The sequence below is a fragment of the Salvia splendens genome, chromosome 18 (genome assembly GCF_004379255.2).
Source record: "Salvia splendens isolate huo1 chromosome 18, SspV2, whole genome shotgun sequence".
NCBI classification, from domain to species: domain Eukaryota; kingdom Viridiplantae; phylum Streptophyta; class Magnoliopsida; order Lamiales; family Lamiaceae; genus Salvia; species Salvia splendens.
Window position 1 is genome coordinate 9,715,846 of NC_056049.1, and position 70,691 is coordinate 9,786,536.

Genomic DNA, 70,691 nt, shown 5'->3' on the forward strand with positions numbered 1-70,691 from the left:
TTGAACATCAAGTCCATCCCAACAAAAACAAAACAGAAAAATACATTTCTGAGTGTTAAGACAACGGTTGAATTAGGTTTTGGATGAGTTGCAAAGTTGCAAAGTGTTAAGACAAAACATAAACGTACAAAAGAGAATAACAAGGCCTTTTATAGACTAAGGACCCTAGGGTTGATTCGAACTATGATCCGAGAAAGATTTAACGAAGAAAACTCGGAAATGTGCTTATAATTACGTTCAACCCAAAAGAGTTTATAAATAAATAATATCCGGAACAAATAAAATAAGATACTAAAATAAAATAGGAATTACTAATTTAGCGAGGCACAAAGTCACCATGGCGGGATGGTGGCTTGCGTGTTCGTTTCTGAGCTCTTGCTTCTTTGAAAGGTGTCGACTCTGTCTTCTTTTTTCCACCGTCTCAAATGACTGTACTACGTAGACGCCTTCCTCACCTGCCTCTTCTGGTTCTTCCAACTGTTGTGCTGAAGTTGTATCCGTAACAGGTTGGAACTGAATGGCTGATCGGTCAGAAGCAGAAGAAGCTGGAGATCGTCCCCATTGTTGGTGTGGGTGGTGTAGGTAAAACCACTCTTGCTCGAAAGGTTTATAAAGACCATTTGAATGTTGAATGCTTTCATTGTCTTGCTTGGACCACAATCTCACAAGATTACAATATACCACAAATTCTAAAAAGCTCTGTTCGTTGCATAACTGGACAAGGATTTGATCAACATATTGATGAGTTAAAAGTCAAGATGCATAAGAGTTTGTTCGGTAGAAAGTACTTTATTGTATTAGATGATATATGGAGCACGAAATTTTGGGATGAGATTTGGATGTACTTCCCTAATAACAGTTGTTAAATTCTCTAAATTCTGTCTCACATCGACTTGGTGAAGATCCCATCTAATCTATATAAGTGTGGATAACACTCCCCCTTATAAGGCCTTTTAAGGGGTGAGTGACTAATAACAGCAATGCGAGTCGCATTGTGATCACCACTAGGGGGAATCTGATGTGGCAAACTATACAGACTCTTCGAGTTCGCAACATCAGAGGTGCAGTTGCTTACTGATTCTGAAAGTTGGAATCTGTTTCGCCAACTTATGTTTGAAGAAGAGGACTGCCCTCTTATATTGCAAGAGATTGGTCAAAAGATTGCCAATTCGTGACGGATAAATGGCTTGAAAGCGCCAGCACTAATTAGTGACAGTTAAGTCCATCACTAACACGAAACTTACCATGGCATCTGCCTACGTTTTCAGTCATTGAGTAGTTTAGTAACTTTAGTGACGGACAAGCTTTTTAGTAACGGATCCGTTAGTACTGAATCTGTAAATAACCATGTTAAGTGAAGAAATTTCGCTGAGTGACGGATAATTCCATCTATCCGTTACTAAATAGCGAGTTTTTTGTAGTGAATGCTATAGTATATTGTCTTTAAGTTATAATCACCTGCTGAATCACTTAAAACCATGTTTTTTATGCATGGGAGCTTTCCTTGAAGACTTCGAGATTGTAGGCTCCAGCCTCGTACATTCGTGGGTGGCAGAAGGATTTGTAAAATCAATTGGGGGAAGAAGTTTGGAGGAAGAGGCAATGGATTGGCTAAAGTCTCTAGTTGTGAAAAAAATCTAATTTTGGTTAGAGAATACAAAAGCATTGGATTATGAAAGAGATACAACATGCATGGTATGTTGAGGGATTTATGCATTAGGAAATCTGGTGAAGACATGTTTCTTAATGGTCCCAACAAGTTTACATTCTCTAATCCACGCCGCATGAGTTTTCACACATCATACAAAAAGAAAGATGTTAATGATTCAACAGAGTCAATGTCACTAACTCGATCTCTTATACGCACTGGTGTTCGGAGTGAGTTTCCATCTGGTGCATCTTTCGCGGCAAGGCTGCTAAGGGTGTTGGACTTATTGGATATAAGTTTCTATACTTCCCCAACTGAAATATTTGAACTTGTCACCGTATGGTTCTTACGTGTCAGGTGCTTGGCAAGAATACCGACAGGAATATCAAGATTGTGGAATTTGCAAACCTTGATTTGTTATTGCGAGTTTGATGAGCCGCCTGAGTTATTGCAGCTCTCTGAATTCAGAAATCTCGATGGGTTGATTGAAATTGAGTTGTTAAAAGATGAGGAAATGAACTATAGTGTCCGGGAGAAACTGCAGAGGATTTCATTGAATCTACGTAACCAGGAGGCAACAACTTGGGATGGTTTCCTCAAAAGCATTCCAAATATCAAAGAGTTGTCAATTCATGATGGCTTCCGAACTACTTCCACGGCAATTGATCTTAGCCATCTTCACAAGCTCAAAAGATTAAGATGCTGCTTTATTAGAACGACATCCTCTCCAGACGGTTTCGGTCGTCGTTCCAAAGTTATATTTCCTTGTAATATTAGAAAACTAATTTTGCATAAATGGGTAGTACAGTGTGTGCACTACATAAGCTGGAAGTGCTTGGGATAAAGTTCTGCATTTTTAAAAGCGAGGAGAAGACATGTGATGATGAGTGGGAGTTGGCAGATGGAGATGTGTTCTATTCAGTGTGGCATCTATCTCTTCATGGTTTGTCTCTTGTGCATTGGATAGCCGATGAGACCAATTTCCTTAGACTCCGCCACCTCTATGTAAAAGATATATAGAGTGCTGGAAGCTAGAGGAAATACCTAGCAGCATTGGACAAATCCCAACACTCCAACTAATCGATTTAATATATTCCATCGAATCAACAAATGCCTCAGCAGAAAGGATTGAGGAGGAGCAATCTGAAAATGGCAACTACAATCTCAAACTTCTCATCGTAAAGATGCAAGATCTCGAAAGGAAATTAACCATTTCTTTAACTTGAAGATTTTGAATGCTTAGTTGTATGCACTGTTATTTTGAATGATTTTCGTAATTTATGGGATCGGATAGAGTATTATTAACATTACAAAAGCAAACGCAAAATATTGACGGAATTAGTGACGTTATCCAATAGCTAAACGATTAGTGACAGAATTAGTGACAGAAACTGTCAATTACTAATTAGTGACAGAAATATCCGTCACGAATGCAAAGCAGTTGCATATGGTTTCATCATAGTAGCTTTAGAGACGGAAATATCAGTCACTAAAACTTTTTACCGCTTATTATTGACGGATCTGCTGAAACTTGATATGTCACTAATATGTTACATGAAGAAATTTCACTGATTAGTGACGAATATTTTCATCACTAATAGGCGAGTTTTTTGTAGTGTTATTGCCATATTAAACAGTACTCCCCCGTCCACGATTTAATTCCACTTTGACTCGGTGCGGGTTTTAAGAAACTAGAAGGAAAATGGGTTTGAAAAAATTAGTGCAATATAAGTCTCAGTTTATGTATTGATTTTATAATAGAATGTGAGAGTAATGAGTTAGTGAAAGTGATATTCATTTACTAAAAATGGAAAATGTAATTGTGGGCATTATTTTGTGGGCTGACCAGAATGACAAATGTGGCCATATTTCACGGATGTAGTAAAATATGGAGCAAGCACTATTATATTCCTGGCCTATGTTCATGTCATGCCATTCACACTTTTCTTTTTAGGTCATAAATTTAAAATTAATTTTTTAGTATAATTAAATTAGTATTTTAAATTTAATGAGAGATCACTTAATTAATTCAAATATATCAATTAAATATCTTTATTCTTATTTAAAATAAAAATACTGTGATAGTATGGGACTAGTCGAAACAGAAAAGTGGAACGAAGGAAGTATGTCGTTTTGGTTGATGTCTAATAAGTTATCAAGCTATATCATTGTCAAAACCTTAATTGTTTGCAAAAGCATAGCAAACCAATAGTTTCTTTGCAAAATTAGAACAACTCAATTTATCAATATTCTACATGTAGTAGATTTTAAAATTGATTTGCAAAATTTAAATTTAGTAAACTTTATGCAAAATTTGAATTTTGTGAGCATAGATAGTATATTTTAAATTTTAAAAATTAAAACCTCGCCTCTTATATATGTTGATCTCTCCTGGATTAAGTTGTTACAATTTGGTGATGTTACCTTTTTGTGATTGCATTATGGTTTAATGAATTGTGTTTGCCCTATAAATATGTTACGTATTAATGCCGATAATTTGTGATTTGAATGCTAATGCTAATGTTGCTGACGATAATAATATGTGGTATTAATGATAATGCTCCAATTATAATGGGACGGAGGGATTATTTCTTATGCTAATGCCTAATGGTGATGTTGTAATAATGTATTGTATCATTGTTAGTCGCAGAACATAAGAGAGCAGGACTCAAGAGCATTCACATTCATACTCTTTCATGCTTGGCAAGAGTATGGATGTGGCACCAGACCAGACCCACTTTTATTCATTTTTTACTCCATACTCTTCCGCAAGAGCACAACACGCACATTCATGCTCTTCCATATGAGCATGCTCAAGGGTCTCACAATTCTATTATTCATTTTAAATACTTCAATTACTAAAAATATTTTCACAATATAAAAATGCATTAAAAATACCCGAAATACTATTATAAATTACTAAAAATTAATAATTACATAATGAAAATCCTAAATATTAAAAATTACATAATTAAACTCATAATGTGTTTGATTAGGTAGGTCAATGTGGGTTTTGGTATTGCCCATTGTGTGTTTTATTTCGATCCTCTCACGCATCGTAGTATGCACACCTCGGCATGGGGAGACCTTGCGGTTGAGCTTCCGGCTTTATCCTCATCGGAAAAGTTAGCCGCCGTCGGTCCTTCGTCAGCTATAATTATGTTGTGCAATATAATACATGTATGCATGATGTCGGCAATATTCTTTGTGTACCACATGCGAGACAAGGTCTTCACAATGTTGAATCGGGCTTGAAGGATCCCAAAAGCTATTTTGACGTCTTTCCGAGCAACCTCTTGACGCTGCACATGAAGAACCCATTTCGGGTTTTGCGGTATGTTGAAGCCTACTGGGAAATCCGTGGACTGTCTTGTGAAGATAAACAAACTGTTGACAATCTTCGGTGGTAGGTGCACAAAATTCCTCACCGAAAACAGAACGAACGTCGGCGTAAAAAAAATTTACGCATAGGATTCCAGTTGACTCACCCACATGCAAATACTCATCGAACATATCAGCTGTTTTCCCGGTAGCAAGTTGTTGGAGGCCACAAGTACACTTCTGCAACGCTGAGAGACTTTGTCGATCGGCTGCGTCTGTATGTGATTGAAAGTATTCAACACGGTCAGACAATGTGTTGACAATACGAAAAAACAAGTGTTTTGACATGCGGAAACCGCACCGGAAGTAATCAGCCGGAAATCGCGGCTCATCGGAAAAATAGTCGTCAACGAGCCTTTCGTGGGCTCCCTCCCGATCACGAGCGATGTAGCGGCGATTTGATCTCGTTGGTAGAGGAGGAGGGGCGGGGGCCACAGTGGCGACATAGGGTTCACAGGTGGCACAATATTGTTGATAGTATTCTTGTTTTTCGCGCTCCGCTTCCGCAATGATATCGTTCGGATCCATTTTTTGAATTTAGAGAAGAGTAAAGGTCAATTTTGGTCCTAAACATATGACCAAAATACGAAATTGGTCCAAAACATTCACTTTTTGGAAAACAGATCCATAACAAATGAAATCGTTGTCGGAGCGGTCCTTTTTTTACGGTTCCGTCAACAAACTAAAGGTCATACCACTGTGCAATTAGTGTTGACCGTTAGTATTTTGACAGAACCGTAAAAAAATGTACTACTTCGTCGACATTTTTATTTGTTATGACCTATTTTTTTGAAAAGTGAATGTTTTGGACCAGATTCGTATTTTGGTCATATATTTAGGACTTAAAATGACCTTTACTCTTTAGAGAATGTTTGAGTGACAGAGAAAGATGTAGGTGTATTGTATGAATAAATATGAGAGAAGTATGATTTGATGTGAAAAGTAAATAATGAATGTGTGTATTTATAGATGATTTTGGGATTAATTTTTTTAAAAAATAAAAAAAATTCAAAAAACGGTAATAAAACGGTTATAGTTTTGAGAATCCGAACATAAATTTTTTTATTTTTGGGATTATTTTCAATTTTAAAAAAATGAAATTCCAACGGAAATGCAGTTGGCGAATCAGAAGGCTTTACGTCGTCCTGCATTTCGGCACGGCGGTGCTCTTGCTATTGAGCAGGGTCGTGCCGTCGGCAAGAGCACAACAGCGAGCAGGGATGCTGCCGCGCCAACGGCACGGCGAGTGCTCTTAGTCAAGAGCACCGCTGTGGATGCTCTAAGATGAAGATTATATGGACCCACCAATGAGCTAAGGTGCAAACATACAATTATATCTGTCAGTGTACAACAACCCTTGGCATCATCGGTCCAAAAAGATCTAATGCAGCAGCCGATAGTTGAAGACACATGAGACGTATATGGGTGAGAACTGAGAAGATTGACATGGAGAAGAAGACTAGCTTTAAAGAGACAGATTACTGTGTTTACTTGTAATGTTATTTTGTGTTAATTTTGGATGTCTCATTTTGTTTTATTGTGTTTTAATTTGGATATTTGTTGTATTTACTTATGAGTATAAGTTTGTTAATACATTGATTCGAGTGTTGTTCATGCCTTTGTTTGTTGTAGTGTAATGTATTATGAAGTAGCAGTTACAATAACATTACCCCTATGCAAGTACTCCAAATAGTGTAAAAACAACTAGACAATGTTAGTTTGCTAAAACTATTAGTATTTCAGTAATATGTCAATGTCAAACTAATTTTAAAAATCGAACTAGACATCAAATTAGGGTCATTAGATCTAGTTTTTTGATGAGATGCGCTGCTGTGTAAATAATTTCGGTCTTCATTACAAGCTCATTTTACTTCATTGTATTAGGTTTATTACTTCATTCGGGACGTAATACCTTGAAACTACAACATGTTTATACTTGATTCCAGTAGGTTTTGAAATGATTCAACACATGCTTCATTCGAATTCATTGACCTGAATTTTTATTTTATTCACTTTAAAAAATGCAATTTATTCTAGTGGGTTTATTACTTCATTCAGAAACGTTATTAATTCATTAGATAAGGTTTTTACTTCATTCCAGTAGAACTTTAAATGCTTCTACACATACTTCATTCAAATAGTTTATTACATCATTCCATGTGTTTATTACACCATTAAATTAGGCTATAATTCCATTTTGTTGTCAGCGCCGTGGAAGCGGTGATAGATATTGTAGAGAGAAACAACGGTACGCGACAGCGAAGTCATCCTTACGTACTGAAATGAAGTAAAAACCTATTGGAATGAAGTTATATATTCTGGAATGAAGTTAAATCTTCGTAATATGTTAGTATGACTTATTTGCTCTGGGATTAATTAAAATAGGCTTGTGATGTAGGCGAAAATAATTTATAAATTTGTGCATCTTATCCATAAAAAACTAAATCTAAAAACACTAATTTGGTATGATTATGCGGTTCGACAATAAGGAGTGGAGTTATATATAATGTGACTCATATGACATATAGCATTTAAAATATGGCATATACAATATTAAGTAAAAACAATGTCATTCTAAACTTCAAACCATATTCATCAATAAAATCACCATATCACAAGATGACATTCGATACAAGTTAATATTATTCGATACATTAGACAAGTTAATATTAATATAGGAGTACAATATAACTGAAGGGGTTGGCAGCGGAAGCGTGCGGATAAACGGATCACATAAAATTCTGATCTATTTAGCAGATTATTTAGACAAATTCTATTCGCGTAATTCTCACATGTATCATGCTCATAACTTGAATTTAAACATGCTTTAGCACAAATAATACCTAAAACATGCTTGCTACGGAATAAGCCAATTTACCTCGTTGATTCACTGAAGAATCAAAGATGGCTCACGTCTTCTCCACGTGAAGATCTTGAGTACTAAACCACAGATCTTCTGACGAGTTCTCGGACTGTAATCTAATATCAGTGTGGGCTGATCTCACCAGAATACTAGGACTTAAATAAAGAAGACGGAAATCCCCTACGGAAGAGGAGAAGAAAATCGTCCCTCTTAGAAAGAGAGAGAGGGGGACAAAAATTGTGTAGAAAAATACAAGTGTATTTTCTTTCTCCTTTATTCTCCTATTTATATTTAGTCAGATATTGGGCCCAGTCAGGGATCTATGAAAGAATTTGGATATGGCCTCCCCCAATTAGCTTTTTACTAATTAAATTGAACTCACAATTTAATATAAGCTTATATTGGAATATTACGAGCAACCACTACAGAAGTAATATTGCACAGCCCATCCAAATATGAAATTACAAGTATTTCGGGATTCCATTTGTTTGTCATTAATTTTCCATGCTTAAGATAGAAACGTCCATTAATTAATCAATGTCTGCTATGGACTTAATTAATTAACATATTATTAACTCCAAGAGTGGACTTAGCAAGAAACGCTTATTTATTATTCATAGAGTAATCAAACTACAACTAGCTAGGTTCCAAATAATAAAACTTTGTTTCGAGCTCCTCTTGTGGACGTTATCAAACGAGACTCACATCGCGCATGATTCAATATAATAGCAATCCTAGCACCGCTAGATATTAATCACCACTACCAAATATACCAGGATTCTTGGGTTGCGAAAAACCCGCACCTTTTGGTAAGTCAAAGTAGTGCATAATCAATATCGTATTCACAATGCTAACGTACATTGATTAAGAAATTAATTATCAAGACCTCGTCTTTCAGTAGATAGCATAAAGACTCGTCTTGCCATTAGACCAATTCAGTGCTATACCACACCAATGTCATCATATTTCAATAAGGCTTAGAAATATGCGGACTGACATTGCAACCTTTCACGATAGGTAGTCTAGGCCTATCTATGTTGTGAAATTCTTGGTTTTCTTTGTTCAGAACTGACCGTGTTACCTTAAAGTGGACGACGCCCACAACCGGTCTACTAAAACAAAGACTTAGACTTACATTGCTTATACATTTAAATATGCAATAAACATCCATTAAATGTAAAACATAACAACATTATGACAAAAATAATCGGTTTCATTCCTTTGGAAAATAACATATATAATTTTACAGTATTCAATCACTCGAAATGTAATTTCTAGTATACAAACTCTAACAATAAGATCATCCAAAATAGACTTTATCTATTAGTATGAAATTAAGCTTTGGAATTGGGGTGAGATTAATAGTTATGTATACTTTATTGTAGTTTTATTATTGTTGTGATAGGCTGAGATACATTTTACGGACTAGGTTTTTTAAGTAATGAGCACTCGAACAAGAAATAAAATAAATATAGCTTCTAATCATGAGAAATACTAGTTAAAACCGACTAAATCCATGTTATGACGGACGGAAATGGCAAAACATGACTCTTAAGTTGGGACGGAGGGAGTATTAAATAAACTTAAAGGGTATATAGGTCAATTCTTATATATAGTAATTAAAACTAACCACTTTCTCTCTCCTAAAAATCATTTAAAAACTTGAAATTTATGTAACTATCTCGATTTAAATTATTTTTTCATTAAAAATACTCCCCCCGTCCCATAAATATATGTGCACTTTCCTTTTTCGTCCGTCCCACAAAAATATGCGCATTCCAGTTTTGGAAAGTTATATCAATTAAATAATGTAAGTCCTACTATCCACTGACTTTATTTTAACTATCATTCTCCTCCTCTCTCTTACTTTAGCTCCTCATCTCTCTTACTTTACCAATTTTGTCTTAATTCTCGTGTTGTACCCATTGCCTATATTTTTAAGGGACGGAGGGAGTATATCAATTAAAGGTAATTTAAATTGCATATGTTCCGACTATTATCGGATGACGAAATTTTATAATTTTTCTTTTAATTTTCGTATATGTTGATAAGCATAATTTATATCAATAAATGCATCAAACAATATCAATATAATGGATGTACAATATCAATAAAACTGAGTTGATATTTTCTGCTACTTGTGTTGAGATTCTCATGTCACTATGTTGACATTTGTAATGCACTATGTTGACATTTGTAATACACTATGTTGATATAAAAAATCGTGAAAATTATTATGTTATAATAGATTTATTATTTTACCCTTTATTGATATTTTATCTACTATTTATTGAAATACGTAAGCTAATCTTATCCACTTATTTTAAGATCAAATGGTGTGATTAGTTTTAGTCGTAGATTGGATATTATATACTCCCTCTGTCCTATTGAAGATGACCCACTAACCTTTTTAGTTTATCCCAACCAAGATGACTCATTACTAAAAATGAAAACGTCTTTCCCTTTACTTTATTCATTCTCTCTTACTTTACTCTCTCATCTTCACACACAAAATAAAATTGCATAAATTCTCGTACCGCCCAAGGAATGGGTCATTTTCCTTGGGACGAAGGGAGTACATTTTAACATGGCCCTATGGGTAGAATTTAACTTGATTAATCACCAAATTACATCTACGCAGTTACGTCATACCAAGAAAATTCATTTTTAGTAAGGACCACCATATACTGGATTTACATATTAAGCTAAGTCGCGTTAGGGTAATACTAATTTACAGTAATAACTAATACTCTCTTCGTCCTTATATAGTAGAGACATTTCTTTTCGGCACGGGATTTAAGAAAAATTGTGTTAAGTGAGTTAAGTAAATGAATAATAAAGTAAAAAAGGAAAAATGTAAAGAGATGAATAGAGAATAAAGTAAGAGAGAAGAAAAAATCATGCTTTTTGCCATAAAAGGAAACGACTCAGCTACAGTGAGACAACCCAAAAAGGAATACGACTCAGCTACAAAGGGACGGGGGGGAATAACTTTCAATTCTGTGTATTAAAATTATCAACACAAAAATATAATTATATCAATACAGCATGTAAATTTAAATAACAACACAAAAACATAAATTTATAACACAAGAAGATTGATAAATTTATATTTTTGTGTTGATATTTTAACATACAAAATTGAAATTAGTTATAGTTATTAGTGTCAAATTAGTTAATATTTGATCACACACCTATTGCCTGGAAAATATTATTAGAAATTATTTGGATGATAACATACTACCTTGCATATGAATCTATCATAGAAAAGACAGGCGACAGAATTAATTGCCCAAGGTCCACAATGAGCTGTCACTAATGTCATTTGAAGATCAAGTTGCTGCAATTGCAATTTGCGACGAGCTTTACTTTCTTAGTTTTCCAAGATCTGAAAAAAAATGGCTTACAATCTTCAACCTCTAATCACCATTCTTGAAGGAATCCTTGATTCTCAGCAAACAAGATGGATTGTTGATGAAAACAACCCTCAACTCCAATCCCTCCTTCATAGAGCTACTTCTCTTCAGCACCTCCTTAATAGTAAATCTTCACCAATGACCAAAATAGACAGCCAAATAAGAGAAGTAGCACATCAAGGTGAAGACATCATTGAATCTCACATGGTTGATCAAATCCTCTCCGGATCAGATTGCGTGAGGTTCACTTTATGCACACCAGATCTGCAACAAGTAACACAAGAACTTGATTCTATTATGGAGCAAGCGAAGAAGATCATAGAGATGGAGGATAACAAGATGCTTCGAGAAGTTAATTCTGCTATGGAACAAGTGAAGGTCGCGGATAAGAAGATGCCGTCTAGCCGTTCATCATCCAGTGTTAGTGTTGTGGTGGGAATTGATGAAGATCTGATGCAGCTCAAGGATCGGCTGACCTGTTTGGAGAAGAAGAGGGAGATCGTCCCCATCGTTGGTATGGGTGGAGTAGGTAAAACCACTCTCTCTCGAAAGCTTTATGATGATCCATTGATTGTTTGTCACTTTGCATGTCGTGCTTGGACCACAATCTCACAAGATTACAATTTGCCGCAAATTCTCAAAAGCCTTCTTCGTTGCATAACTGGAAACGAATGTGATCAACCTTCTGATAATTTAAAAGATATGTTGTATAAGAGTTTGTATGGTAGAAAGTACTTTATCGCATTAGATGATATATGGAGCACAAAATTATGGGATGAGATAAGGGTGTACTTTCCGGACAACAAGAACGGGAGTCGCATTGTTATCACCACTAGGGAATATGATGTGGCGAACTATGTTGACTCTTCGAGATCGCAACATCATGTGCAGTTGCTTGGCAAGTCTGAAAGTTGGAATCTGCTTCGTCAACTTGTGTTTGTAGAAGAAGAGTGCCCTCTTGAATTGCAAGACATTGGTCGAATGATTGCTTGCGATTTATGCATTGCAAGACAAAAGGAATGGAGAACCAAAGAGGTATATCATGCATGATATGTTGAGGGATTTATGCATTAGGAAATCTGGTGAAGACATGTTTATGACTGGTCCCAACAAGTTCACATTCTCTAATCCACGCCGCATGTGTTTTCACACATCAGAAGAAATGGAAGGTGTTAATGATTCAAGAGAATCAATGTCACTAACTCGATCTGTTATATGCATGGGCTATCGGAATGCTGGGATTCCATTTGGGACATTTTCCGCGTCAAGATTGCTGAGGGTGTTGGACTTTATTGATAGGGATTTCGAATGTTTCCCAACTGTATTATTTGAACTTGTCAACCTACGCTTCTTACGTTTCGTTAGAATATTGCTGCGAATCCGCAGTGGCCTCAGCAAAAAGGATCGTGGAGGAGCAATCTGAATATGGAAACAACGATCTCAAGCTTCGCATCGTTGACTGACTGAGCTGTGGTCGCACTTCCCAAAGGTAATTAACCATTTATTTAACTTGAACGTTTTGAAAGCTAAGTTGTTTGCACTTTATTTTAATCGCACACTCATGCATACACTTTACGAATCGGAGATTGATTCCATAAAAATCAATAGTGAATTTTAAATAAAGATTTTATCAATTTGAAATTTCATATCTCACTAAATTGCCTTAGAATGATCAAGTTCAAGTTGATAATACTCCATTGTTCCTGAAAAATAGACAACATTTTAAATGGCACGGGATTTGATATGTTGGCACCCAATTATTTGGATATCAATGATCACCCGGTGTTTTTACAGGTGATCAAAGAAATGATTGAACAATTCGAGATTGCCGAGCACTTGATGAGGAGTGAGGATGTGGACCTCGCTCTTCAAGGAGTGGTTGATTTGCTCAAGGAGAAGAAGGTAAAACAAGAAGACTTAAATATGGTGGAGAGTGATGCTAAGGAAATGAAATTAGGTAGAGATGTTGTTAATAAGGAGAAGGGGGAAAAGGGAATTTCTGGAAATCTGTGATCAAATTTCCGAGACAACAAGGGAAAGAAAATAACATGTGAAAATTTGATGATGATATAAAAATTAGTATCCCATTTTCAATCATTCATTTCTACTTGAAGAAAATTATGCATTCTGAAAGCCAATTCTGAAAATGACGGCGTCTAATTAATGTCTTAATGATTTTATAATGCCAATTAAATCTTAGGCTATGTTTGGTTTCGTGGAAATGTATAGCCAAGAATTAGAGATACTTCCTATGTTATTCATTTATTCAATAAGGATAAGATGTGATCCTAAACATATAGCGAGTTTAATAATGTCCATGATTTTTTAAGAAATTTGAGATTTGACAGCATATAAGTTAAGTTGCATCATAAAAATTCTATATTGATCATTATTGACCAGATCAGAAAATAGTCAATACCCAATATTTTCATGGACAGTCCTAGTACCTAACATCATAAAAATTCTATATTGGTCACTATTCGATATGAATTCTGTGTTTCAAATGAATTCTAGTAATGGTTTTTTTTTTTTTTGGGGGGGGGGGGGGGGGATGAATAATAGTATTATTATATCCTATCTATAAAATCAGAGGAAAAGTTAATTACAGTATGACTGGATGTCGTATAAAAAACTTAATTTATGAAGATTAAGTCAATAGTCGCAACAAAACAATATGACAGTCAAAGGCTAAAAAGAAGAAAAAATGATTCATCACAACTTCACAGTCAACGAAATAGTCACCTCTATCATTGAATATGATTTGATATTCCTTTGATTACTTTCGCATCCCAAACTAATTCATATTTTGAACATCAAAACAACACCACATTTCTGAGTGGTAATTCCATTATATAGATTAGTAAAATGTTGTCTACGCCTCCTCTTTCTGCTGAGCTGATTCGGCTTCCACCGCCTCGTTTTGTCTCGTCTTCTCGCGCAGGAAATCGACCAGGCCCTGCAGAGCATCACGAGGTTCATCATCCTTGAGCAGCTGCTCGGCTACTTCAGCCGGGGTTGCTCTAGCATTTGGCAACAAATCTTCGATCTCTTGAAACATAGGGTGATCCTTAATGTCGAGATAGTTCGAAGCCAGCAGCCTGAATCCACAAGGGGTGCAGTATGACATGTTGATGTGCACGTCCATCCGGCCTGGTCGCAGTAGGGCTGGGTCGAGTTTCTCGATGTAGTTTGTCGTGAAGATTATGATTCTCTCGTCCCCACAGCTCGACCACAAGCCATCCACAAAGTTGAGCAAACCAGAAAGTGTCACCTGTTTGAGTTTGAATGCTAACATCAGATTCTTGAACATGTCTCACTCAATCTGAATCTACGTTTCCATCAATTTTCAAAACTTATCATTTACCTCTTCCTATTTTTATCAACCACTAGAAAAGTTCATCAATAGATGTTCACACTAATCCTTATTCAATGTTCGTTTCACTCTACACACACATATAACATAGATTACTGAGAAATTGCCCAATAAATCAAAAAAATAGTAAAATTCTAGTTCGTCCCATATTTTTCAAAACTAAAATGATAAATCACCAAGATTCACAATTTCGCAACTACCCATACATCTACGCGGACAAAATGGCGGTGGCACATGTGGTTTACCTAGAACCGATGTAGTTTTGGGTGATTAAATTAAGGCAAAATTGTATATATTTCATTTCATCTATACATATATCCTTCTCCCTCCGTTAAATTCTGCAATTCGATTAAATTCCAATTACAGCTTTCCGAATTCTTGCTCATCATTTATAGTAGCATGCACACGGTTCAACATTTTCATAAACCTGAACCGGCCCGCCAAGGGTTCCGGCGGTTCCGATTCAGGTTCAAAAAATTGGCGGTTCATGTGGCTATTCAAAACCGCCGGTTCCGGGCCGGTTCGGCGGTTCAATTTTTTTTCTGCTTCTTATTTTAGTGTTTATTTCAACGAGACTACAAGTCACAAGTCACAACTTATAAGTTACAATTTACACTTAATGTTGGACTTGAGCCTTTATGTTGAAAGAGAGTGTATTTGATGATTCTCTTTTATAACTACATGTTCTTGAATGTGTTACTCTTTCTTTCAATGTGGGATAAAACTCCTTATTTATAACTACATGATACATCTGCATCATCTTTGTTTATATTGGTTTATATCTTGACTATCTTCAATTATTATAATTTAACAACAAATATAATTACATAAAGTATTATTCTTTAATTCTTTATCATTATCGATTTGTTTGTGTATAAGTTTATGTGTATGTTAACTAATAAATATCATTATACATATTAAGAGGATAATTATTATACAAATTGTATTAATCTAGCTATAACTATAATATGAATAATTATTTATCTATATACAAATAATATTACTCAATATTTTTTATTCTTATCTATCAAAAATATATTCACAAATAATAATTTTATTTATATAAATTATACTTCATCTATTAGAATAACAACTATAATACAAAATCATACTATTAGTCTACTACTAATATATAAATATATAAACTATATTATACCACTAAACAAATCATTCTTTAATTATCTATTTTTATAATTATTATACCAATTATATTAATTGTTGTTTTTTCACATTTTAATCAATATATTGAGAAAAATTAGCAAAATACTTACATTTAAATCCAATTATTTGAACACGTCCACATTCTATAAATATACAAATTATTAGCAACATGCAACATTCAAATTTAATTAAACTATTCTAGTTGATGCTATTATTATCTGTAAATTTATCTTAGAAAAAGAATCATAACAAAAATAAAGATAAAGTTAGTGAATAATAAAATGTAGTAAAAAATAAAGAAAAGTAGAAAACAAAAGAAAGTTTTGTATCTCATATTGGAAAAAGATGAATGAATGATCTAAACATGTAGTTATAAAAGAAAATACTTCAACATATTTTGTCCCAAATTGAAAGTGAAACACAAAATATTCAACGATGTCTCTATAAAAGATAAACAACCAATAATAGTTTCTTAGAATTATTAAAAGTGAGCACATTTCAATTATGAGCAACATGCAACATTCAAATTTAATTGAACTATTTTATTTGATTATATTATTATCTATAAATTTTTCTTAGAAAATGAATCATAAAAAAAATAAAGATAAAGTTAGTGAATAATAAAATGTAGTAAAAATAAAGTAAAGTAGAAAACAAAAGAAAGTTTTATATCCCACATTGGAAAAAGATGAATGAATGATCTAAACATGTAGTTATAAGAGAAAATACTTTAACATATTTTGTCCCACATTGAAAGTGAAACACAAAATATTCAAGGATGTCTCTATAAAAAATAAATAACAAAGAATGGTTCTTAGATCATAGGCACAAATAAATATGGGCTATTATGAAATTATTTTATTTATTTGTGAAAATTGATTTTTATATATAAAAATTGATTTTTATTTATAAAAATTGATTTTTAAAAATAATAACTATTTTTTTAAATGTTATTTGAACCGGCGAATCGAAGCGCGAACCGGCGGTTCAAAATCGCCGGTTCCGGTTTCTGAAATTCTTGAACCTAAACCGGCCAACAGGAACCGCCGAACCGTCTGCCGGTTCAGAACCGATGTGCCGATTCCAGTTCCGGTTTGTAAACTGGAGGTTCCGAACGGCCGGTTAACCGGCGATTTTGTGCATGCTTAATTTAAACCTTCTTCTTAGTAGGGGAAGAAAATAAATACACAATTTTGACCTAATTTATTAACCTAAAATGACATCGTTTATAGACAAACCACGAGGCGTCATTATAGGCCACCACCGTTTTGGCCAGAAAAATCTAACTACTTGTGAAATTCTGAAACTTAGTAATTTATCATTCTAGTTTCGAATAATAAGAGACGAACAAAAATTTGACCTTTATTGAGTAAAAATAAATCAAGCAATAAAATGAAGTGATTTAATTGGGGAAACCAAACCTTATTCTCTTCCCGCGTTTGGAAGGGCGGCGTGGAAACGGCGGCCCTAGTCGCGAGCTTCTCCTGGAAATCAATGGTGCAATCGATATCCTCCACCACCAAAATCGACTGATTCGCCGTCGTCAGAAGCAGCTTCCTCAAATCGGAGTTGCGCCGCAGCTCCGTCAGCTCCAAATCGTACACATCGAACTTCAAGTAATTCGCCATCGCCGCAATCAAGCTTGATTTCCCCGTCCCCGGCGGCCCGTACAGCAGGTAACCCCTCTTCCACGCCTTCCCCACCCTCCGATAATACTCCCTCCGCCGCAGAAATCTCTCCAAATCCCCCAAAATCAGCTCCTTCTGGCGCGAATCCATCGCCAGCGTCTCGAATTTCGCCGGGTGGTCGAGCGTCACCGGATTCCACATATCGTTGAGATTGTACATGTTCTCGTAATCGACGGTGAAGATCTTGATCGTTTTCTTCTCCTGCTTCTTCAATTTCGCCTCTTTCGTGATGAAGGGGAGGTACGAATCGAGGGCTAATCCCCTGTTTTTCTTGTGGAATGTGAGCTCGAACGACCTCACTTCCGATCTGAGGGTCGAATTCATGTCTCTCGGGTTGTAGAAATTGTGGGAGGAGGTTTCGATTTTGCGGCAAATCCAGACCCATTTGAAGGTCTGGGAGTGGAAGGAGTCGGTGACCTCCTCGCCGCGCTCCATGGCGATGTTGATGTGGTTCTCTTTTTCGGGCTTGCTGACCTTGAGGCGGCGGGTGTTGGGGGTGATTTTGGGACCGAGGTAGGCGGCGGCGGCGGAGTAGAGCTCATTGGCGCCGAGGCCGTCGAACTCGTCGATGACGACGGTGAGGTTGTTGGAGAAGCGGGCGGCGAGGGAGCGGAGGCCGGAGAAGAGGTAGTCGTGGAATTCGGGGGGAAGGAAGTCTTGGGCCACGCCGCGGATGACCATGATGCCGGCGGCGATGGACCCCGCGGCGGCGAGGATGCTCTTTGCGGTGGCGAGGTGGTTGGATTTGGACTCCGATGATGACATTTTCGGACTTTGGAGGAGAAAGGGGTGTTTTCTTCAAATTGATTGAAATGGTTTGGGTTAAATAGATATGAAGGGTCTAGTGTGAGTGTGACCACATTTTCAAATCGGTGAGAATCATGCCTCAAAATTCGGGACTTTTTATTCGAATACAAATAATTTTGGTCAGTTTTTCTGATAAATAAAAAAAAAAAAAAAAAACATTCCAAGTATGAAGAGATGTATGGCATTGTCTCAGACCATGAGAAAGAAGGTTACAATGTCTTATCACTCATTCAACTACACCAATAGATTTGACCAGAACTCTTATGTGGGTGAAAGTTTTGCACACAACCATCGTCAAGCACTCGCCACATACGTGAGAAAGCGGCAAAGACGAAAGCCAAGGGTGCGACTACATTGTTAAATGTTGGTCCACCTATCCTAATGAGTCTGTCAATGTTGAGTTGGAAAAGAAAAATATAATAAAAATAAATGAAATAAAAAAGAAAATGACAAAATAAAATGGGTAAATTGTCCAGAAAACGCGGTTTTGAAAAATAACCGATTATAACAAAATTTTGACATATTTCTCATTTGTTCCCCAGTCTCATATTTGAGAAAAAATAAGTTATTTGATTACTTAAATGATCTCATTTAATACATTTAGTTCATCAATCTTAAATTTTACATATTTACATGTCACATTAATAAATTTACGCAAGTAGCATGCCAAAAACATTTGCCACAACATAATTAGAAAAATGTTATAATTACGATATAAATACTAATACGAGATATCTCCATATCTCTATTAATTTGTCTATCAATTATTTTCCATATCTTCCATATATGCTTATGATTATTTTCTTGATCACTAAGTTAGGGTATTAGAGAATAAGTATTATAAATAGGACTCATTGTTCTCTTTTTATTCAATGAAGAAATAACATAAACTTATTTTCCATGTACGCGTTTTACTTTTCTGTTCTTGGTTTGATCGACGGGCAAAGCTCCCGCGACTACCTTTTATCCCTCCGTTGATCGCTATCGCGACACCAGAATCTTGTTAAGGAAAATCATCTCTTAACAATTGGTGCTTTCATTGAACTCATGTCAGACTTTCATGCAACAAGCGGGCGTACGGAACCCATGTGTTCCCTACCCACGAGGATACGATTATTATTATTATTATTATTATTATTATTATTATTATTATTATTATTATTATTATTATCATTATTATTATTATTTAGTTAGTTAATTATGGATTTTCATATCTTTTTCATATCTTTTGTCTTGATCATTAAGTTAGGGTATCCACTATTATAAATAGTGGACATTGTTATTCATTTTGATCATTCAAGAAATATCAAATTATCTTATTTTCCTTTTATCGTATTTTCCTATTTTTATCGTCTTCTTTATTTTCTCGCAACCCTAGTTTGGAGCTGATCCCGAGGAAAGCCCGAGACGTCCACTTTTATCCCTCCGTCGTCGACCTCTCGTTGTCGTCGGAATCTTGTTAAGAGAGTGCACTCTTAACAATTTGTGCTTTCATTGTCGTACTCATGGCTCGTTACACCACCCAGGATATCGTTTCCCTATATGACAGGATGACGGCTTTCTGCAATAGATTAAACATGAGATTGGACGCGATGGACGAACTTGAGCAGCCCGTATATCAACCCCCGCACCATCCGATCAGAGAGTTAGATCAACAGCGATCATATTCATATCCACAGGATGGGCGACTCCACCCACAACACCATCCCTTCCAAGCCCGTCAGCCCACTTCCTGGGACCCGCCATGGCCGCGTCAGGAACTGCGTATCAGCAACCATCGTCCTATGAGCCAGATTTGTACTCGCCACCACTGCCCTCTTGTTGGGACCCGCCAAGGTTGTGCACGCAACAGGGATACTCACCATATGATCAGCCTTATCAACCGCCTCAGCAGCCACACCACACCGTGCTCAAACAACCCACTTGCTGGGATCCGCAGCCTATCCAGCAACAACAGCTCGGATTTCAGCTATACGATCAGCCCCAGGCTCAACGGACTTATTGTTGGGAACCACCACTAACAGCAACCATCGCTGCAAACCAGCCCCACCAATACTACCAGCAGCCACCACCACTATCGCGATCAGATTGCCCGCCACGACAGCCAAGTCTAGCACCGCCTTTTGAGCTGCCGCCACTGCCAGTGACAGCGCCACCATTGGCCTCTGATCTACCTCAACAAGCTGCAGTTCCGAGCTCAATAAAGGAGTTAGAAACAAATATGCATGAATGTGAAGAGAGAACGGAGATTCAAGTCCATGTTGATGAGCACAAGGTTGCATCAGAGACAACAAATCATGAGCTTGAAGTAGGAATTGAAGATAGGAGAAGGTTGTTTACGGATTGGCTTGGATTAGAATCTGGAGAATTGGTTCAGAAAAGAGGTGCTGAACTAGGTGCATTTGTTGGAGATGACGTTGCATATGTCATTCCAAAAGGTTTGACGAAAATTATCGTTCTCTATGTGGATTTGCATATCGGTGATGTTGCAAGTATGAAACATCAATCAACATCGCTCGACGTTGATGCACGGTTGATCCCTCCACGCATTGACACACATTGTTTGAGTATTCTTGTAAGCGTTGACATGTTCCTCGTTGTAGCCCTGGAATATCACGACCACAATATTGCTTCGAAGTCTGCCATGACTCGTATCCAACACGGTCCTCCATTGGTGATTTTGGATGGATATGATGAAGGAAGACGCATATTTATTTGGTGTGCATTTGATTCAGGAGGGGAGAGCTCGCCAAAGCTTCTGTTCGCGTCGCTCTTCGTTGTGTCGTGGTTCCCACCTTGAGGACAAGGTGGATTTTAACCGCGGGGGAGTTGATAAGATTATTATTATTATTATTATTTAGTTAGTTAATTATGGATTTGCATATCTTTTTCATATCTTTTGTCTTGCTCATTAAGTTAGGGTATCCACTATTATAAATAGTGGACATTGTTATTCATTTTGATAATTCAAGAAATATCAAATTATCTTATTTTCCTTTTATCGTATTTTCCTATTTTTATCGTCTTCTTTATTTTATCGCAACCCTAGTTTGGAGCTGACCTCGGGGAAAGCCCAAGACGTCCACTTTTATCCCTCCGTCGTCGACGTCTCGTTGTCACCGGAATCTTGTTAAGGGAGTGCACCCTTAACAAATACCCCCTATAAAAGTTGTATGTTTAATCAAAATTAAAACACTTTATGTATTTTAAAACAAATTTTCATATAAAATGACTATTTCTTTTTATCAATTTGTTATATAAAATGACTAGTGGTGCATGCTTGGGTCCCAATATTTAAATTTAAGCAAATTTAGAAAAGATTTTAGCAATTTCCATATAAAATGACTACAAGAGCATACATGGCTCCAAAATAAGAGCATCCACATCCGTGCTCTTGCCAACGAGCACGGATGTGGGACCGGCCCCACTTTTACTTCCTACTCTTAGGGAAGAGCACAACACCTACATCCGTACTCTTCTGCAAGGACGAGCACAAGGGTCCCACCATTCTATTATTCAATTTAAATAAAAATATTTCCACAAAATTAAAATACATTAAAAATACCTGGAATAATATTACAAATTACAAAAAATTAAAAATTACATAATTAAATTCCTAAAAATTAAAAATTACATAATTAAAATCCTAAAAAATAAAAATTACATAATTAAACTCTTAAAAATAAAAATTACATAGTTTAAGCCTAAAAATACCCCGGGGAAGACTATTTATCCGGCTCTAACCCCAACGTTCTTTGGAGACCTCGTATCATCGCCACATGCGATCGAAGTTGCTCGGGGGTCAAATTTGACCTATCGGCCAAATTGAGGTAGGCCAAAATCCCCCACAACGAGTTGGTGGGGGGGTTGAGGTGGAACAATAGGAGCGGGAGCGGGGGCGGATGAAGTCGCGGCGCGACGGCGGTTGGCCGCCGCCTTCTTCCTTCCTTGCGGCCGGCGTTGGGAACCGCTCGGGCCGGCGTCGGGGCTACCCAAGTTAGCTCCGGTAAGTTGGCTAGTCACATCTTCGGAGTCGGCGTCGAATATGGATACCGACCTCGACCGTTTGGAGGAGGAGCTAGAGGAGGATGATACGCCTCCCATATACTTCGGATGCGACCGCGTCTCCTGCCAAATGTTGAGGTACTTGAACGGCTTGTAGTTGATGGATTGGTAGGTCACCAACGCGTCACTGATGATGTCGACCTCGCTCCGGCCGCTCCCCACCGACCGCTCTTCCTAGAGGTAATACCCCTGGAACTTAGGATTTCTTCGTTGGCTCTGTATATGGCGTTGTGCACCATACTCTCGTTGCGCTCGAGTTTCCGTCGGCTGGTTTTGATTGTACCATCGACAGATGCGCCACCAATAATGGTCGTCAGATTGGTTCATGTCAACCTCCGGAAGAACGCTTTGAACAATTGCTCCATCTCCTCCGAAATGTACGGGGTGCGGACATCGCGAGTAGGAAGAGGAGGAGTTTGAGAGGGGTTGCTCCCTCCCGCTCTAGGCACGGATGGCTCGGGTGTCCACCCGTATTGCCCTTCGGGGCATCTTGGTCGTCGATCGGGTAAGGCCGGTATTCCGTTTCCGGACTACGAAACGGTTGTGAACCGAACCAATCGGGGTTCCAACTGTGGGAGCCGGATGGGTGATCACCGGAGCCGGACATTGTTTTGTTGTAAGAGTGAAAGAAAGATTGAGAATTGAGAATGAAAATGAGAGAATGTAGATGAGAATTGTTTCGTCTGGTGTGAATTTTTTGGTGTGAAAGTGGAGGTATTTATAGATGAAAATGTGTATTTTTGTGGAAAAAATTGAAAAATAAATTAAAATTGGGTAGAAAACGGATATAATTTTTTGGAAGTGGGAAAATATTTTTTTATTTTTAATCAGATTATTTAATTAAGATCTAATTTTTTAAAAAAAAATTAATTGCCAACGGCAGCTGTCACGTACGCTGCTTGCTGGCACAGACGTGCTCGATACATCGAGCAGCATCGTGCCAGCAGCAAGAGCGCAACCTGTGGATGCTATAAGGGCAGCATAATTGTAGCCAATAAAAATGAGTACCCCAAATTTAGAAACTTTCCAACCAACACCCATTCACAATTAATGGTCTAATAGTATTTTTCACTGAGATGGTGGAAGAGGTCAGAAGAACGTAGTCATCACGGAAGATTTTTTAAGGTTAGACTGATCAAAGTTGGACTTTTTCGGACTTTGCATGTCATCGGCAATTCCTTCGAAGTTTCTTGGAAATTTTATATTCGGCCACTAAGTTATTGCAAAAAAAGTCACAAATTGGTCGGCAATTGTACCTGCCTAAATAATAATAATAATAATTAACCATACCCTTAGGCAGAGGGAAGATTCTTAGACAAAAAAAATGAAAGTCAAACTCAATCATGGTAAAAATAAGATGTGATATAGTATTATTTAGTGATGGATGAAAAAAAAATGAAACACATAATTATATACAGAGGGCGTTCATTTCAATAACTAGAATCAAACATGTGTGATGCACACTTAAGATACATTCAAACATTGATTTGAGGTTATAAAAATAATTAAATGTGGAGTATAATTATTTACAAGAAAAAGGGAAACGTCAAGAATCACCAAATCCTACACATGTGTGTGTATATATATGTATATTCATGTGGCATATATGAACGGGAGTATACACTGTATATGTACATGTATCAAAGGGCTAAATGGAGTAGTGAACTACTTCTCCAAAAAGGAATTTGATAGAGGACTTAAGGTAGAATTGGGAGCGCACTCTTTTTATAAATAAGAAACTCTACGTTAAAAAGGGGACAAATAAAGTAATAGTTCATTCTTTACAAAAGTTCACCCTACACTCTTGAGATTTGCTGAATTTGCTTGATATCACCCCACACTCTTCTCGATCATTGCACTACCTCATGCCAAAGGAGATATCTTCTACTCCCTCATGCCAAAGGACAATTACCCCTTTTTTTTTTTGGGAGAATGAGATTGTATGTAATTTTATTTTGTGTGTTAAACAGAAAGAAAGTTGATCATTTTTGTGGAACGGAGTGAGTAGCTCCTTCAGCCTGTCAGGTTTAACACCAAAGTGGTCAAGCTTTCTTTAGCAAATATTAAAGCAAGTACAAGTTAAAGCCAAGCATAAGAAGTGTTAGGTAGGCTGCCCAAGAATACCTCTTGTGCTTTTCACAAAAATAGGAATACAAACAAAATGACAAAGAGTTAATGAGCTCATCATAGAGGCTTTAGTCCCTCGTACAGATCAGCGACGTCGAGATCAACAACGTCACGGGCACCAGCCGCCAGATGTCGTCACATTCAACTACAGCCAAGCCGAGCCATGCCAACAAGTCATGATCGAAATCATTGATCTCAAATACATAGGAAAAAATCAGCACCAACTACCAAATGCGAAAATATTAAGCCAATGTTCTTCGCCACGCTGAATCCCCCGTTTGCTCCGACTGTTCCAAAGCTACCCAAATTTATTACATACCTATTTGTGGATAATTAACATCTAGCGTTTCTTTTGTCATTCTATATTTAGTTGATTTATATGATTAAATAAATCAACTAAATATAGAATGATAAGTGAAGGGCTAGATATTAATTATTCACAAATAGCTTATAAATTTAGGTAGCTAAAGATAAGAACGAATTGAAGGGTCGGAGCAGACGGAGATTCTGCATGGCGAAGAAGAATTGCTTAATATTTTCATATTTGGTAGTAGTCGGACTTACTTCTAGGCTTGGCTTGGCAGTAGTTGAATGTGACTACATCCAGCTTGGCCCGGGTGCTCGTGACATTGTTGATCTCGACATCGCTGATATGTATGAGAGACAGCTTGCACAAAGAGCAGTGTTTGTTTGATTCCAGAGGAACTACATGCTCCTCTTTAAGCTTCTATGTTGAGAAGAGCTCATTAGCTCTTTGTCATTTTGTCTTTATTCCTTACTTAAGCTCAATTTCGATTTTTCCACACAGAACGAGGCGGTAGCTCAACATCGGCCTTTTAGCCTCAGCCATCTACATATAGACAGATCATAAAACAAATTATGGTAAGACAAACATTTTATTTCCACGAAGTATAAAAGCATTTGATTATTTTACCCACACAATAGGATAGAAAAGCCCACCTCAATCGCTTAAGTGATTTCTTAAACTTGTATCTCGTACTTCAACCTTAACTCCTCGAGGAAAACCTTTTCATATGATTTCAAAATAAGTACATACACAACACGACATGCGTTATTATTATCTTTCGATTCTCGGCGGCCGTCCGAGGCATCGCGGGTGACGCCAGTCACGTTTTCCGAAACTCACTTCCTTTGCCCCTTCATAATTTTCAAATGAATTAAACTCGACTTGAAATTAATTAATCGCGTTATCCATCTCTATGATTAAACTTAAATTGATTTTCCAAAAAAAAAAGAATAATTTCATAGCTAATTAATTGTTCGGGAAATAAATAAATACCGATTGCCTTCGCCGGCGAGTCGCAGCGCCACCACCACCCGTCATTGCTGAGCAGCCGCCACCGCGCTGCTGTCCGTCCGACCACGTCCAGTTGACCAGATCGGGGCAGTCTGGTTAAGTTTGATTTAAAGTTTGATTCTTGGTTTGGTTATATTTACATGATATGCAAAATGAAGAATGCAAAACAAGATAGAAGTTTGAATTGAGTTAGGAAAGACATATACCCTTTGCAAAATTGGTAGAACAATTGGAATGGGCGGTTGGCTACTTGATTCCGTCTGAGTTTCTTGAGAAATTTGGGAATTTGAACATGAATGTGATTTGTGGGTGTGTAGGGAATGAAAGGAATTCATGCATTTATAGAAGTAGGGTTTGATTCTTGATGACCACGTTTGTGGAATTATTTGGTGATCTTCTTGCCATAATTTGGGAGTATAATTTTGGTGTACAATTGTAGGAAATAAAGAAGGAAATTTGAAGAAATTTGAAGTGGGGCAAAACCATGGTAGGCATGTAGTGTGGAGAAAGGAAGAAAGGAGATATTTTCTTGATTTCGATTTATTTGGACATGAGTTCAAGAAAGTAATTAAAAGGAAATTAAATAAAAGTGTCATGCATCTTTGCGGTGAAATAAATTGGGTACAAGCCCAATTCATGTGTTTTAATTAAAATTAACCATGGATTTTAATTATTTTAGTGGACCTAAAATAATATTTATATTTAATTCAATTATTTTCTTTCTGGACAGTCTAAAGACTTAGGGAATGCTAATATGTTGTCATTTCCTGAATAATGTCAAAACTCAGTGACGAAATTAATAATATCTCCGTACACGAAAAATAGGTCACTTTGTGAATATCACGGGTTGTAATGTAAAATTGGTAAAGTAAGAGAGAATAGAAAAAAGTAGGAGAGAAGGGAAAAAAGTAATAAAGAAGTAGTATTAGTGGAATGTGAGGTTCATATTATTAGTAAGAGGGAAAGGAAAAAAAGAAAGAGAGAAGTTGTAGAAAACTTTCCTTTTTTTGAATGTGCCCTATTTTTTGTAGACATCCAAAAATGATAAATTTGCCCTATTTTTCGTGGACGGAGGGAATACATGACAATTTTTGTGATTCTCGCGATGTCAACACGGTATATTAATAATGTCAACTCAATGTCTTGAATATGTTAACTAAATTTTTCACATTGGACATGCTGATTGACATTACAAGTACAGTTGTTGACATGAATCTAACTATCAAAAATATTGAAAATTAAGATATAAATATTGAATTTTATGATCAAAACATATGCAAATAGGATCTGGTTAGAATCCTTATAAAATTACCTTTAATTTGATAGTATAATACATCCTCTGTCTCACTCTAAGTAGAACATTTCTATTCCTGCACGTGTGACGCCCCGGATATTATTCCTTTTAGTTGGATTTAGTCGGATTTAATAGCTCGATTAATTCTCGTTTGGAGGACGTAGAATTTTCATTATAATATCCGGCGTTGGAACAAATCAAGCTTATTGAAAGAATTTAAGTACAAAAGAAAAGTTTCAGAATAAAAGTAATTGGGATACTTTTATTAAGGAAAAGTGAGTGCATACAAATAACTCTACATCCAAATGCTTAATTAAGGAAATACTACACCCACTCCTTGAGCTACAAATTCAAGTATTACATAAAAATGGACATACAACTTTCATCTACTCCAAAACTAATATGAGTAGGAAAGTAGGACAAAATGGTGAAGTAAGTCAATCTCTCCCCATCTTCCTCGGTCTTGGAGGAGCCACAAAGTGTCAAGGAGATGACCTTGCACCTACAAAGTTTACACCAAAAAGGGGTCAGTTTGGAACTCACAAATAAAGGGAAAAGAGGCACAAGCTCAATTAGAGATGAGGAATAGTAGAGCTATATAGGTCAACCATTAGGCTGCAAATTAGAGCAGGGATCAGCCCTTTTGTTATCTTCTCAAGTTTCACCAAAGTGTAAATTAGAGCAAATAGGCGTGGTAAAAGGAGCCAATGTATATGCTTAAAATAAGCATGGACCAGAGCCAATCTTTCCCACCATCCAAGGCTGAGGAAACAGCCAAGGAAGGTTAGTCTATTATTCACCAATTTAGCATGATCAACATTGTTATAAAGCTCAGAAAGGAAGCTAAATTGTAGCCAAAATTAGGAGCTCAATGCCCAAGATTCTGCCACAAGAGGCCAAGGCATGTTGCCTATAAATACCACCGTCCCCTTCCCCACTCCACAACTACATTCTGTCAAAATTTTTGCAAGGCAAGGAGTGCGACGGAGTAAGGGACGGCGGCACAAGGCGACGGCAGCAAAGAGGGCAGCCAAGAAAACCAAGAGAGTTCACCAAGTGAGGTAACTTCCTCAACACCATATTGCATCATATAGAGCAGCCGTAAGTGGTCAAGGACTTAGATTTCTAGGACTCACGAAATAAGGTAGAGCTTAGAAACGACCATTTCTCAACAAAACGGAACAATGCATAAACCACATAGGTCACACGAAACAAACAAGGAGAACTTAAACATAGAACAAGGATATCAAGGCTATTAAATCTCTCCCCAATGGATAATGGAAATAATTTAACATAGCTACTGCCACGATTCCCGAAAATCAAGCGAGGGAAATGGGAAGGATGACTTAGCTTAGGGAAGGAGTCGCCGAAGCAAAGCCGAGAACGGTAGACGGCGACGGCGGCGGAGCGAATCCCCGAGGAGCTGAGTAGGCGGCGAAAGCTCGACGGGAGAGAACGTTGTGGGAGAGGGAACCTGCACCGGTGGAGCTCCGAAGCCCCGACGAGGTAACGGTGTTCTCGCCAAAGCGAGGGGACGCTGCCGCTTCCCCGATTCGGTTGTGAAGACGCCGAATTCGGAAGAGGAAATCAATTTGGGAAAGTGAAAGAAATAGCGGGAGGATAGGAGACGCCGGAGAAGGGCGTGGACGGCGATGATCGATTCACGCCGGAGATGGCGACGCGTCGAGGCATGAGCGTGAGGAAGAAGACGCTGCGATGCTTGATTTTGGAAATTTTAGAAATTGGGAATGTAATTGAGAGAGAGAGAGTCGACAGATGGGGGAGTATAATGGTGGACCGCCTATTTCTTTTGTTTGGGCCAATGAAATAATTGATTTGGGCCACAAGGGAATAATGATTTTATCTGGGTTTTGGGCCAAGTTAAATGAGATGGGCCGATTAAATTTTGGGCCGAGGGAGTTTGGTTTGGGATGAACTACATAAATTATTTTGTTGGAATTAGAATTTAATTTTATTTGGAAAAGGATTAATTTAAGAAATTAAGCTTGGAGCTTAATTGAATTAATCTCCGAATAATTTAAGTTGCCCAAAATGGAAAGAGATGAAGCGAAGACGCGAAGGGCCGATCGGCGTCGCCCCGCGACGCCATGGGTGGCCTTAAGAAACCTTAAGGAATTGTAAAATCCGAAAGAAAGAATTTAAGACAAATTTTAGGAATCCATATTTAATTAAGAGAAAATAGAATTTCTCCAAATTAGTGAGCAGAATAATTTAAGTGTCGTCGTATAGTAAAGCCGAGATAGGATGGATTTAAGAAAAATCCTATGAGCCGAGACTAAGAGATAGGATGCATGCATTATTTTCTTAAAAAAATAGTTCAAGTACTAATTAGCGTGTTACGCTATTTATTTCTAAAGGAGAATTTATTCGAGGGTAAGTGAGGCCAAACGAGGATTTTAATCGGAGATAAGCATACCAGGTGGGCTTTCTTTTAATATCCAGCATTATAGTGTGGATATAAAGCAAATACTTTTGAGGTTATGAAATATCATCTTTCTCAAAAATGGGGATGTGATTTATTTTAGAGTTGTTGTCATGCCATAAAATGTTTGTTTTCGAGACCTGTCTGTGAGGGCTATATGCCGAGAGTTTGGCGATGCCAAAAATTTGGTAACGAATTCAGTTCCCAATAGGACCGCAAATCCTATTCGGAATGACGTGCGCGAGCGCTGTGAGCCATCCTAGAGAGAGGTTGGCCGGCGAGGGTGCTTGTTGAAGGCGGCCACCTTCACGACACACTGGATTCTCAGACATGGTGGGTATATCAAGAACTTAGACTGATCAGTCGGACTTTTAAGATCACAAAATAATTTAGTATGCTCGAGCATTTTAAGAAAACCCCGTGTGATACTGCTGATGGATGACAACTTATATTTGTATGTTTTGTTTTCGGCACGTGTCCACTGAGTACTCCTGTACTCAACCCTGCATGTATTTATAAATGTGCATGTTGAACGTCAAGATGGAGAAGAATTGATTGGAGTCGATGCTATTAAATAATCGTGTGGATTTCTCGACGATTCGTGTCTTCATACACGAAGTCGTTTAGTAGGGACCTATTCCGCTGTGTTTTGTTAAAAAAGGATAGTAATGTCTCATCATCGAACTCTGATTCAGTTGACATGTCGCATTATTCTACTATGAGAATTGTGATTAAATACTTGACTGTTATTTTGTAATATCACATTTGGCCTTCGGCAAGTTCTTCATATTCTACCCCTTTTCTATCCCCGCTCCTTTAATCCCCCATTAGTCGCGAATTACTCAATCTTGTTATCCTTAACGAGAATTGGGTCGTGACAACACGGAATTTTGGCTAGTGTTGTTTTGTGAGTTAAATGGAGAGAATAAAGTAATAGAGAGGAAAAAAGTAGAGAGAGTGATGTTTCAATTTTTAGAAATGTCAAATGTTTCTTTTAGAGTGTGACATCGTGATAAGTCGTATTCTAGGCCTAGGTTACTGGTCAGTATGATGTGCGTAATTGAATTATATCTGCAAAAACTAGTTGCTTAAGCGTGCAGGGTAAGCATTCTAGCCAGTAGGTAGAGTTTCAGACACTTCAAGTGAAAAGGGCGTCAGGACGATTACGTACTGACCAGTATACATGCAAATATGGCTCGAGATGGAGAAGGAGGATAGCTGGGACTGCTCAATCACAATTAAGGGCAAAGAAGTCATCTCACCGCAAGGTCTTACCCTAAAAATCAAGGGTAAGCCTCCCTATAAAAGGAAGCCACTTGGAGAGAGAAAAGGGGAATCAAATCAATCGAATCATCATCATCACTCTTAGGTAGAATTCTCTCGGAGTTCAGTCTTTCAGCCCAGTCCAGAATCTCGTTTCTCGCCACTGCCATGGTCACTTGAAGATCTAGATGTTCCCGGAGTTCCAAATCGTCCTTTCCAGCCAGCAAGACCGTAGTTAGAGATATCATCGCCCGGAGTGGCAAAACACTTTTACTCGCTTTCGTAGTTTAATTCGCTTGCTTTCTTTACGTTGGATCTTTTGTTGCTTTTGGATATTTTCTGTTTTGAAGTACTTGTGGAAGATCCGAACGTGTTTATGCTATGAAGTTGATTTCCGTTTCGTATATTGTGTCATTTTCTTTTCCTTTCTATTTCGCCTAGTTAGCTTAGATCTAAGGTTCCTTGGTGTTTTAAGTGCTGAATCTTTTCTTCCTTTGTTTCCGTCAAAATTCCTTTAGTTAAATGTGGAACTATTGATCGTGAGTGAATCGCTGCATGTGAAGTCTTGTTTGAGTTCGTTTTCGTTTTCCTGCTGACCAGTACGCGGAGTTGCATTTTTCTGTGTTTTGATTTCAGATTTGGTGTTCTTATTTGTGGATCTGTGTTCGCGATTTGATAAACTGTGTTTCCGTGTTGAATCTGGAATGATTTTCTGATTTTGGTTTGTGTTGTTGAAGAAGATGATGTCCAAGTCTAATGTTGGGGACCACTTCGCTTTTTAGATGCCTTTTGCTTTTTGTCCTTTACTTTTTAGTTATAACCTGCAGATCTGTCAGCCTAGTCACCATGACTACCACTACCCTCTGAATATTCTGTCTAGCCCAAAATAGAATCCCGTACTTTCCAAATATTTTCTGTTACAAAAATGTCTCCCCATTTCCACGTACACAGCTGCACCCCTACACTCCTTTCCCCATTCTAGTCAGTAGGAAATTACCTTTAAGTTCTTGCCTAGGTAGAGACTCAACCCGAGCGTGGTAGCTAACCAAACCATCCAGAATATCACCACAATAGTTTTAACGCACCATCTCTGTGGGATTCGACCCTTACCACCACTATACTGATCAGTAGAAGTGGGTTGAGGAATTTTTGAAACCAGGGTCTAGGCTTAGTTAGGATCTCTATCCTGTATCCTTGCTTGAACGACACCTAAGCACCCTGAGGAGAAATCCCCATCGTTTCACATCGCAAAAAGGAAAATGATTCACGTAGAATGGGATGGAGGGAGTATAAGACAAATAAAGATTGAACTGACAAAAAAATTTGTTTGGTTGGAAAGATAACTTTAATATAGTTTGGGTGTTCGGTTTGCAAGATTAGATATCGGAATTAAATATGTATTGTATTTGGTTTATAAGATTCAATCCCACACCTCAATCATAGATGAATAATTATGAGAGAATTAGTCATAGCTAACCCCCTCCAACTAAAATAATAGTATCACAACTTAATCCTATATTATATGTTTGTAGTACTATTAACATCATCTATATGAACGGTATCTACTAATTTACTTAAATACCATTCATTTTTTTCTCCTTTCCTTAGTTTGAAGCCAAGATTATTTTAGTGCAAATGGATGACTATGACTCGAGATTATTCATCTAAAATTATGTTTGAGATTTATATATATTTAATTATGTGGAAGAAAATAAAATAAGTTTGTTATCTATAAAAAACAATTTTATAAGTAGGTGATAAAATTAATAAGAGTGATTTTGGTAAAAGTAACAAAATGACTACTGGTATTTTCATTTGTCAATGGACGAACCCCGTTTAATGTATGTGTTCAATATGTATAAGTTGTAGGATGTCTCTAATTTTGGATACGAGGCTAAGTTTTTTGCGATTCTCAAAATTAGGGTCCAAATTCTATTTTTGTTCGTTTCTAATTTATGCATAAATAAAAGTCTGCTTATTACTTTTGCGTCTCTGTTTTATCTTTTTTTTTTTATATAGATTAAGGCTAAATTGGTTCTGAAGTTAGGTTCATTTTTAAGGTCCTAAATTTTAATTTTTTTATTTTTTTATTCTGAACATTTCAATTTGGATTACAATTGGTCTTACACTAACTGTTTCGTTAGTTTTAACGGTCAACCGATTTAATCCCGAATTTAGTCAAATTAAACTATCAACTTTTCTGATCACGAGCGTCGAGGTGGGCGCCGACCACCGTGCTCTACAGACACCACCAATTTCAGAGCCATAAGAATTCAACGGAATCCCCGCACTGCCCTTCAACACCTCCTCTTCTTTCCCGACGAGCCGTCTCGATCTCTTTGCCCCGAGATCCGCCGCCTCCTTCGACTCCATGCCGCCGCCGCCCCTCCATCAACTACCACCTGCCAAATCTCTTCAACTTTCCAAACCAAAACCAAAACAATATTCTCACATCTCTCCTCCAATCAAACTCAACAATCCACACGTCCCGTCGCGCACTACTTCTTCTTCCCCAACCGCCGCGCTGGCTGCCGGGGAAGAGCCTGCTCACCTACGCGTTCGCACCGGAGAATCATCTCTCTGATTTGGTGAGAGGCATCTTCGTGAGTGTTCGAGCGGTGGGGCAACTGCACTTCGAAGGGGAGGAGAATTGAATTTTCCAATTTGAGGGTGTTGCTTTCTAAAAGTGCAGTAGAGAGACAATCAATTGGAGAAGAAATGGGAGAGAGAAGAGAGAAACGATTAAAATGATAAATTGCTTATAATAATTAAGGATATAATTTGGAAGTTAATAATCAGAGTTAAAGATTGTAATTAGGTCAAAATCTAATTTGTGATCCGAATTAAAATATTTAAAATTAAAAAAAAACCAAAAGTTACAATATATGATTAAAATAATAAAATGGATATATGTTTAGGATTAATTTTAGCTTTACTGTTTTTATAAGTAAATTGTGTATAGTACTGGCGTCCATTTCTGACCTTTAAAGTATTTATTTATTTATTCATCTGTAAATTTCTTGATTGATTTTGAATTAACTTCCAAATTCGTTGGTGGTGAAGCTCCGCAACAAGCCACCAAAATCCAAGTAAAGAAGGTCAGAATGTCTGCGATTTTCACTCCCATTTCAGCTACTTCCTTTTCTGTCTCTGAATTGGGAAATTCTCGAGAGCCCGCCAAGTGTTTCTCAGAAAGACTGAGTTTTTCAGGGGAATCCATCTGCAGAAACCCTGTTTCTTGGGACATTAGGAGAAGGAATCTCTGTAAAATGATGGGTTTGAAGTGGGGTCGTGCGAGCACCACCGATGATGGAGTTCCAGCTTTTGAGCAGGAAGCCTTCGTGGATGTATCCTTGACTTTTCAAGATGGTGGAATTGAAGCTACTGTGAATCATTTGGTTGGTATACCCTCAATTTCTTGTTTAACATCTAACTTTGTAGTTACTTCAGCAGACTTCAATTGAGATTATATTCTATATTTTCTGTTGACATGATAAAGCATGATATATTCAGTGCTTGATTGAAGAATTTGAAACTCAGTGCTTCTTTGTATAAAATTTATGTGGTATTGTTGCTTGTATACATGGTGTTTCCTGTTTGTTTCTTCGTGTGTTCATGCTAATGGATGTGAAACTGATGATTATTCAAGAACTAGGAGCTGCAATTTTTGTGGATTTAGCAGTTAATGTTTTTGCAAATTTTGTAAGGCTCTTGATCATGATCTAATATTGTTTTTTTATTGTTGGTGATATGGTTTGAGGCATTGGTTTGAATATAGAATTTACTTGAAGAAGTGGAAGGTAGATGATTTATAATGGAAAGCTAATGATGCTAAATGAATCTGTAGTGTAATTGTATAGTGGTTAACTTCACAGAATTGTGCATGTTGAAAGATTGTGTTTAAAGCAGACTGCAATGCTGCCAGACTTAGCTACTATATTGTTTTGGACAAATCATAATTTGATAGCAGTTCGGTTCTGTTGCTGAATTAGAAGTTTTGTTTTTTAGGTCTTCTTGATGTTTATTGTTAATATGTTATGGCGTTTGCTCCGGTAATGGACTCAATTTGGTATTTTTAGTAAACAGATCATGTTATTCATGTCATTTTTTATTTGAAGTTCCAATCTAAAGCTCATTCAGTTCAACGCTCATACGTTTTCTCGTTGTTTTTTCCTCTTGAATTCTTCAATTGTCTTTTTTCTACCGAAGCTCCAATGTGTAGCTTAATTATGAGATCAACACGAGTAATCTTGGAGCATTATACCTAAATTGGGTTGAAAACAACCATTTACCTTAATTTGATCTTGAAGAATTTCTGCTCTTTAAGAATTTACTAATTGCATTGGCTTCTTGCACTTGACCAGAGCAAGTGGCTTATCTCAGCGACTTTTATCGTATTTGTTCTCTGGAGGCATGATGCACTAGCTTTATGGGCTTCTCTGGGTTCTGCACTCAATGCTTTGCTCTCAGTTGTACTTAAGCATTCACTAAACCAAGAAAGGCCCTTTTCTACGTCAAGATCAGACCCCGGGATGCCTTCTTCTCATGCGCAGGCTATAGCTTATACCATCATATTTCTCGCTGTTACATGTAAGTTTTATGCTGCAAGTGGAAATTTTGTGAAACTAGGAAGCCAATTGTATGAGTTTCAAGCACGAATTCCTCTGCACGATGTGATCATCTGCTCACAAATCTGCTTTGCATACTTCTCTGCAGTGGTGGAGATGCTTGGAGTCAATGCTTTTACAGTCACTTTCAGCGGAGTTTTTGCTGTAATTGGTTCTTACTTTGTAAGTATATAACGCTTAAATTGGATTCTCTGAATTCAGTATTCTCATTGCATCATAATCGCCATTAAGAGTACAAATTAGTACACTATCACGAAATAGTAGAATCATTTGGTTGTTGAATTTTGCATACCATGTCGTTACAGGCGTGGCTTCGGGTCTCCCAACGTCTTCATACAGTTAGCCAAGTGGTTGTGGGGGCAGTCGTGGGATTCACATTCGGATTCCTCTGGTTCTGGTCGTGGAACAGCTTCGTGCTCAGCTTGTTCACATCCTTCTTGTGGGCAAGAATCGCGATCACTTTGGGTGCTGTTGTTTTTGTTGCTTGTTTTCTTCTTCACAGTTACCGGTCCCAGCTTAATTAAGTATAAGAAAATTTACATCTCTTTCAACATCTTTTTTTGTAGCTCTGAATAGTGAATGAAAATCCATAGCTATATCTTTTTTATCCCCATAAGTTTTAAAACTTTATGCTCCATGCATTACATAGAACCATGAAGAAGAAGAAAATAGAAAAGAGCACTTTCGTATACATCTAGCAATCTTTCATCAGAATAATGATCAGTGAGATCTTTAGCTGGATTCTTCCTTGAAACTGGGTTGAAGCTCTGTGACAGCTCAAACACATAGTCCTTGCTGCATCTTGTACTACTTTGATTGGTAAGAACAGTGACTACAACTGATTACAAAGCAACTAATGAATATAAGAAACACATACCTAGCCACTTGACCGGGTCAATCTCTCTGACTCCTTCGCTTCCTCACCAGATTGGGTGGTTTGAGTGCTTGGTTCCCACTCGGCCAGGTACAAGCCCCTAGTCCGTTTTTGTCTCCACCCAGGTGGGTTTCTCAAGGCCCGCCAAGAAACCTGTCCGGATAGTCCCCTCTGACCCTCCTGAAGTTGTTTATTGGCTTGTTCCTCCTTCCTTCACTTCAAGTAATGTCTTCACGGAGCGTTCCTCCCCGATTCTTGACTTCTTTTTAATTAAGTTTCAGATGAGGTTGTGATGAATCCGCGAATTATTGATGATGATGAATGCTCGTAAAAATAAATTACGACACGGAAATTTTACGTGGTTCGATTTACTGAGGTAAATCTACGTCCACGGGGAGAAATGGGGGCAGGTTTGTATTGCTTGATCTGCAAATTACAGCTTACAACACAGACTTGCTATATGATTTTTTCTCTAGAGAGATTCTAACCTCCTCATATCAGATCTAAGTTCTATTTATATATGGAACTAAGATCGTGGCTTGCATCTCCACCCTAAGTCGTGGATGTCGTGTAGGTCATGGCCTAAGATCGTGGATGTAGCGTAGGTCATGGCCTACGATCGTGGCCTGAGTTGACACCACGTGGTAGTGGGTGCGTTGGACATCCTGTATGGGTCCACTAACTCCTTGTTCGGTCGAATACTGAGACCGAACTGCTTTGGTTGCCGATCTTTGAGTAGAGCTTGATGCCGACCTGAGAGCAGAGCTTGATTGGTTGGCTTTTACCGAGCTGTAGGCTGAGGCCGAACTCTTTGGTAATGCCGAACTCATACTCCTGCTTTGGTTGCCGATCGGAGAGTAGAGCTTGATAGGTTGGCTTTTACCGAGCTGTAGGCTGAGGCCGAACTCTTTGGTAATGCCGAACTCATACTCTTCCTTGGGCTTTGGGCTGATGGGCCGTCATTGCTGTTGGGCTTGTTTAGTGCGCACCCCATCACTACCCCCCCCGAAGGGCGAAGTGAATCACTTCGGAGAAGTGAGTCACTTCGGCATTCTGGATAAAGGCAAGGGGGAGGCTGATGTCAGGGGACGTGCCTTGCGCGTGACTGCATTAAATGCGACAGTAAAATCCGGCCGTTGAATCCTGAAAAGGTGGGATTCGAAACGGTGCGACGATTTTGAAATCTTCGCCGAACCTGATAAATACCTCATTTCTTCATCATTGAAGCACTTTTGCGACTGCTTCTTCTGCACTCTCTCTTTTTTGCGAAGATTCTCTCTCCGCTTTCAAGAATTTCTTCAGACTTTCTTCACCTTCAAAAAGTAAGAAAAATGTCTTCTTCTTCTTCTTCGGAGTCGGGTAGCGTTAGGAGAGGCGGTAAGGGGTCTTCTGGTCGGAAAGAGTCCGGGGAGAAGACCGTAGAGTATTTCCATAGTATTTTGAGTAAGGATACTGTGATGTCCCTACCCGAAAAATACTTTTTTCCTGGGGGGAAGGCGGTGGTACCTGACGGTGATCATAGGGCTGACTCCCCGCCGGAGGGTTACGCCACCGTGTACGAGGCCTGCTTAGAATGCGGGCTTCGTTTCCCCCTCCCTTCTGCCTTTATAGATTTACTAGATTTTTTTCAGCTTCCTTTAGGCCAGGTGACTCCGAACTCTTGGAGGCACTTGTCGGCCTTTGCTGCCGAACTCCGTAGGTTAGGAAGGGATTTGTCTTTGAAGGCGATCCTTAAATTCTTTCAATTTAAGAGGAAGGGGTCTTGGTTTTACTTGATCCCTGTACAGCCCTTTAGGGCCTTTTGTAAAACGAAGTGGCCGAAGTGGCAAAACCGCTTCTTCTACTATGATAGGACCGCGGCTCCTAGTTTTCCCTGGAGAGGGCCGAAGTCCGTTATCCGTCATCCTCGGCCTGAACCGTTGGACGAGCTCGATGGCGAGCTCAACAAGATTCCCATAGTTAGGAAACAATACACGGAGTCTGAGCTCGTCAAGGGCGACGTCGTGTTCGACATCTCGTCTTCGGACGAAGAGGCCGAGGGTGAGGATTTCTCTTTATCTTTATGCTCTACTGCTTTAGCGAAGAAAACTAACCTTGCTTTCTTGCTTTTTGGCAGTGTACATGCTGAATAAGGCTATCCGAAAGTCCTCCGAGCTTGTGGAGCCGGAGAGGCAGAGAGCCCCTCGCTCGGCGTCTGAAGCCGAGAAGGATCCGAAGAGGCAAAAAACCTCTTCTTCGGATCCGAAAGAGCCGGAGTCGTATTCGGCTAAAGGGAAGGGGAAATTTCATGAGTCCCCAAGAGTGCCGGGGAAAGACCTGGTCATCTCCGAGGTGGTTGCAGACATCCCGGAACACGTCCCTGAGCCTTTTCAATGGCCGACGAATTTTGTGGAGGTAAGCTTTCTGACTTGGCTTCTTTTCCACATTTTTTGATGGCCATTCTGTTGAGTTTTTTCCTTGTTCATCTTCAGAGAGCCAAGCTCGTCTCCGTGGAGCTCTCCAAAGCATCCCACGACTACGAGGAGATGCAGAAGGAGTTGCATCTTGCTCGTAGTCTGGCCGAACAGGCTGAGGCCAAATTTGAGAGGGCCCGAGCTGCTAGGATCTCGGCTCAGGATGAAGCCCGGTCAGCCAAAAACCAGCTCATCATCCTGCAAGAGCAGACGAAGCACCGGGAAGCTCAGAAGGAGGCTGCCGCCGTGGCTGCCCAGGGGGAGGCTCTCCGTGTTTACACGGAGAAACTCTTTTTGAGCAGCCAGTTCTCGGCCTTTGTCGGTAGTCTGGTAAGGCTAATTACCGATAAGGGCGAGCAGGGGGCCGACGTCGTGCTGCCTCTGTACAGCCGAGAGATAGCAGCTCGGCTTCAGAATCTGCCGCTCCTTGAGGAGCTCGCTTCATCCTCGGTCCTGCTTTCTGCAGACCGAGTCCGGAGTTGTCGAGCTGATCGGGACGAGAACCTGGAGGCTATCTTTGCCTCCGTGGGACCCGTTTCACCCGCTTCGACTTACAACGGAGAGGGTGAGGCCGAGTCGCTGGAGCTGGAGGCCGAAGTCGAGCGGGCCGGGCATCCGGAGAAGGAAGCCGATCAGGAGGCGGAGGCGAGGCCGGCAGGATGCGAGGCCGAGGCTGAGGTAGCTCAGGAGAAAGAAGCTGAACCAGAGCGAGGAGCCGGAGACGAAGCTGGCGGAGTATGATTTCGTCTCCCTTCTCTTACTCTGGTTTCTTCCTTGTAAAATGGCCTTGAAGCCCTCCTAGTGTAAAAAATTTTCCTTGTGAATGAAAAATTCTCTACACTTGTCTTCGTATAGCTTTTCGTACTCGCCTTTACTCCTGTTGTATTTTACTATCTGCTCGGTACAGCTGCCGAACTAATATAGCTGCTTTGTACTCAAGGAGATGGAGATACTTCACTGGAAACGGCTGTACTCTTCGGCTTTAGACGAAGCTGAGAAAAGAGCTATAGCCGATCAGACGAAGAATGACGAGCTTCTGGCTCGTTTAGTGAAGCTGGAGGCCGATAATAAGGACTTAGAGTCCGATAAGAAGGATCTGGAGGCCGAGCTGAATACGACCATTGCTGAGAGGACTGCGTACGAGGATTACATCCGTGTGCGCGGGGGAGTGACCATATCAGATGTTCAGAGTCGAGTTGACGAACTGTGGGAGGAATATCATGTACTCCGGAGGAACAATGCGCTGGAGAGCTCGGCTTGCCAACAAGTTGTGAAATCATTGCGGCGCTGGGCTTCTCGGTACAACATTGTTCTTTCTCGGCGCCCCTCCATAGAAAGATTCCTTCGGCATATCGTGCCAACAGATGCTCGCACTCCAGATCAAACCTCTGGTTCCCTTGTTCAAAATCCTACTCCCAGTCAACAACGAACTCCGGAACAGCCGGAAACGTCAAGACGAGAACGGGCTCAGGAGCAACCGGAATCGTCAAGACAGGGACGGACTGAAATTCGCCGAGGAGTTGTGACTATGAGCGAGCAAGATCAGCAGATGCTTATTGCAGAGACTCTTCATCGCCGAGGTGTTAGGACTTCTCGGGCTCGGGGAAGAGGCGTTGGGTCGAGGATAGCATCTCGTCGACCTGTTTATTCTTCATCTGCTCGGAACAACCGAACTCGGCTTCCAGAGGATTTTGCAGATAGGTGGCTTAACTTCAGCAACCCTGGACAGTAGAATAGTCCTTTGTAATAGCGTAACGCCATTTTGTAGGGTAGCGGAGTTGTATGCCGAACAAGATTTGAAAAATGAAATTTTGTTTTCGCTTCTAACACTGTATTTACAGCTTAGCGAAAAAATTTCATCGTACTTGTCCTCGGTCTTATGAAGTAAACTTCTTTGACCGGACTTGGTCCTTGGTCTTATGAAGTAAACTTCTTTGACCGGACTCGTCTTTGGTCTGATGAAATAAACATCTTTGACCGGACTCGTCTTTGGTCTGATGAAATAAACATCTTTGACCGGACTCGTCTTTGGTCTGATGAAATAAACATCTTTGACCGGACTCGTCTTTGGTCTGATGAAATAAACATCTTTGACCGGACTTGGTTTGTGTTCTAATTTGGCGATTTTTGTCGCCGGGATCGAACTTTCCCTTGTCCTAATTCGGCGAGTTTTATCGCGTGGATCGGACTTTCCCAGTTAACCGAAGTGGTCTTATGCAGTAAACCTCTTTGACTAGACATGGTCGTCCCCGGTCTTATGAGGTAAACTTCTTTGACCGAACTTGGTCGTCCTAATTCGGCGAGGTTTATCGCGTGGATCGGACTTTCCCTTATTGCAGTTCGTTTCAGACGAAGTGCTTATTTCTTAAGCCGAATTGTGGTCTTGTATCTTCCTGAGAAGCTTGGACTCACAATCGTTGGCTTATTGCAGTTCGTTTCAGACGAAGTGCTTGTTAAGCTGAATTGTGGTCTTGTATCCTCCTTGGAAGCTTGGACTCACAATCGTTGGCTTATTGCAGTTCGTTTCAGACGGACTGCTTGTTAAGCTGAATTGTGGTCTTATATCCTCCTTTGAAGCTTGGACTCACAATAGTCTTTAATAATCGATCTAAAAAGGGGATCAGTCTTTAAAGAACGATATACCTTGGTACCATTTGTAAGAGACGACAAGCACATCGAGACAAAACACATAGAGAAAAAATGAAAAAGATGAAAGAAAAAAACTTTAAACTTTTTTTTAAAAAACGACAAGTAAAAGGTGCAAGTAAGAAACAAACAAATAAAAACATATACCCCTATGACCGAATTAGACACGAGACGGACTGACCGGACTGTCTCTTACAAGTGGAACTTCTTGAGGTTGGAGATGTGCCATGTTCGGGGTACTTGTTCTCCTGACATGTGAGTCAATTTATAAGACCCTTTGCCGAGGACTTCTGACACCCGATATGGACCCTCCCATGTGGGTTCGAGTTTGCCCAGCTTTTCTGCTCGGCTTACTTCGTTGTTTCTCAAGACGAGATCTCCCACTTGAAATTGAAGCTTTTTCACCCTTTGGTTATAATACCGGGCTACTTGCTCCTTATACTTGGCTGCTTTTATGCACGCCAATTCTCTTCTTTCTTCGGCGAGATCTAGTTCTGCTCTCAGTCCGTCGTCATTCATTTCTGAGGAGAAATTTAGAGTTCGGGGACTGGGTACGCCGATCTCCACCGGAATTACGGCTTCAGTGCCGTACACCAGACTATACGGAGTTTCACCGTTGGAGGTTTTGGGTGTAGTTCGGTAGGACCATAGGACTTGAGGGAGATTTTCTACCCATTGTCCTTTGGCTTGTTCTAACCGAGCTTTTAACCCTTTCACCAGAATCCGGTTCGTTACTTCCGTTTGTCCGTTTGCTTGGGGATGGGAGACCGAAGTGAACCGCTGTTGAATGTTCAGCTCTTGGCACCAATTCTTGAACGTCTGGTCGGTGAACTGAGTCCCATTATCCGAGATGAGGATGTGGGGTATGCCAAATCGGCACACTATGTTCTTCCAGACGAAGTCCAATGCCTTTGAGCTCGTTATCGTAGCTAATGGTTCAGCCTCCACCCACTTCGTGAAGTAGTCCACGGCAACGATAAGGAATTTCATTTGCCGAGGAGCTTGAGGAAGTGGTCCCACTATGTCTATGCCCCATTGCATGAAAGGCCAAGGGCTTTGCATAGTGTATAGATCGGTCTGCGGCATCCTTGGGACATTTGCATGAATTTGGCACTTCGTACACTTCTTGACGAGCTGCACTGCCTCTTGTACCATGGTTGGCCAATAATATCCCCATCTCAGAACTTTTGTAGCTAAAGCTCTGGCTCCGATGTGGCTACCGCACGATCCTTCATGAACTTCTCTGAGGATGTAGTCCGTCTCTTCTGGTCCTACGCACCGCAACAACGGCTGGAGGTAAGACTTTCTAAAGAGGACTCCTTCATGAAGTTCGTACCGAAGTGCTCGGCACGTGATCTTCCGAGCTTCTCTCTTATCCTCGGGCAATTGTCCTTGATCCAGATACCGCAAGATCGGCGTCATCCAGTTCGGCGAGCTGGATACTGAATGTACCTCGGCTTCATCAATGCTTCGATGCATTAATTCTTCCACCTTTGAGCTCGGATCTGAGGCCAACTTACTTAAGGTATCTGCTCGGCTATTTTCCGCTCTGGGAATGCGGATTATCCGAAAATAGGAGAAACTTCGGCTGATGTTTTGCACTTTGTCCAAATACTTCTTCATTCTCTCGTCACGAGCTTCACTTGTACCCAACATGTGATTTACTATGACTTGTGAATCACAATGGACTTTGAGAGATTTGACGAGCAGACTTTGCGCTAACTGGAGTCCGCCAAGGAGGGCTTCGTACTCGGCTTCATTATTAGTAGTGGGGAATAGAAACCGAAGTGAGTAGGTTACCTCGTGTCCGTCGGGAGCGACAAGTAAAATACCAGCTCCACTTCCCATTTTGTTTGAAGCTCCATCTACGAATCCGCTCCAGCAGTCCGGCGGCTCTACTTCGGATTCCAAGGGCTGTGCTAGCTCGGCATTGGCAGAATTCTTCTGTTCGGCAATAACAGGAATTGCTTGATCGAACTTTGCTTCTGCAAGAAAATCTGCCAAGGCTTGTCCCTTGATGGCTTTCCGAGGTAGATATTCAATTGTGTGCTCTCCCAACTCTATAGCCCACTTGGCGATTCTGCCTGATGCTTCTGGTTTGGTCAACACTTGCCGAAGTGGCAGATCAGTTAAGACGCATACCTTGTGAGCATAGAAGTATGGCCGCAGTCTCCTTGCTGCATTTACTAATGCCAGAGCAATCTTTTCCAGAGGTTGATACCTGGTTTCTGGACCTCTTAATGCTCGGCTTGTAAAATAGATGGGAAGCTGCTTTAGGCCTTCTTCTCGTACAAGCACCGCGCTGATGGTTTGATCCGATGCCGCTAAGTATAAGAATATTACTTCGGCTTCGGTTGGAGCAGAGAGAATAGGAAGCTCGGCTAGGTAACTTTTGAGCTCGTCAAAGGCCTTTTTCTGCTCGGCTCCCCACTCGAACTTTGGTGCCTTTTTCAACACCTTGAAGAACGGCAGTTGCTTTTCGGCTGCTTGGGAAAGGAATCGATTCAGTGCGGCTAGACATCCGGTTAGCCTTTGCACGTCATGTATGGACTTCGGCATTGCCATGTTCTGAACGACTTGAACTTTTGAGGGGTTTGCCTTGAGTCCGTCCTTTGAAACCCAACAACCCAGAAACTTTCCCGAATCTACCAAAAAGGTACACTTTTGGGGATTAAGTTTGAGGTTGGCTTTCTTGAGCACGTTGAGAGTGGACTTGAGGTTGTGCTCGTACTCCGAAGCGCTTTTGCTTTTGACGACTATATCGTCAACATACACTTCGACCTCCTTTCCAATCAGGTGCCGAAAAAGCTTGTCTATCATCCTTTGATAAGTGGCTCCGGCATTCTTTAAACCGAATGGCATCTTTTTAAAAGCGAAAATGCCGAAATCAGTAATGAAGGCCGTTTTTGAAGCGTCAATCTCATCCATTAAGACTTGGTGGTAGCCTTTGTATAAATCAAGAAAACAGAAAATTTCGAAGCCGATCAAAGCTTCTACTTTTTTATCTATGTTCGGAAGGGGATAGCAATCTTTGGGACAATGCTTATTTAGATCGGTGAAATCTATGCACATCCGCCATCCTCCTTCCTTTTTCTTGATCATGACAGGATTGGCCACCCACGAAGGATACTTCACTTCGAATAACACATCCGCTCTCAGTAATTGGCGGACTTCGTCATGGATGACTTGATTTCTTTCTGCCGCAAAGAGTCTTTGCTTCTGTTTTATAGGCCGGATTGATGGATCAATATTTAACCGATGAGTGATTACCTCAGAGGGCACTCCGGTCATGTCCAACGGAGACCATGCAAAGACATCTTTGTACTCCTTGAGGAGCTGGATGGTCTTTTCTCGGAGTAGAGGCGTTCCCGCGAAACCGATCTTGACCGTTCTGGATGGATCATCTTCGTATAACTGAACGGTCATTGAGTTCGGCTCTGGTGTGACTTCGGTAATTTCGCTTGCCTCTGACTCCGGCTGCTGTGATTGCTATGCTTGATGATGCCGATCTGATTGCTCGGCACTTTTAAGCGCAATCTGCAGACACTCTTTTGCTCTCTTTTGGTCACCTCGGATGACCGCTATCCCCCCTTTAGTGGGGAGCTTGATGGTGAGATGATAAGTAGAGCAAACGGCCCGAACTGCGTTGAGCCAGTCTCTTCCCAGGATGATGTTGTACGGAGACCGAGCTTTTACCACAAAGAACTCAATCATCGTACTGGAGCTAGTAGGCGCTTTCCCCACCGTGATCGGAAGGCTGATAATACCTTCAGGGCGGGTGTCCTCCTGGGCGAAGCTCTTCAGGGGAAGCGGAGCCGGACTGAGCCGAGCTGGGTCCACTTCTAGTTTGTCGAAGCACTCTTTAAAAAGAATGCTAACCGACGCTCCTGTATCCACAAACACCCTGTGGATTAGTTTGTTTGCCACTCCGGCTTGGATGACAATGGCGTCTTGGTGAGGAGAGATGGCCGGGACGGGATCAGCATCCGAGAACGTAATCACTTCGTCCTGCTTCAGCCTTTTATGCGTTGGCTCCTCTCGATTGGAGCCTCTGCGCTCTGACTTCAGGGACGACTTGGTCTTCCCGGCAGGGAGAGCGTCGATAGTCTGGATTACTCCATCATATTGCGGCTCGTCATCGTCTTCGGGATCCGGCTGCCTTTTCGGATCCTGAGGAGCGCAGTTCGCACCTCTCTGCTTTTTATTCTTCTTTGACTGCTTGCTTTGGTATTTTTTTAATGTCCCTGCCTTCACAAGAACATCGATACCTGCAGCCAAGTTTCTGCACTCCTCGGTATCGTGACCGTGGTCTTGATGGTAGGAGCAGTAGTTATCCCGGGGTCGGCGCGCGGCTGATTTCGTCATCCGCTTTGGCTTTTCGAACAGGTCAGAGTGCAGTTCGAAAATTTCCGCTCTCGGCTTGTTCAGAGGTACGAACTGAGCGGGCGGCTTCTCGGGATTGAGACGGGGTCCCAATCTGTCTTGTACCGGAGCCTTTTGAATTCTTTCAAATGGAGTCCGGCGAGGATGCCCCTGATCGCTATGATCGGGCTTCCTTCTGTCTCCACGGGACGATGAGCTGTCTAACGACCGTTTGCGACGGTCTGCCTCATCGGCCCGGGAGTACTGGTCCGCAATGTCCCACATTTCCTGAGCTGTCTGCGGACCGCACTCAACGAGCTTCCTGTAGAGAGCTCCGGGCAGGATTCCATTTTGGAATGCCGAGATGACAAGCAGATCGTTGAGATCGTCTACTTGCAGGCATTCCTTGTGGAATCTTGTCATAAAGTCGCTGATTTTTTCGTCGCGACCTTGACGAATGGAAAGCAGCTGAGCCGAAGTGATTCGGACTTCCGCTTTCTGAAAGAACCTCCTATGGAATGCGTCCATTAGATCTCGGTAAGATCTAATGCTGCCTTGGGGGAGGCTATCGAACCACCTTCTTGCGTTCCCGATGAGCAGCTCGGGAAACAGCTTGCACATGTGGACCTCGTTGAGACCCTGGTTCGCCATGTTATATTGATAGCGTCCCAAGAAATCATGAGGATCCACGAGTCCGTCATAGGTTATCGACGGAGTTCGGTAGTTCTGTGGTAGGGGAGTTCGAGTAATATCGTCCGAGAACGGAGTCCTCAATGCTCCGTACACGGCGAACCCGACATTTCTTCGGTATGGAGGAGATGGAGTTCTCCTGTGATTCCGGTACCGAGGATTCTTTCTCCTGGAAGACATGACACTACTGCGGTAGTGACTGTCTCGTATGGAGGGAGAGGGAGAATCCGCCGTTTTCGTCTCCGGCTGCTTTTGGCTTTTTTGCAGGAAGGTTAAGAATTCCTCCTGCTTTTCAGCCAAAAACAGCTTGACAGCCTCGTTCAAATCGGGCTGCTGGGAAGACTCAGTGGGACGATTTTTGGAGCGGCTTGTTCCTCCGCCATGAGAACTGGTGGTGGATTTATCCCTAGGCTGTTTTCCAGACCTATGGGATGGATTGGCTTCCTCCTGGTTCTCACGGGCAGGAATACGGGTACTCTGCGATCTGGTATGCATTTTTTGGGTGGAAAAAATGGTCAAAAATTCGCTTTATCACAAATTTGGTTCTCTGCTTCCCACAGACGGCGCCAGTGATGAATCCGCGAATTATTGATGATGATGAATGCTCGTAAAAATAAATTACGACACGGAAATTTTACGTGGTTCGATTTACTGAGGTAAATCTACGTCCACGGGGAGAAATGGGGGCAGGTTTGTATTGCTTGATCTGCAAATTACAGCTTACAACACAGACTTGCTATATGATTTTTTCTCTAGAGAGATTCTAACCTCCTCATATCAGATCTAAGTTCTATTTATATATGGAACTAAGATCGTGGCTTGCATCTCCACCCTAAGTCGTGGATGTCGTGTAGGTCATGGCCTAAGATCGTGGATGTAGCGTAGGTCATGGCCTACGATCGTGGCCTGAGTTGACGCCACGTGGTAGTGGGTGCGTTGGACATCCTGTATGGGTCCACTAACTCCTTGTTCGGTCGAATACTGAGACCGAACTGCTTTGGTTGCCGATCTTTGAGTAGAGCTTGATGCCGACCTGAGAGCAGAGCTTGATTGGTTGGCTTTTACCGAGCTGTAGGCTGAGGCCGAACTCTTTGGTAATGCCGAACTCATACTCCTGCTTTGGTTGCCGATCGGAGAGTAGAGCTTGATAGGTTGGCTTTTACCGAGCTGTAGGCTGAGGCCGAACTCTTTGGTAATGCCGAACTCATACTCTTCCTTGGGCTTTGGGCTGATGGGCCGTCATTGCTGTTGGGCTTGTTTAGTGCGCACCCCATCAGGTTGGTCAAGGCTTCTTCTTGTGTTTTGCGAGTCATCACCTCACTCTTGGTTTTGTTAGAGATTGGCATGGTGCTTATTCTTCTTCCAGATGTTCTCTTACACATTGACATGGAGATCTTAGAAAAATTTGGCATTTTAGACACTATCTACATCATAAATGAGAAAAGTAGGAAAATCTGATGGGAAAGATTCATCAGGGTTACCAGATTAAAACCATAAACAACCTCAAAAGGTGAAAAAGACTATGGTATAGTGGATGGTGCGATTCTAACCAAATTCGGTAATGAGAATGCAGAACTCCAATTAGGGCTGGCAATTTTTGACACGACACGATAACACGACACGAACCGGCACGAAAATAATGGGTTTGGGTCAGAGCTTATTGGGTTCGTGTCCTTATCGGGTCGACCCGTTAAGGACACGAAAATTTCGTGTCGTGTTCGTGTCGTGTTCGTGTCGTGTTCGTGTTATCCGTTAACAATACGTGTTCGTGTCGTGTTCGTGTCGTGTTCGTGTTATCCGTTAACAAATAATATTTTAATATTATTAATTCTTATTATTTTCATTTTTAATAGGTTTAACCGTTATCAGGTCGTGTTGTTATCGAGTCGTTATCGTGTCATCTCGTGTACGTGTTGTTATCGTGTCGTGTTGACCCGAATTGGTTCGTGTCGTTAATGGGTTCGTGTCGTGTTCGTGTCGTGTTCGTGTCTGAGGATTTCGTGTCGTGTTCGTGTTCGTGTTTGAGGTTTTCTTAACGGGTCGTGTTCGTGTTTGCTGTTATCGTGTTCGTGTCGTGATCGTGTCGACACGATAACGACCCGACACGCACGATTTGCCACCCCTAACTCCAATGACTTCCTATTCTTGGTTACCAAAGTCTAAGAAGGGCTCTTAGGGTACGATTAACTACCTCGGGTTGTGTATCTGTTTTGGCTTGGGCGGCGGTTGAGAACTAGAAATGGGCACCTCGATTTCTCAAAGGGTCTGACAAAAGTAGCTAAGAAGCTTGACATCCCTACAACTCACTAAAGTTCATGGTATCCCTTGCAACTGGACAAGCTCCCTAAAGAAAAGATCAGCTATGTGTTTGACATCATTTGTCGCTTTGCAACTTATGAAGTGTGTCATATTTGAGAACTTATCTACCATCACAAATAGACTATCATTCCCCTTTCGAGATGTAAGCAATAGTAGCACTAAGTTCATTGGAAAAGTACACAAGGGTGTGTTGAAGTTAGCAAAGGTTTTATAAGCCAAAATCCCAAAATTATTTTATTTTGATTTAGCTTGCCTACACTCAATGTATGACGCACAAAAATTTTCAATGTCTTTTTTCGTTTTAGGCCAATAAAAATGTTCATGAAAAATGTCAAAAGTTTTGTGAGAAGCACACTTCCTAAGACCTGTTTATCGGTCTCCATGGGTCGACCACCACCTCATTTTCATTTTTAAGAAAAAGAAAAATTGAAGGAAGTGGTCCTTCTCTCTCCAAAACCTTGGTCTCTTCCACACCCACCACTAACCACTCGGTCTCCCTCCATTAAATCATTATAAAAAGTATACCAAAATTTATAATTTTTCATCCTCTATAAATAGAGACCACATTTGCTATAGTTTGTATTAAAAAAAATTCATTTTTTCTCCTCCTATAATCTTTCTTCTTTCATATAATTTCATATTCCTTTAATTTCTTTTTGTTGCTAACTATATAGAAGAGGATTAAAATAATAAATATTTCATGTAGCAATACTATATTTAAAAATTGATATAAAAATAAATATATAATTTTTTTTAGTTTTATTTGTTACTTACCATCTGAATGAGGAGAATAATATATATTCTTCGATTCCCAAAATTCCAATTTTTATTTGCTTGTTTTTATAATTTTAGTTTGTCACTTATTGTGTTTCTTTATAAATTTTATTTTGTAAAAATAAATATTTCATGTAATAATCATATTATTATTAAAAAATAATATAAAAATAAATATATAATTATGTGGTTGGGTGGTCATTGATAAACCATAAAAAATGGTGTGGTTGGGTTGGATGGATATTGATGATGTAGAAGAGATATAAATTAATTAAATATTTAAAAAGTGGATGGTTGGGTTGAGTTGATTGATTGCTGATAAACATAGTCTAAAAGTGTTCCTCCGCTTCCCAATCACATACCCAATGTCACTCAAGACTTAGAATTTGGGATGGCTAAAATTTACACATTCTCCCAATCACATACCCAATGTCACTCAAGACTTAGAATTTGAGATGGCTAAGATTTACACATTCTCAACAAGGCATTCCAATTCTCAACGGTACCACAAGTCAATTCAAGTTAAAGTATGTCAACCAAGTAAGTGAAAACTAGCAAATAGAACCAAGCAAGTGAGTGAAGGGTGTTAGGCCTATGTGGCAAACAAGCATGAATAAGAAGACAATAATAAGCTTGAAAATTGACAATAATTAGCTTGTAAATTGAAAATTTTCAAGCAATATGAAAACAGATTTTTTTTTTTCCAAAAGTTACCCAACTTCAACAAAAGGTCTATAATATGCAATAAATAAATCAAAGGAAGCAGATTTTAAATTGAGTCACAAATTTTGTATTTCTCCCAAATTTACCGACAAGAAAGGCAACAATATTCACAGAAATAATTTACCTATCAAACAGTGGAATGTTTAATATACCCAAGAATATATGGTTAATATTTTAGCTAAGTCGAACAACAATATAGCTATATACAATAATGACATGAACATATGCAAAAATCATAACAAAGAAAAGGTTTATCCATTCACTTGCAAGAATAAAAACCAATAACTCTTGATACGAGAATCATTGCACATGAACAACAAATAAGCTTCCCCAAGACTTATTCTTGTGGTTATATCTTTGGAACAAAAACTTCAAACCACAAAGAGTTGAGGAAGACAAATGGATGGAAAAGATAAGAGGATGAAGAAGGTGTAATAAAAAAGAATTTCAACTTATAACTTGGACCTTCTTCAAGAAGATGAACACAATCCAAAGGTAACTTTCATCAAGCAAACATACCTTTACCTAAGCAACCACCAAAGTTGGAATTAAATAGAACTTTTCCTTCCAAATAAGAAAAAAACACTTAAAATCAAGTTTACAAAATGATCAATACTGTTATGAAACATTCTAACAATTGTTTTTATATCTAGGATCACCTAGTGAAAATACTCATTTTTTAGAGCAATCCATTGACTGCGTATTCAACTCGATCCGGGTGGTTTCTTAGAGTAGAGCTACTCGAGTAATACTCACTGCCTTACCTCGTCTTGCCCCCTCTATCTAGTCGAGTGACTTAGTACCACTTAGCCACGTGATTGGGTCGGCCTCTCCGACTCATTACTCGGTCGAGTGGTTTGAGTGCTTGGATCCCACTCGGCCGGGCTCAAAACCATGGTTCATTTTCGTTGACACTCGTTCTGGTGGCTCAAGGCTTGTAGCCATCGAGCGAGGTTGTCATAGCTAAACATAGTGTAGTCCATGGTGCTGGAGGAATGGGTACCGTACTTGGATTTAACCGGCAAAATGTACTTATCTATTTATGATTTAATTTAGCGTTATACAATACTTCAGTGTCATCAATCATCCAGACTGAGATTTTTTTATTCTTTATTTTTGGGCTTTCTTCACGTCCACATCAAATTTTGACACACATTCCAACGCCAATCGACGAATTCGACGTCGAGAGCATGCACCAACGTCGGTTCGACGAAAGGCGTTCGGGGCATTCCACATCTCATTTGGCCCATTTAAATTTTAATGGGCCTGGGCGGAAATATGCACGGCCCAAAATCAGGAGTTGCCCCTCTCGACAAGAAATGGTTTGATTTATTTCGAATTATTTATCGGAATATCAGTTTTCCAGCTTCTCATTTTCTTTCTCTCCTCGCGTCGGCGCCGGAGCTGGATTTGATCTGAGAGTTACTGGTAAGTGTTGCTCGTTTTCCATTCCGACTTTGTGATTATTGTATTGTGCTCTGATTTATCTGTGTTCTGCGTGTGTGTTACGGATTCGTGGTTTTCAATTTCTGTTTCGTTCACCTTCCCCTAATTCCCTGCTTGGAAATTGTGATTTTATGTAACTTGATTGGTATATTTGGGGGATGTATCTGTGAAATTGAAGTTTGATTGCTTGAAGCAGTAATTTGACTAACCGTGAGAGAATTCTCAACCGCCTTTATGTTGAATTTAATTTGATTTCCAGCTAAACTAGATTTCTATTTTCTCTGATATTTTGTTCAATTTGTTTTTTTTTTACCATTGAAGTCTCATTTTGATTGTTGGAAATTTAGAGGTGGTTTTGTTGGTAACTATGAGTTTAAATCTGGCAGAAACCTCCCATCTGAAAGCGATAACTATGTCATCCCAACATGTTCCTGTAACTGAGGATTCGATTAGTGCTGCTAAGGAGAAAACTGCGGCTAATGCTATCCCTCTCCTTTATGGGATCATTGAAGATCCTTCATCTTCTTCGGAAGCCTTAAAGGTAAAAGAATTGGCTATTACCGACCTATCAGATCGGCTGAGGGAAGGTGGTCGAGCAGAAGAACTGCAGAGCCTGCTGACCAAATTGCGGCCTTTCTTTTCCTTGATCCCGAAGGCGAAAACTGCAAAGCTCGTTCGTGGTATTATTGATTCAGTGGCTAAAATTCCTGGGACCTCTGATCTCCAAATATCTCTCTGCAAGGAGATAGTGCAATGGACAAGGGCCGAAAAGCGAACTTTTCTCCGTCAAAGAATTGAGGCTAGGCTTGCAGCTCTTCTGATGGAAAGTAAGGAATACTCGGAAGCACTGAATCTCCTTTCAGGTCTCGTCAAGGAGGTTAGAAGATTAGATGACAAGCTGCTGCTTGTGGAGATTGACTTGCTCGAAAGCAAACTCCATTTCGCCCTGAGAAACCTGCCCAAAGCCAAGGCTGCACTCACTGCCGCAAGAACAGCAGCAAATGCAGTGTATGTGCCCCCAGCACAGCAGGGAACCATAGATTTGCAGAGTGGAATTCTCCATGCGGAAGAGAAGGACTACAAAACGGCATACAGCTACTTCTTTGAAGCATTTGAAGCTTTCAACACTCTTGGAGATCCCCAGGCAATTTACGGCCTTAAGTACATGCTTCTGTGCAAAATCATGGTGAACCAGGCTGAGGATGTGGCCGGAATTATATCATCGCCCAAGGTTGGTCTGCAATATAAAGGACCAGAACTAGATGCAATGAAGGCCATTGCTGATGCCCACTCAAAGCGCTCTCTGAAGCTCTTTGAGACTGCGCTGCAAAATTTCAAGAATGAGTTGGACGAAGACCCAATTGTCCACAGGCACCTTTCCTCCCTCTACGACACCCTACAGGAGCAGAATCTTTGCAGATTGATTGAGCCATTCTCAAGAGTAGAGATAGCCCACATGGCTGAATTAATCGAATTGCCATCTCATCAAGTTGAGAAGAAATTATCTCAGATGATTTTGGATAAGAAGTTTGCAGGGACTCTAGACCAAGGTGCTGGATGCCTAATCATATTCGATGATCCCAAGACTGACGCCATCTACCCAGCGACCTTGGAGACTATATCAAACATGGAGAAGGTTGTTGACAGCCTCTATGCAAGGTCAGCAAAAATAATGGCCTGAGGATCACCGGCAGCATAGAACTTGTCTTCTTTGCGATTTATTTAGGTTCCATGAATTATGACCCATATTACTATCTTGATGTTCATCTAATCTTTGTACTCTTCTTCTCTCAGGCAATGTCACATTTGAGCACTTGATTGTTGCATCTTATTTGAATTTCTATCTTTTTATGTGCTCCATATACTCATGGTTTCTTTTGTCTATATATAGACCATTTCTGGCTTCATTTTGCTTGTAGATTATTTCTGTGTTGAATGGAAGGGTATTTAATTTGTGAACCCCCAAGGAATTTTTCAAGAGTGCCCCATGAAAATGTTCTCTTCAATGAAAATAATGATATTAAAACCAGCCATGAAAATGATGAACATTCTCTAATGGAAACACACAAAAAAGATGCATACTTTGGCATTTTAATTGCTTCTGTATAGCTATTCAGTAGCTATGTATTTATTACATGTATAAAACCTGCAATAGCAGTTGGTATTCACAAGATGGTGTTTAACCCCTTGTTTTCCTATTATTATTACTATAATTCCTTTAGTGTGGCCTCGACTACACTATATCCTCTTGGAGTTCACTTGTTTGAGCCACGGTCTGTCTCTGAAGATTGTGTCGAGCTTTGGGAAGACGACCCCTTTCCACCGTGTAAGTAAGAGTACAATAAGATGCCCGATCCAAGCGTCAATGCAGCAGAAATCGAACCCCAGATCCATCTCTGCCGTCTTTTCCTTCTTTGCCTGAGTCGCCTTGCTGTTTCTACAAAAGGTTACGAGAGATGAGATGAGAATCTCACTAATATCAATATGCCAAAAAGGGGAAAAATAACTTTCTTGAGAGATTTGAAGTGTGCTCGACTAAGTTAATCAACAAAACCATCATCTTAAGAGGACTTACAAGCTTATCAATTTAAGAACCAAGTCCATAACATACATCACAAAACTACGAGACTTAATGAGGTGTAAGAGATTATTTGGGACAGTGATACGGTGATCAGTAAGTGCAATATGAATAGCAAGCGATTTTTTCTTGATCTCTAAGGCCAGCAGTTACAACTATTCAAAAAGAATGGAAACCAAAAACTCGAGTCCTTAATGAAGTATAGGGTTGGCTCAAAGCTGTCATTTAGTTCTATGCATGGAAGGCTAGAAGGATAGACCCCCTAAAAGGATATCTATAGGTAAATAAATCGAAAGAGGGAATACAAATATCAATGTAAGACATCTTTAAGACGAAAATAAGTCCTAGAGAATTTATCTAGGGTCTCTCTATGTTCTCTTAGTTCCATCATTGCATAATAACAAAATTTCGAGAGCCAGGTATTGCCATGGCTGCATATGCATATAAAATGAAATAGAGTAAGACCTAAGGTCACAGCAAAGGGTATGGCTTCAGAAACTAACCTACGACTTCTTGGTTTCTATGAGACATCTCTTGGTTCACAGCTTCAAAGTAATGAAGCCTGTCCAACAAGCGAGCAATTTCAGAGTTCTTTAGCTCTATCTGTGCTTCCATCTCCATCTCAACTTCAGCCTTTGCAATTCCCCTCCCAATTGAATTAGACACTAAACGGGTAAGATAGACTTGTTGGCATATCTCAGCTGCTGGATCAACAGGTTCTTCACCATCTCCCAAAGCGGTTGGATCAGCAGGAAGATTCAGTCCTACGAGAGACGATTGTTCACAGATCCTCTTCCATTGACTTTGCAGATTATTTAGGTTTTCCTCTGCTTCCCTCCTCTTTTCAATCTCCATCAGCAAAGTCAGTTTAATTTCTCGCAGTTCTGTTCCCATATCAGGCGGTGGATGCTGGTTTCCACTTTCTGACGACAATTCTAAGGCACGACACACATCCAAGTCATAAACAGATTAGTCCAAGTTAGTGAAACAAGCATTTAAAAGTTAATAACTAGTAATAAAAAGAGTACTCTATTTTTTTACTCAACCCTCCCATAATCCCATCAGAACTAACTCCAGAATCGGGGGAAAATAAGCTTTCCTCTACTTAATACTCCCTCCGTCCACGAAAAATAGGATACATTGTGAATGGCACGGGTTTTAATGTGAAATTGGTAAAGTAAGAGAGAAGGGAAAAAAGTAAGAGAGAAGTTGTGTTAGTGGAATGTGGGATCCATATTATTAGTAAGAGAGAAGGGAAAAAAGCAAGAGAGAAATAGTGTTAGTGGAATGTGGGGTCCATATTATAGTAAGAGAGAAAAAAAAGTAAGAGATAAGTTGTTGAAAACTTTCCTTTTTTTAAATGTGATATATTTTTTGTGGACATCCAAAAATGGCAAATGTGCTCTATTTTTCGTGGACGGAGGGAGTAATAATGAATAACATGTTCTAATTCAATTCACAGAGCATCTTTTATGTGACAATGCCTTCGCGTATTGCTAAATTGAAGAAAAGAAAAGATGCCACATGAACAAGTACTGACATAATCAGTGAAAATTAGATATTCTCTATTTTACCTTAATAGTCAGGTAAATAAAAATGAAGAGTAAGGGGTAAAAAGAAGGCACCTTCCCAAGCATCATAGAACTCTGTCATTGTAGCCGAGTGACTCAGAGCCGGCCGTCCAGCTCCACCGTTACCCTCACTTTCACCAATGGCCTCAAGACTCACTGAATCCTGTGGATCAACTGGACTACCAACCACTCCATCCTGCTCCAAATTGAAGTTGACAGATTTAGTCGCACCATTTTCCTTCACTGGACTATTGGCTATTTTACTGCTTCCAAAATTTTCGTTTAAGACACCAGTTGGATTCTTTTGCATGGCATTTCCAGTACCAGAACGACTAGCAAAGACATCCGTGGCAGGATCGATAACCTCTGTAGGAATACAAGTGTCATCTTTACATTCACTTGGTACACCTTTTCCAGCCCTACTCTCATTGTTATCCACCTTGATCTCATCGGATTTATTCTTCCAAGTTGCAACGTCATATTCAGAGAAACTCTTCATGAGCCGTGGGCCACGTCGCTTGTGATTAATAATGTAAGGCGATGGGGGAAATGAAGATGGGGAATCAGGAAGTGGAGTTGATTCAGGAGTGGCATAGAGGGCTGGCGAGATCTGAGTCCAATGGTGCTCTCTACCTACAATTGTTGTAGTTGGTGCTTGAGAAGGCATAACAACACCCCTCTCTAGTTTCGTATTAGGAGGCACACTAACTCCCCTCTCGAGCTTCAAATTAGGATGTATACCAACAACTCCTCCTTCCAGCTTCGTGCGAGGAGGAACACTAACACCCCTCTCCAGCTTGGGGTTTGGAGGAACATTAACTCCCCTCTCCGACTTAGGATTTGGAGGAATGCTGTATCCCCTTTCCACCATTGAGCTAGGAGCATCCATTGCCCCAATTTCTGTAGTGTTCGAAGTGCTACGCCTCCTCTCAAGCTTTGAGTCGGGAGAATTCCTTGCTTGCACCATGGTCTTTGCAGCTCCAGGTTCGATCAGCCCATCCAACGCTATAGCTGTAATTGTTGGCATGGCTTTCCAGCATCAAACCATCTGCACACACAAATCAAAGACACATCCATCACTTCAAAGAACATCAAACCACCAATGAAGCCCTTCTCATTAACAACATAACATTGAAGTCACAAATGAGGCATAGAAAAATGACAACTTTTTCATTGCTTCTAAAAGGTTCCACAACAACAAAAAAGGAAATGCGAAGCACATATACAGAAACTTCATCTAACCAATTCCAACCTAAATTTCACATTCTTAATTGACAACGAAGCATTTCTTCAATTAAAAAAAATCATTTCTACATTGTTAATTTTGTCTCTCACCCAATCCAAGAACCATAAGAGCTGCATTTTCAAATCCCCCCAAAAAATCCCCAAATTAAAAAAGTAACAATCCACCCTACAATACACCAAATAAACAACTCTCCGCCAATAAATCCATGAAACATCGAATTGAGAGAAAAAAAATCCCTCGAAACGATTGATTCATGAAATCGAGGAGAAAGGGAAATGAAACTCACCGGCGGAGGAGAAAATAGAAGGAACCCTGGAGGAAGGGAACAAGAAACAAGCGTTCATATAAAAAATTGTGCAGGTTTAATGGCGTAGGGCACCATGAATCGATCCATGAGGTGCGAGAGAAAGATGAGAGTCGATTACGATATCTGAGGAAACAACACTCTTTCTTTCTCTCTATAAATTTCTTCTTCCTCCTCAAGAAAAGTTATGATTTTGTTGAATTATGAAATGCGGAATTTGAAATTAGTCTGCGGGTGGTGCCGAATTTTTCTGCTGTTATTTTTCATCAAGTTATGGCCTCTTTTTCCCCACCACCGTTTGCCATTTGGTGCAATGATATGATAGTAACATTTTCTTTTTATTTTATTGATTTTTATTGATTTTGTCAGAAAAATTGTGTTTATCTATTATCGAAATGGCTCAAATAAATAAAGAATTGCATTTTATTGGTTCGATAAAATTGCAGGGATCATGTTTTGCTGTGGTTGGGCTATGTTGTTTCGCTCTTGGTGATTTATTATGATTAAAATTTTTGAACTTTGGTAAAATTTAATCATGGTTGTGATTGAGGAATTAAGCTTTTGTTTGGCTTAATAACGATTTAATGAGGCAATAGCATCACTGAGTTGAACAAGATAAAAGTTGTTGAAGAAGTCAAGTCGACCACCCAATTAGAAAGTCAACTAATTAATATGTTTTCCAAAAAAAAACAGCTCTGTATATCGTTATTTGGAAAATAATAAAAGGTCAAACACATGTATTTGGATGTATCGTTAACGTGTGAAAACTAATTATCTCTAATTTGTACTCTTCCACACAATAAAACGAAAGAGCCAATTAAAATAGCCCACCAAACTATAGCAAATATGTCGGTCGTATCATTAAGATAAAGAATTAGGCCACCCATCTATTTTTGCCTTTTCAATTTAAATTATACACCCCTTTGACAATAGTGCTAGTAAGGTCATCCGCAACGCCAATAGTGATAGTAAGGTCATCCGGAATGCTGTCTTTTATCTGTCTCTTAATCGTCTCATCTCTTTATTATTGATAAGGCCCATTGTACTTTTCACTCCATCTCTTAACTAAGAGACAGCACCTGCAACCTCCATCTCTTATCCGTCTCTTAATCATCTCATCCCTTAATTATTCATTCAATTTCATTTTTTATTTTTATTTCCAACAAATTCAATTAATAAAAACACACTTCATTAAATAAAATAAAATTACAACTTAAAATTCTAAAAAAATTAAAAAAACATAATTGAAAATCCTAAAAAATGAAAAATACATAATTTAATTTCTTCCGCTTACTCTCTCTAGATTCAAAATCTCAAAGCTCAAAGAAGCAGAAGAAAGATCATGTGCGTCTACCGGTTGCCAAATTTTACCCAAATGGGCTCCATTAGATCATCTTGGAGTTGGGCGTGGGCGGTAGAATCACGTGTCCTTGCCCGAATAGACAACCGATCTTGCATAGACGGATGCACTCCAGTGCGAGGCGGACTACTTGCAGTAGAGCTTCCGGGGGTTTCAGGGTCGAAACAATTTCCCGCCTCAGGGCTTTCGTCGGCGACAATAATGTTGTGCAAGATTATGCACGTATACATGATGTCGACCATATTCTCCATAAACCACGTACGAGACGAGGCTTTGATAATGTTGAAGCGCGCTTGGAGAACCCCGAACACCCTCTCCACATCCTTGCGAGCAGCCTCTTGCTTCTGCGCAAAAAGAGCCTGTTTTTCGTTCACCGGCCTGTTGAACGTCTTCACGAAGGTTGGCCACTTCGGGTAGATGCCATCGGCAAGATAGTACCCCATTTTATACCGCCGATTGTTAGCGATGAAGTTGATGGCCGATGCTTTACCATCCAAAACTTCAGCGAAGAGGTCGGATTGGTTGAGCACGTTGACGTCGTTGTTCGATCCGGGGACCTCGAAGTACGCATGCCAAATTCATAGCCGGTAGTCGGCAACGGCCTCGAGTATAACGGTGGGGTGGGTGCCTTTGTGGCTGCTCGTATATGACCCCCTCCACGCCACATGGCAATTCTTCCATTGCCAATGCATGCAATCAACGCTGCCAGGCATCCCGGGGAATCCGTGCACTTCTTCGTGAAGGTGGAGCAGAAACTGATAATCTGTCGTGCTTGACTTCTGGAGAAATTCGTCGGTGAAGGCTGCCCGGACGCCTTTGCAGAAGTTCATCAAGCACATTCTCCCAGTGCTTTCTCCAATGTGGAGGTATTCGTCGAACAAATCCGTCGTTTGCCCAGTAGCAAGCTGGCGGATTGATGCAGTACATTTCTGCAGCGTCGTGTGGCTGGTACGGCCGACAGCGTCTACCCCTTCTTGGAAGGACTCTTCCCGGGCTGCCAATGTATTTGCGATGTGCAGAAATAGCGGTTTCCGCATGCGAAAACGGCGACGGAAGTAGGTCTCTTCCCATACCGGGTTATCACAGAAGTAGTCGTGTACTAACCTTGCGGCGGCTTCCTCCCGGTTACGATGGATGTAAGTCCGGGATCGTCGTTGGGGCGACGCGGCTTCTTCCGCCTCCGCCTCCCTACGTCGATCTTCTTCATGCGATTCTTCCATTATTCGACTCATTTGCTCAAATGGATCCATGAATGGATTAAATTTGGGAGAAGAATAAAAGAGATGATTTGAGATGAAAATTGGAGAGGAAAGAGAGATGATTTGAGAAGAATAGATGTGCGTTTGTGTGTGTGAAAGAGGAGTATTTATAGAATAAAAAAAGAAAAAATAAATAATTTTTTTTAAAATGACCGTTGAACGGTCATATTACCGTTTTTTATTTTTTTTATTAAATTCAAATTTTTTTTAAAAAATGATTTATTGCGTCAGCGTGACGAAGCCCACTCACGGGCCGGCGAGTGGGCGTCACGCGTGGCGCCAGCGCGCGCCACATCGCGCGGGCGCTTGGCGAGACGGCTCGCCATCCGTCTCGGTGGGACGGGCGTCTCGGCGGGATGGTGAAGAGACGAGACGTTGCAACGCGTTTCGCGTCTGTCTTGTCTCGGAGGGACGAGATAAGAGACATCCGCGAGACACGTTGCAGGTGCTCTGAAGCCTTCACCCATTAAACGGTTGGGTCATTCAATGTGAATTATTGTAATATTTTAATATGGTTCAATAGAATTGTCTAAAGTTTATATTTATATATATATATATATATATATGTTATGATTATTTATTGAATAACTCAATTACATAATTTACCAAATTGAAATAATTTATAGGGTTAAACAACCATCTATAAAAATAATTATGCAAATACTACTCTTTTAGTTAATTTTAAATTTGTTAGAGGTGAAATTATAGTTATAATAAAGTTAGGGACTATGTTCTCTAATTATTGGTTTATGGTTTCCAAATGCAATCGATAAATACTTTGACAGAATCTCATTCATATCCGTTATAGGACAACATAGTACATATTTTATGTGAAAGCATTGACATTAGAAACGCCAATTTCACACTTCAAAATCATAAAAAACACCCAGTGTCATGAATCCGAATCTATATATGTTACTGTTTTATGTTTATCAATAGTATTCAACATGTATAATCTATATGAATCATTGTTTTGATTCAAACATTATTCGATCTCTATAAAGCCAATATTCTAGCAAAATATGATGGGATAAACGATTGATAACCACTCTTCACAAAGTCTTAAAACTTGAAATTGTAACCCCAAAGAAATGCTTCATTTAGTATCACATAACACATGTGTTTGCATAAACAAATTTATGAGACTCCAAAACTAATAAAACATTAACAAAAACAAGTTTCATATATAATACATAACAGGCCTATCAGCAGCCATGTCCCATGCTCCTCCTTCCCTGAGATAATCCAAATACCGGGAAAATTCCGGCTTGGCCGTTGCCTTCTTCCTACGTCTCGACTCGAAAATACTAAAAAAGGGGTGAATTTTGCTTGCCTTCTTGGCCTCTTGCGCCACCATTTTTGGTGTTGGCAAACTTTTTGATCGGCTCAGCTTCGGCACCAAAGCTGCCGAGGGCGACGGCTTGTCGCCGTTGTTGCCGAGCTGCTCATAGCCGCGCCGCTTCCGCCGTATGCTCAGAGCTCCGAACATGGATGTGTTTTTAGTGAGAGAGGGAGATAGAAGTAGAGAAGTAGCGTGATTGTATAGATGATGGAATTGGCATGTTGTGTGTATTTTCTTATGTTTCTTTGAGTTATGATGTTTTGACATTTTCTTTGGATTTTGAAATAAATAAGTAATTATCGACCGGTTCTTGCTAGTATAGTTTAATCTCCTCATCCATTGTTTTCTTTATTTGCAATAAAATAAAAATTTAAAGACGGTCGCCTTATTCTGTCATCCATTGTGCAATTCTAAACTGTAAGGGCATCCATAATACGGGCGGCGTGCCGGCCGCCCAAGAGTCGCCGCAGCCGCGGCGATGTATAGTGAAGGACACGTCCGCCCCGGCGTGGACGGATGGGAGGGGGCAGAAAGGCCATCGCCGAGTATTCGGCGAGGACGTGGTGGGTGGGGAGCGGCGCGGCGATAGGCGCGGCAGTCTACTACGAGGCGCGGCAGTGGACATATATTTTTTTTTCATTTTTTTTTAAATTTATTTTAATTGCCTATAAATATACCCCATTCCCCTCATTATTTTCACACCATTCCAACTCTTTATTCCTACTTTGTCTCTCTAAAATTTGTGGATTCCATTTCTATTAAAAAATGGATGATTTGTGGAATGACGCGTGGGATTCTCTTATTAAAGAGGTGCAGAGGGAAGACGATGAGGAGGATGCGGCGAAGGCAGCGGAATTGGCGGGGGCGGCGCTCCCTCGTGTGATTCATCATCGTCGGACAATCCCACGAGACCATACCGGAGAGCACCAGCGGCTGATGGCAGACTTCTTTGGCGATAACCCCCGTTACCCATCAGAGATTTTCCGTCGGCGTTTCAGAATGTCGCAGCAGCTCTTCACCCATATAGCGACGACATTGGCGGCGCGGTACAGGTGCTTCACTCTCCGGAGTGATTGCACTGGCCGAATCGGGCTGTCTACTTTTCATAAATGCACCGCTGCAATTAGGCAGCTTGCCTATGCCGGACCGACTGATATGTTCGACAAATACCTCCAGATGGGTGAGACGACTAGCCTAGAGGTGCTCCGACCGTTTTGTAAGGGCATCCGGGAAATCTTTGGTCCGGAGTTCCTACGAAAGCCAACCTCTAATGAGTACCAGATACTGCTAGATATGCACGGTTCGGTGCACGGTTTCCCAGAGATGATAGGAAGCATCGATTGCATGCATTGGGAGTGGAAAAACTGTCTGGTGGCGTGGAAAGGCCAGTTCACTACTGGTTTCAAAAGCAAACATCCCTCGATGATTCTGGAAGCCGTTGCAGACTACCGTTTGCGGATCTGGATTGTGTATTTCGATATTGCAGGTTCGAACAACGACATCAACGTTCTGCAGACATCGCCTCTCTTCAATGATGAGTGCCGGGGGGAGGGTCCAGAAATCAGATTCGTAGCCAACGGCACGCAGTACCACAGGAGATACTATTTGGCAGATGGGATATACCCTCGTTGGCCCGTATTCATCAAGATAGTTCGCCAACCGGTTGAAGCGAAGAAACAATATTTTGTGCGAAAACAAGAGGCTGCTAGGAAGGATGTTGAGCGAGCTTTTGGTGTGCTCCAAGCGTGATGGGCCATTATACGGTGCCCGGTACGAGTTTGGCACGAAGATGATGTCGCGAATATTATGTTAGCATGTGTCATATTGCACAATATGATAATAGAAGATGAAGGATTTGCTGCAGAGCGCTGGGCACCGGAAGATGGTACAAGTACAAGTCACGGTGTTGCCTTCGCGCCGATACAGATGGGTGTACCACGTAGTAATGAATATCTGCTCCAACGTTTCACTGATATGCGCAGGAGCACAGTACATACCCAACTCCAGACCGATTTGATTGAAGAGGTCTGGGCACGTAGGGGAGGGGGCGCAGCGTGAAGGACATGTATGATTTTCCATAGATGAATTTTTCGTTGTATAATTTTCCGCTTACTTTAATACGAAGAAAATTTAGTTTTCAATTTTAATTTATTTAATTAGCCATTTTTTCTAATTATATACAATCCGATAATTTTAATCTTCATTGAATTAAAATATACAAAAAATAAAATAAAGTGAAATGTGGCCAAAAAAAGTGTCCACTATTGCTGTGGAAACTTTTTTTTTGTGGCTGTGGACAAATCAGAGTGGCTGAGGACAAAAAAGTGGCTTGTCCAAGGGAAGTGTCCACACTATTGTGGATACTCTAATACATTCCATCATGTTGAATTTACAATGAAGTGATTGAATGGCGATAGTTGTACGCCCAGGCGCCCAGCATGAGTAAAATCAACCAAACGAGTGCTCAACAGGTGAAGTAATTTATCAAACGTACGTGTCAAACTAAGTGTACATCTTTCTGATAAAAATTAAATATTGTTTTGCAATTTTTTTATTCTCTTCTCTCTCCTAAATTTAATATCTTTTTTATTTAACTTGTTAAAGTTGGTAGAAAGGATTCATTCTTATTCACTTAACGGTATAGTACAAGATTACATATTTATAGGCTAGGTATTTTCTATAAAATGTAAACCTAATTTACAATAAATGATACACTATTCTTGGCATTATATACTCCTAAATCAAATCATATATTATCTCTCTGATTTCACGAGATCTTCTTCCAACACTCCTCCTCAAGCTAAGTAACGGAGTTCCCGATACTTAGCTTGCACAGTACTTCTCGAAATGACTTTGAGTTCACCGCCTTTGTCAAGATATCTGCCAGTTGGTCTTCAGATTTATCATAGGGCATTTCCACCACCGTTGCCTCAAGATTTTCCATTATAAAATGTCGATCCACCTCCACATGTTTTGTTCTATCGTGTTGAACCGGGTTCTCAGAGATACTAATGGCTGCCTTGTTGTCACAGAACAATCTGCAAGGAAGGACCGGTTGAAGATCCAATTCGGTCATAAGTCGTCGTAGCCATAGAATCTCTGTCAGTCCACTCTTGATTCTTCTAAATTCCGCTTCTGCACTTGAAAGTGCTACCACCTTCTGTTTCTTGCTTCTCCATGTTACGAGATTACCTCCTACAAAGGTAAGATATCCAGCAGTAGACTTTCTGTCATTGGGGTTTCATGCCCAATCCGCATCAGTGAAACCATGTATCTCCATATGTCCATGTTTGCCAAACATAAGTCCATGCTCGGCTGTTCCCTTCAAATATATGACGATTCTCAGAGCCGCTTCCCAATGTTCTTCTTGCGGTGCATGCATAAACTGACTGACTACTCCCACGGCATATGCAATATCCGGTCTAGTGTGAGATAGATAGACAAGCTTCCCGACTAGCCTCTGATATCTTCCCATGTTGGTCAGTTTTGCTCCTTCTTTCATCTGTAATCCATGATTTTGCACCATAGGAGTGTCTGCTGGCTTGCAATCGATCATCCCTATCTCTGCCAACAAATCGAGTACATACTTCCTCTGATTTATGAAGATTCCCTTTTTTGATCTTAGCACTTCTTTTCCCAAGAAGTATTTAAGAAGGCCTAGATTTTTCATTTCGAACTCATGAAACAAGTTCTTTCTTAGTTCGGCTATCTCCTCCTCATCATCTCGGGTAATGATCATGCCGTCTACATATATAATCAAGCAAGTGATTTTTTCCTCCTTCTTCTTGGGGAACAGAGTATGATCTGAATTACTCTGTTTGTACCCATATTTCTTCATAACTTCTGTCAATCTCCCAAGCCACGCTCGCGGGGACTGTTTCAATCCGTACAGAGTCTTCTTGAGTTGGCAGACTTCCCCATCTAAGAACTCTTCTGTGAAGCCAGGAGGTGGCTCCATGTACACAGGTTTTGATAATTCCCCGTGTAGAAATGCATTTGTAACATCAAACTGGTGGAGCGGCCAATCCTTATTAGCAGCAATTGAAAACAACATCCTTACGGTATTAATCTTAGCAACTGATGAGAACGTCTCAGAATAATCCACACCATATGTCTAGGTGTATCCTTTCGCCACGAGTCGTGCCTTATATCTCTCAACCGACCAGTCTGGTCTCCTCTTAATTGTGAACACCCACCTGCATCCTACCGTTCTTGCTCCTTCGGGCAATTTGCTCTTAACCCAAATACTGTTTTTCATCAGGGCTTTCATTTTTGTAAGCATCGCTTCCCTCCACTTCTTATGCTTCATTGCTTCTTCGGCTGACTGTGGGATTTCTTCTTCTTCTTCTTCTTTTTCTTCTTCTTCGTACAGTGCATCTTAGTTAGGTTCCCTTGCACAAAATTCACCACTCCATAACGACTTTTCTTCCCTATCTTCTCAAGGGAATATCATTTCGCCGGAATCCCCCTTGTACTCCTAAAAGGAAGCACGTATCTTCCGGTGTCCCCATCTATAGTGTTATCCTCCTCTTTGGTCTATGTATCAATCGGATTAGTAACAACTAGACTTTCTACAGTACTTGGTTCAGGAATTACCGCGGATATCGTCGGAGGAGGATTGCTCGGGGGCGGATGAGACGGCTCTTGCGGTGAGACCGGCTCGGCAGTAGTGACTATCACTGGTTTTGTTGGATCCTAAATCGAGGAGCTTGGCAATGGCACAACCAAACTTAGATAGTCCTTGGAATTATCTGGACCTTTCTCCCCCTGACTACTAAGGTGGGTGGTGGTATAGAAAAATTCAGTTTCCAAGAAGTTCCAGTTCATGGTGGTGATGATTTTCCGAGCGTGGGGATCAAAGCATCTGTACCCTTTTTGGTTTACCCTATACCCCACGAAGACACATTTGGTTGCACAAGGTGATAGTTTGGTTCTCTCATGTTTTGGGATATGGGTATAGACGGTACAACCAAAGACGTTGGGCTAAAGGTTCAAGTGTTCGGGTATTTTGGCTTGTTTGGACAGTGTATCAAGGGGGGTTTTCATGTTAAGGATTTTCGTGGGGTAGCGATTGATGAGGTAGATGGATGTAGCGATGGCTTCTGGCCAAAAATATTTGGGGACTTTGGAATCGATCATTGTGGCTCGGGTCATTTCTAGGATTGTCCTATTTTTCCGTTCTGCTACCCATTTTGTTCTGGTGTATAGGCACAAGAGGTTTGGTGGATCACGCCTTTTTCTTTGCAAAATTGGGTCATGGCATTGTTAACAAATTCCCTCTCATTATCTGACCTAAGGGTTTTGATAGTGATATGAAATTGTGTTTGGATCAATTTAAAGAAAGAAGCAAATCTATCAAACACATCAGATTTATTTTTCAAAAAATATATCCATGTCATCCTAGTGCAATCATCAACAAAAATCACGTAGTATCGAAAACCATTTCCACCAACAATTGGTGCAGGAACCCAAACATTAGAATGTACTAAAGAAAACATGGATTTCATACGAGTGTTTGTAGGTTTAAACGACTGTTTGTGGCTCTTGGCCAAAACACAAGTTTCACAAGAAAAATCAGAAGAAATTGAAAGGTTCGGATAAAGCAATTTAAAGTAACTAGGAGAAGGGTGTCCTAGTCTTCAGTGACAGAGCCAAGTTTCCTGTTTCGTGGATCCATGAGCCAGCATTGCATTGCCAGTTTGAGCTATCTCGTCCACGTAATAGAGCCCCTGCTTCTCAGTGCCACTCCAAAGAATCCTCCTCGTCTGAATATCCTGCAAAATACAAAAGTCGGGATTCATCATGAGTGTGCAATTCAACTCTTTAGTCACATGACTAATATACATCAATCTCTGGGATAGAGTGGGAACATATAAACAGTTTGTGAGCCGGAGAGTTGGTGATATTTCAATAGTACCTGCTCCTACAACAGTAATAAACTCTCCATTTGCAGTCCTAATATATGATTTAGTAACATCATGTAGATCAATAAAATCACTCCTATAGGGTGTCATGGTATCAGTTGCTCCACAATCAAATATCCAACCTTTAGAATTCGTATCACTAGAAACATGAAACGCAGCGGAAATCGTTTGTAAGGGTGCAAATTGATTAACAGACACAAAATTGGGGCCGGTATGCAATTTTCGGACATGTGGGGGTTTTCTAGCAGATTCCAGAAAGCTAGGGGGTTCAAATATAATGGGATGGGGTTCCTTTTTATATTTTTCATTTTCTAGGGGTTTAGCATATGATTTAAGTAAAGAGTAGTTACGGTTTGGTTGTACAACATACCCTTTACCTCCTTGTCCGCCGCTGCCGGTCGGCTCTGCCCATTCCGCAAAATTTTCGGTGCCCCGTATGTTGTCGTCGACCGGTGGGCTCGCCTGATGCTTTCCCGCCCCTGGTCCAGTCGTTTCCCCATGGTTACCAGCTTCAATTTGACGCGGTGCTCCATTGTCAGTCACCCCGACGGCCATTTTCACCTGACCTTGGGTAGCCCTTGCCTTCTGTCGTTCTTCCTATCATTCTGGGTACCCTAATCGCTTAAAGCAAGTTTCCCATGTGTGATTTTGCTTCCCACTGTGGGAACACCACAATTTCGAGGTGTCGGGGTGATTTCCCGCCGGTCGGCTGGTGGCTGCGGGGCGCGGCGGTTGTGGTCCGTTCCGGTTTGACGGGCGGTGGCTCTGAACGGCGAAGCCATGCCCAATTTCTCCCCCAAATGATGAATCGGTGCATCCACCGTTGGCTTCTCCGGTGGGTGAGGGCGACACCGGTGGCATGATGCGACGTCGAGCCGCCTCCGTCTTCACCCACCCATAAGCCGCCTCTACTGATGGGATGGGTTCCTCCTTCAGAATATCCCGTCGAATGGATTCGTATTCTTGATTCAATCCGGTCAAGAATTTGATCAAACGTTTGCCATTCGAATGGGTTCGGAATTGATCGATGCCCTTATCGCAACAGCTGATAGGTTGTTTCTGGCAACGGTCGATGTTTATCCATAATCTATGGATCCTCCGGTAGTATGTCTCTAGATAGAGATTTCCTTGTTTGATGTTGATTGCTTTTTCTTCTAGGTCATAGATGAGGTAGCGATCCGCCTTGTTTTCGAATGTGACCGCGAGGCTGTCCCATAAGGCCTTCGAGGTCAAATGGTGTGCAAAATCGGCGACGATTTCATTTTCAATGTTGTCGACGATCCACGAGAACACCACCAGGTCGTTCTCCTCCCATTCGTCAAACCCTTTGCTCCCTGCTTCTGGGGGTTCGTTCCTGATATATGAGTAAGCCCCTCTGCCTCCAATCTTGACCTTCATCAGTCGAGGCCATAGAGGGTAATTCTTCCCATTCAACTTAAAGGCTACTGTGATGCTCTTACTGTTCCTCAAGCTTTTCGTCTGTTCTGGATTGGCTTTGGTATCTTCCTCTGTATCTGACATTTTTCTGGTGTAGGGTTCGGTTTTTCTGGATTTGATTTTGGCTGGATAAAGGTCGAGAATTGGTATTGGCTATGATGAGATTTTTCTGATACTAGAAAATTGGCTTTTTATGGCACTTCAAAATGCCACCAGAATTTTATTAACGTTACACTTAATCTATAATGGCACTTAAAGCAAGTGTCAGCCCCAGCACATGTAATAATAGATCAAGTGCCATGATAGAGGGTGTGTTACTTCACTGAAAAACAGCATAAATACCTTATGAAATGACACTTCAACGTGCCATTAAATATCGTCTAAAGCTACACTAACATAATACAAGTGATAATTTACAAAATACCCCTATAAATATTAATAATTACAATAATTCTTATAATTGTTTGTAATGTACATTATAGCCCACAAATTTCTGTAATTTACATATTCATCCTTATTTTATTTATAAATTATAATTTTCTTTAAATTATATAAGTACATAATACATTTTTTATTCCAAAGAACAAAATCATTCAACAAAACTTCATAAAGAACTCATACGTCAAATTTGAACATACAAAAATGTAAAATATCTAATCATAGATCTTATTTTGACTAACTTTGTAAAAAATCTAATGGAACTGTCACTGGATGTATGAGAGAAGACATAATTTGAGGTCTTGATTGCTTGCTTATCAGTGGCTCGATCATTGCAGTGCATGTCATCCAACACTAATGCATAAGGGTCGTTGCTCATTATCACTGACACTCGATGCTGCAATTAATAAAATAAGTTAATAATCATATACACGTTCGATTCAAACATAATCATATGCATCATATACTATAACTCAATCTACCACATAGAGAGACGTACAAGGGAATTAAAAGCTACCGCGTTGAAGCGGTGGGGATGGGTAGGCTGATTTTCAGTTACATTCATAAGAAGTGGCAGTCTAGTCTGATTATTGCTTCTTCATATTCTTCTTATTATCATTGGTTGCCTGGAATGCAATAGTCAATGAAGAACCATTTGAAAAAGAAACTACGAGAATGCATCATAACATCAAAGATGCAAAATTAGTCTCTGCTCGTACTTTAGTGTAATTGAGAAACTAACAAATAGAAACATGATATATAAACTTTCTAAATTTTACTAATTTATGGTCAAGATATAATATATTACCTCAAAACGATGAGGTATAGGTCTATCATCTTTGATAGAGTCATCAAGATATAATATATTACCTTATTTCTTACAGACTAAATGTGAGATTTAATTTATAAATTTATGGGACCCATAACCATAAACCTGATCATCTTTTGTTTCTAGGCGTCCCACATCAAAGAAGTAAGTTAAAGCTAAGTTTCCGAATAGGACTACCAATTCCGGAAATTAAAAAAAGCTCTTATTTTAGGAACCTAAATCTCATATTCGTCTAAAAGAGAGAATATCATGTAAGTTGGAGGAACGTATGGTACAAGATTATGTGATGCAAATGCAAATATATTAGAACCCACAGGTTGGCCAAATGCATCATACTACGGTCATAATGAAAGCTCCAATGAGATTAATTTCACGTAAACCCATTTCTCAGTATATGCTCCTTCATAGTTTCCGTACTTGTTATCAGAGATGCCCAAGGTTCACGGTTTCGGGCGGTTAACCGCAAAATCGTAACCGACGGTTACAGTTCAAAATCGAAACTGTAAAATTTAAATAGAACCGAAACTGCCACTTTTAAAACCGTGGTTCGATTAAGGTTCCAAAATTCAGGAACCGAAACCATGCTGGAACCGCCAGTTCCGTGCGGTTCCAAACCGAAATTGCGATAAACCGCTGAAAAA

At 40.2% G+C, this 70,691-nt stretch overlaps 6 protein-coding genes and 1 long non-coding RNA gene across 10 annotated transcripts; 4 read left to right on the top strand and 3 right to left on the bottom strand.

Annotated features, from left to right (window-relative positions):
• Positions 1 to 11,157: 11,157 nt before the first annotated feature.
• Positions 11,158 to 13,405, top strand: LOC121777939 (putative late blight resistance protein homolog R1A-3). Its single transcript, XM_042175274.1, has 2 exons — positions 11,158 to 12,797; positions 13,103 to 13,405. The coding sequence occupies exon 1, from the start codon at positions 11,291 to 11,293 to the stop codon at positions 12,356 to 12,358; it is 1,068 nt and encodes a 355-aa protein (XP_042031208.1). The 5' UTR covers positions 11,158 to 11,290; the 3' UTR covers positions 12,359 to 12,797; positions 13,103 to 13,405.
• Positions 13,406 to 13,910: 505 nt separating this feature from the next.
• LOC121776266 (protein HYPER-SENSITIVITY-RELATED 4-like) lies at positions 13,911 to 18,396 on the bottom strand. Its single transcript, XM_042173429.1, has 2 exons — positions 17,264 to 18,396; positions 13,911 to 14,579 (listed from the first exon to the last, which is right to left on the bottom strand). The coding sequence occupies exons 1-2, from the start codon at positions 18,293 to 18,295 to the stop codon at positions 14,181 to 14,183; spliced, it is 1,431 nt and encodes a 476-aa protein (XP_042029363.1). The 5' UTR covers positions 18,296 to 18,396; the 3' UTR covers positions 13,911 to 14,180.
• A 5,603-nt stretch (positions 18,397 to 23,999) lies between these two features.
• Positions 24,000 to 26,340, bottom strand: LOC121776315. Of its 2 annotated transcripts, XR_006045273.1 has the most exons (6): positions 26,054 to 26,340; positions 25,830 to 25,939; positions 25,490 to 25,687; positions 25,094 to 25,379; positions 24,527 to 24,674; positions 24,000 to 24,420 (listed from the first exon to the last, which is right to left on the bottom strand). It is a non-coding gene; the product is annotated as an uncharacterized LOC121776315 (long non-coding RNA). The 2 variants fall into 2 exon arrangements; XR_006045272.1 differs by having other exon boundaries at positions 24,527 to 25,379.
• A 7,473-nt stretch (positions 26,341 to 33,813) lies between these two features.
• LOC121775924 (lipid phosphate phosphatase epsilon 2, chloroplastic-like) lies at positions 33,814 to 36,082 on the top strand. 2 transcript variants are annotated; one of them, XM_042173020.1, is made up of 5 exons: positions 33,814 to 33,945; positions 34,058 to 34,245; positions 35,212 to 35,437; positions 35,564 to 35,637; positions 35,781 to 36,082. In XM_042173020.1, exons 2-5 carry the CDS (start codon positions 34,117 to 34,119, stop codon positions 35,997 to 35,999), a joined length of 648 nt encoding a protein of 215 aa, XP_042028954.1. In that variant the 5' UTR covers positions 33,814 to 33,945; positions 34,058 to 34,116; the 3' UTR covers positions 36,000 to 36,082. The 2 variants fall into 2 exon arrangements, with proteins under 2 accessions (XP_042028954.1, XP_042028953.1); XM_042173019.1 differs by having other exon boundaries at positions 33,855 to 34,245.
• Positions 36,083 to 51,634: 15,552 nt separating this feature from the next.
• On the top strand, positions 51,635 to 53,588 carry LOC121777113 (26S proteasome non-ATPase regulatory subunit 11 homolog). Its single transcript, XM_042174252.1, has 2 exons — positions 51,635 to 51,744; positions 52,149 to 53,588. Exon 2 carries the CDS (start codon positions 52,175 to 52,177, stop codon positions 53,441 to 53,443), a length of 1,269 nt encoding a protein of 422 aa, XP_042030186.1. The 5' UTR covers positions 51,635 to 51,744; positions 52,149 to 52,174; the 3' UTR covers positions 53,444 to 53,588.
• Positions 53,589 to 53,818: 230 nt separating this feature from the next.
• On the bottom strand, positions 53,819 to 57,758 carry LOC121777114. Of its 2 annotated transcripts, none has more exons than XM_042174254.1 (4): positions 57,444 to 57,758; positions 55,966 to 56,959; positions 54,844 to 55,275; positions 53,819 to 54,193 (listed from the first exon to the last, which is right to left on the bottom strand). In XM_042174254.1, exons 2-4 carry the CDS (start codon positions 56,936 to 56,938, stop codon positions 54,018 to 54,020), a joined length of 1,581 nt encoding a protein of 526 aa, XP_042030188.1. In that variant the 5' UTR covers positions 56,939 to 56,959; positions 57,444 to 57,758; the 3' UTR covers positions 53,819 to 54,017. The 2 variants fall into 2 exon arrangements, with proteins under 2 accessions (XP_042030188.1, XP_042030187.1); XM_042174253.1 differs by having other exon boundaries at positions 53,819 to 54,199; positions 57,444 to 57,756.
• A 4,429-nt stretch (positions 57,759 to 62,187) lies between these two features.
• On the top strand, positions 62,188 to 64,510 carry LOC121776714. Its single transcript, XM_042173891.1, has 2 exons — positions 62,188 to 62,806; positions 64,455 to 64,510. The coding sequence occupies exons 1-2, from the start codon at positions 62,188 to 62,190 to the stop codon at positions 64,508 to 64,510; spliced, it is 675 nt and encodes a 224-aa protein (XP_042029825.1).
• The last annotated feature ends 6,181 nt before the right edge of the window (positions 64,511 to 70,691 follow it).

Coding starts and splice junctions, on each gene's coding strand:
- LOC121775924 (XM_042173019.1), top strand. CDS start 33,952: ATGTCTGCGATTTTCACTCCCATTTCAGCTACTTCCTTTTCTGTCTCT. Junction 34,246..35,211: donor AAGCTACTGTGAATCATTTG/GTTGGTATACCC, acceptor GCACTTGACCAG/AGCAAGTGGCTTATCTCAGC. Junction 35,638..35,780: donor CTGTAATTGGTTCTTACTTT/GTAAGTATATAA, acceptor ATGTCGTTACAG/GCGTGGCTTCGGGTCTCCCA.
- LOC121777939 (XM_042175274.1), top strand. CDS start 11,291: ATGGCTTACAATCTTCAACCTCTAATCACCATTCTTGAAGGAATCCTT.
- LOC121776714 (XM_042173891.1), top strand. CDS start 62,188: ATGGATGATTTGTGGAATGACGCGTGGGATTCTCTTATTAAAGAGGTG. Junction 62,807..64,454: donor CTGTCTGGTGGCGTGGAAAG/GCCAGTTCACTA, acceptor TTGTTGTCACAG/AACAATCTGCAAGGAAGGAC.
- LOC121777113 (XM_042174252.1), top strand. CDS start 52,175: ATGTCATCCCAACATGTTCCTGTAACTGAGGATTCGATTAGTGCTGCT.
- LOC121777114 (XM_042174253.1), bottom strand. CDS start 56,938: ATGCCAACAATTACAGCTATAGCGTTGGATGGGCTGATCGAACCTGGA. Junction 55,276..55,965: donor GTTCTATGATGCTTGGGAAG/GTGCCTTCTTTT, acceptor GTCGTGCCTTAG/AATTGTCGTCAGAAAGTGGA. Junction 54,200..54,843: donor TAGAAACCAAGAAGTCGTAG/GTTAGTTTCTGA, acceptor AACCTTTTGTAG/AAACAGCAAGGCGACTCAGG.
- LOC121776266 (XM_042173429.1), bottom strand. CDS start 18,295: ATGTCATCATCGGAGTCCAAATCCAACCACCTCGCCACCGCAAAGAGC. Junction 14,580..17,263: donor AAACGCGGGAAGAGAATAAG/GTTTGGTTTCCC, acceptor AAACTCAAACAG/GTGACACTTTCTGGTTTGCT.